Consider the following 60948-nt stretch of genomic DNA (forward strand, 5'->3'; position numbering starts at 1 on the left):
TTCCCCAAGCCATGGTTGCCTTTTCTGAGGGTTGTTGCAAATTGCAAACACCAAATCATGTCAGGCATCTTCCTGGGTGCACAGTAAATATGGGTTTCACATCCGGATTGGTGCTGAGGGGATGCTGCAAGAACGAGGCAGCCCCGGGGTCTTTTCTACACTCGGGACCTTCTCTGGCTTGATCACACATGAACCACTCCTTCCAGACCGATTTGTTTTTTCTTCCTGGCCCATCTCCCGGTCCAGTAAGTAGTCATTTAAGTTATAGAGAAAAACACCAAGTCTGAAAGCAGACGCCCTGGTTCCAACACCTGCCAGCCATGTAACTGACAAGCCCTTATGACAAGCCTCTTTTTCCTCATCTATAAAATGAAGACATATGCATTCATTCAAGTTCTGTTTTGCACCTACTATGTATCAGGCACTATTCTGACACACAGAACAAGGCCGAGGATACAGCAATGAACAAAACAGTTAAAGATCCCAGGTCTTGACCAGAATATGCACTAGATGGACCTGGAACATCTTGTTAAGAGAGATTGTGTCAGAAGGTCTCAAGAGCCAACTTGAATCTCCTCTGGACTAGCCAATGAACAGAATAAAAAAAATTAATCAGAGTAAATTAAAACATCACATTTGTTAGATTCTATAATACACTTTTTTTCCCCAAAATAATGTTACCTTTTATTATTTTTTATCTCTTTTTATTTTTTTATTTTTATTATTTTTATTTAGCTTTAATTTTTTACAGACTGAATTTTGATTCATTGTACACAAATGGGGTACATAATTTCGTTTCTATGGTTGTACACAATGTAGATTCATACCATTTGTGTAATCATACACGTACATAGGGTAATGATGTCTGTCTTATTCCACCATTTTTCATACCCACCTCCCTCTCATTTTCTTCTACATATTCTAAAGTTCCCCCATTATTCTCTCATTCCCCATCCCCACCCCCATTATAAATCAACCTCCATTTATCAGGGAAAACATTTGGCCTTTGGTTTTTTGGGCTTGGCTTATTTCACTTAGCATGATATTCTCCAATTCCATCCATTTATTTGCAAATGCCATAATATTATTCTTCTTTTTTTTTTTTTTATTTATTGTGAACAAATGGGATACATGTTCTTTCACTGTTTGTACATAGAGTAAAGGCATACCATTTGTGTAATCATACGTTTACATAGGGTGATGTTGGTTGATTCATTCTGTTATTTTTTTCCCCTTCCCCCCACCCCTCCCATCCCTCTTTTCCCTCTATACAGTCCTTCCTTCCCCCATTCTTGCCCCCCTCCCTAACCCTCACTCTAACCCTAAAACTAACCCCTCCCACACCCCATTATGTATCATCATCCACTTATCAGCGAGATCATTCTTCCTTTGGTTTTTTGAGATTGGCTTATCTCACTTAGCATGATATTCTCCAATTTCGTCCATTTGCTTGCAAATGCCATAATTTTATCATTCTTTATGGCTGAGTAATATTCCATTGTATATATATGCCACAGTTTCTTTATCCATTCATCAACTGACGGGCATCTAGGTTGGTTCCACAATCTGGCTATGGTGAATTGAGCAGCAATGAACATTGATGTGGCTGTATCTCTGTAGTATGCTGATTTTAAGTCCTTTGGGTATAGGCCAAGGAGTGGGATAGCTGGGTCAAATGGTAGTTCCATTCCAAGTTTTTTAAGGAATCTCCATACTGCCTTCCAGAGTGGTTGCACTAATTTGCAACCCCACCAGCAATGTATGAGTGTACCTTTTTCCCCACATCCTCGCCAACACCTGTTGTTGCTTGTGTTCTTGATAATCGCCATTCTGATTGGGGTGAGATGGAATCTTAGGGTGGTTTTGATTTGCATTTCTTTTATTACTAGAGATGTTGAACATTTTTCCATATGTTTGTTGATTGTTTGTAGGTCTTCTTCTGTGAAGTGTCTGTTCATTTCCTTAGACCATTTGTCGATTGGATTATTTGTAGTCTTGGTGTTGAGTTTTTTGAGTTCTTTATAGATTCTGGAGATTAGTGCTCTATCTGAAGTATGATTGGCAAAGATTTTCTCCCACTCTGTAGGCTCTTTCTTCACATTGCTGATAGTTTCCTTTGCTGAGAGAAAGCTTTTTAGTTTGAATCTATCCCAGTTGTTGATTCTTACTTTTATTTCTTGTGCTATGGGAGTCCTGTTGAGAAAGTCTGGTCCTAAGCCGACATGTTGAAGATCTGGACCTACATTTTCTTCTATAAGATGCAGGGTCTCTGGTCTGATTCCGAGGTCCTTAATCCATTTTGAGTTTAGTTTTGTGCACGGTGAGAGATATGGGTTTATTTTCATTTTGTTGCATATGGATTTCCAATTCTCCCAGCACCATTTGTTGAAGAGGCTATCTTTTCTCCATTGCATATTTTTGGCCCCTTTGTCTAGTATGAGGAAATTATATTTGTTTGGGTTTGTGTCCGTGTCTTCTATTCTGTACCATTGATCTACCTGTCTATTTTGGTACCAATACCATGCCGTTTTTGTTACTATTGCTTTGTAGTAAAGTTGAAGTTCAGGTATTGCAATACCCCCTGCTTCATTTTTCCTGCGAAGGATTGTTTTAGCAATTCTGGGTTTCTTATTCTTCCAGATGAATTTCATGATTGCTTGTTCTACTTCTGTAAGGTACATCATTGGGATTTTAATTGGAATTGCATTGAATCTGTATAGCACTTTTGGTAGTATGGCCATTTTGACAATATTAATTCTGCCTATCCAGGAACATGGGAGATCTTTCCATCTTCTAAGGTGTTCCTTAATTTCTTTCTTTAGTGTTCTGTAGTTCTCATTGTAGAGGTCTTTCACCTCTTTTGTGAGATTGATTCCCAAGTATTTTATTTTTTTCGAGGCTATTGTGAATGGAGTAGTTTTCCTAACTTCTCTTTCTGAAGATTCATCACTTATGTATAAAAATGCATTGGATTTATGAGCATTGATCTTGTATCCTGCTACTTTACTGAATTCACTTATGAGTTCTAAGAGTTTTCTGATGGAATTTCCTGGTTCCTCTAAGTATATAATCATATCATCAGCAAATAGGGATAGTTTGAGTTCTTCTTTTCCAATTCGTATCCCTTTAATTTCTTTGGTCTGTCTAATTGCTCTGGCTAGAGTTTCAAGGACGATATTGAATAGGAGTGGTGAGAGAGGGCATCCCTGCCTTGTTCCAGATTTTAGGGGGAATGCTTTCAGTTTTTCACCATTAAGAATAATATTAGCCATGGGCTTAGCATAGATGGCCTTTACAATGTTAAGGAACGTTCCCACTATCCCTATTTTTTCTAGTGTTTTGAGCATGAAGGGGTGCTGTATTTTATCAAATGCTTTTTCTGCATCTATTGAAATAATCATGTGATTCTTGACTTTAAGTCTGTTGATATGGTGAATTACATTTATTGATTTCCTGATGTTGAACCAACCTTGCATCCCTGGGATGAAACCCACTTGATCATGGTGCACTATCTTTTTAATACATTTTTGTATGCGATTTGCTAAAATTTTGTTGAGAATTTTTGCGTCGATGTTCATTAAGGATATTGGTCTGAAATTTTCTTTCCTCGATGTATCTCTGTCTGGTTTAGGTATCAGGGTGATATTGGCTTCGTAGAATGAGTTTGGGAGGGTTCCCTCCTCTTCTATTTCATGGAATACTTTGAAGAGTATTGGAATGAGCTCTTCTTTAAAGGTTTTGTAGAACTCGGCTGAGAAACCATCAGGTCCTGGACTTTTCTTTGTTGGTAGGCTTTTGATGACTTCTTCTATTTCATTACTTGAAATTGGTCTATTTAAATTGTGTATGTCCTCCTCGTTTAGTTTAGGGAATTCATAGGTCTCTAGAAACTTGTTGATATCTTCAAAATTTTCTATTTTGTTGGAATATAGATTTTCAAAATAGCTTCTAATTATGTTTTGTATTTCAGTCGAGTCTGTTGTGATATTTCCTTGTTCATTCCGAATTTTGGTGATTTGGGTTTTCTCTCGTCTTCTCTTTGTTAGTGTGGCTAAAGGTTTATCAATTTTGTTTATTTTTTCGAAGAACCATTTATTTTGTCAATTTTTTGTATTGTTTCTTTCGTTTCAATTTCGTTGATTTCAGCTCTCAGTTTAACTATTTCCTGTCTTCTACTACTTTTGGTGTTGGTCTGTTCTTCTTTTCTAGGGCTTTGAGCTGTAGTGTTAGGTCATTTATTTTTTGAGTTTTACTTCTTTTATTAAATGCGCTCCATGAAATAAATCTTCCTCTAAGTACCGCTTTCATAGTGTCCCAGAGATTTTGATATGATGTTTCTTTGTTCTCGTTTACCTCTAAGAATTTTATAATTTCCTTCCTAATATCTTCTGTTATCCATTCCTCATATAATAGCATATTGTTTAATCTCCAGGTGTTGTAATAATTTCTGTTTTTTGCTCTTTCATTTATTTCTAGTTTCAATCCATTATGGTCTGATAAAATACAAGGAAGTGTCTCTATCTTCTTGTATTTACTAACATTAGCTTTGTGGCATAATATATGGTCTATTTTAGAGAAGGATCCATGTGCTGCTGAGAAGAAAGTGTATTCACTCTTCATTGGATGGTATATTCTATAAATGTCTGTTAAGTCTAAATTATTGATTGTGTTATTGAGATCTATGGTTTCTTTGTTCAATTTTTGTTTGGAAGATCTGTCCAGTGGTGAGAGAGGCATGTTAAAATCACCTAGTATTATTGTATTGTGGTCTATTTGGTTTCTGAGATTGAGAAGGATTTGTTTGACATACATGGGTGAGCCACTGTTTGGGGCATAGATATTTATGATTGTTATGTCTTGCTGATTTATGGTTCCCTTAAGCATTATGAAATGTCCTTCTTTATCCCTTCTGATTAACTTTGGCTTGAAGTCCACTTTATCTGAAATGAGGATGGATACCCCAGCTTTTTTGCTGGGTCCATGTGCATGGTAAGTTTTTTCCCATCCTTTCACCTTTAGTCTATGGGTATCTCTTTCTAAGAGATGAGTCTCTTGCAGGCAACATATTGTTGGATCTTTCTTTTTTATCCAATCTGCCAGTCTATGTCTTTTGATTGATGAATTCAGGCCGTTAATATTCAGGTTTATTATTGAGATATGATTTGTATTCCCGGTCATTTGACTCATTTTATTCATTTATTTGCTTATTTTTGACACAACTTGGTTCCTCTTTATTTGAGAGTTCCTTTAGGATATCTCCTCCCTTTGCTGATTTGCTTCTTTGTTTTTCATATCTTCTTCATGGAATATTTTGCTGAGAATGTTCTGTAATGCTGGCTTTCTTTTTGTATATTCTTTTAGCTTTTGTTTATCATGGAAGGATTTTATTTCGTCGTCAAATCTGAAGGTAAGTTTTGCTGGGTATAAGATTCTTGGTTGGCATCCATTTTCTTTTAGGGCTTGAAAAATGTTATTCCAGGCCCTTCTAGCTTTTAGGGTCTGGATTGAAAAATCTGCTGATATCCGTATTGGCTTCCCCCGAATGTAATTTGGTTCTTTTCTCTCACAGCCTTTAAGATTCTGTCTTTATTTTGTATGTTAGGTATTTTCATTATAATGTGCCTTGGTGTGGGTCTGTTGTAATTTTGTGTATTTGGAGTCCTGTAAGCCTCTTGAACTTGATTTTCCATTTCGTTCTTCAGATTTGGGAAATTTTCTGAAATTATCTCATTGAATAGGTTTGTTTCTCTAAGCCTTCCTCAATCCCAATAATTCTCAAATTTGGCCTTTTCATGATATCCCATAGTTCTTGGAGATTCTGTTCATGATTTCTTACCATCTTCTCTGTTTGTTCGACTTTGTTTTCGAGGTTAAATATTTTGTCTTCAATATCTGAGGTTCTGTCTTCCAGGTGTTCTATCCTATTGGTTGTGCTTTCTATGGAGTTCTTAATTTGGTTTATTGTTTCCTTCATTTCAAGGATTTCTGTTTGGTTTTTTTTCAATATCTCTAACTCTTTATTGAAATGGTCTTTTGCTTCCTGTATTTGCTCTTTTAACTGTCTATTGGTGCGTTCATTCAATGCCTGCATTTGCTCTTTCATTTCATCGTTTGCTTCCCTTATCATGTTGATTATGTACATTCTGAACTCCCTTTCTGACATTTCTTCTGCCAAGCTGTCATTGGATTTTATTGATATAACATCCAGATTTGTTTGAGGCATTTTCTTCCCTTGTTTTCTCATATTGTTCAGGTATCAGTGGACTGCAGAGATGTTGCAGATTTCCTCTATTGACTTATAATGTCCCTGAAGATTGCTAGTGTATCCCCTCTTATCCTTCAGTAGCCTGAAGTCTTAGAGGAAGTTGATACTTCGGTGTTCCCCTAGGTAGCTGCCTCTCTAGGGGTGGTGGTCTTCAGGTGGGGTATATTCCCTGCTAGAGGGCAGAGGTGCCTCTACTTGTTGACCAATGGTCATCCAAAGGGGAACTAGACTGCGGGCTGAGGCAATGCCTGTTTGGGCCTGTGTCTCTGGTTTTACCGTCTTTGTGGGAAAACCTCACTCGGCGGGGAAGACCCACCCGGTGGGGAGGTCTCGCTAGTCAGTTCCCCTCCTAGAGGTTCCCCTCAGTCCACAACTACCACCTGGGCAGGGCAGCCTTCCCAAGCAACGTTTCCAGGGGCCTGGACCTACCTCCTGGGCTTGGGAGCCCTGCCCTTTGCAGACGAGTCTCCTTAGGTGGCCCCTCCTCAGAGAGCTGCCCGAAGTCCTGGAACCTTCGCTCCACCCCTCAGCTGGTCTCTGTGTAGCTCTCCTGGGCCTGGGAGCCTCACCCTTCGTAGACGAGTCTCCTTAGGTTGTCCCTTCTTAGAGAAGTTGCCCGAAGTCCTGGAACCTTCACTTCGCCCCTCAGCTTGTCTCTGTGTAGTTCATTCAAGAAAAGGTGCCTAGGTCCCTGGACCGGACCTTGCTATGCACCTAATCGCCTGGCTATGCGACCCGCCCTCTGACCAGTCACTTGGAGCCTCGTACATATGTTCCAAGCCCCAGTGACCCGTCGCTCGTCTCTTCCTCCAGACAGCCACCCAGTGCTCTGTGTGGGCGCTTGGAGACCAAGCCACTCACTGCGCACCTCCACCTCCTCTGGGCAGTCCCCTCCTCGTTGCTCAGGCGGTTGCTGGATTCAAACAACTCACCGCCTGGGCAGGGCAGCCTTCGCAGGCAACGTTCTCTTTCTCTGGCAGCCACTCTTTCTCTGGCAGCCGCTGGAGCCCTGGCAGATCGCTTCAAAACCAAGCAGTGTGTCGCGCAACCTCCTTTGCAAAGTTCCCCGCTTTCCGAGTTCACTGCTCCAGCGGGGGAGGTGTGACTTGCCACCTGGGCAGGGCAGCCTTTGCAGGCAACGTTCCCAGGGGCCCGGACCTCCCTCCTGGGCTTGGGAGCCTCACCCTTCGCAGACGAGTCTCCTTAGGTTAGAGAATCTGCCCGCGGTCCTGGAAACTTCAATCCGCCATTTTTCGCTCCGCTGCGCTGTCCGTGTTTACCGCTCTGGCGGGGGAGGGGCGACCCGCCGAGTCACTCTACTTCACAAAGTTCCCTGTGTCCCGGGGCTACTGCCCCATCGGGGACGCCTCCCCTATGGGAGAGACTCACCCGGCGGCTTTGAGTTGGTCCCAAGTCACTATCTCCTCTTTTGAATCTTGAGTCCTGGAGCAACATGAAATGCAGCCGCCCTCTAGTCCGCCATCTTGAACCTCCTATTATTCTTCTTTATGGCTGAATAGTATTCCATTGTCTATATATACCAGAGTTTCTTTATCCATTCATCTGCTGAAGGGCATCTAGGTTGTTCCACACTCTAGCTACTGTGAACTGAGCTGCTATAAACATTGATGTGGCTGTGTTACTGTAGTTTGCTGATTTTAGGTCCTTTGGGTATAAACCGAGGAGTGGGATAACTGGCTCAAAAGGTGGGTCCATTCCAAGTTTTCTGAGGATTCTCCATACTGCTTTCCAGAGTGGCTGCACCAATTTGCAACTCCACCAGCAATGTAAAAGTGTGCCTTTTGCCCCACATCCACACCAACATCTATTATTGTTTGTGTTCTTGATAAAAGTCATTCTAATTGGAGTAAGATGAAATCTTAGAGTTGTTTTAATTTGCATTTCTCTAATTACTAGAGATATTGAACACTTTTTCATATATTTATTAATTGCCTGTGTGTCTCATGATACGCTTTTAATAGTCACATTTTGAGAATGCTAGATGCATTATTCTGAAAACCTCTTTCATGAGTGAACTGTATCTCAAAGTAACTTGCTAGTTGATGCAAGGATGCTTCACTTGATAGGAGTGTTCCACATAATAAATGAAAAGGAAATGATACACTATCACCATTTTGCAACCCTGGGATGGACTGTGGGATCTGCATTCTGACCATCAATGGCCGCTCCTGCCATAGAAAAGAGGGAGAACCAGATGACAGAAGATTTCCAACACAGTACCACCTGTGACATGCTCCTGGCAAACAATGAAAACCTGCACCTGCACCTGAAGAAGGTTCAAGATCCAGCTACCAGGCTTCAGGAAATACAGAGATAGGCTAAATGGCATCAAGGAGACACACTCAGGGAGAACCAGGACAAATCATTCAATGACTTCAATATTAAGTTATAAAATGGAAAAGGAAATCTAGGAACGTAAAAGAGACAGCAATCAAATGCAGTCTATGAATCTGTGAATCTTACATGTTCTGAAACAAACAGCACAATTATTTTAAAAATCATTTGTCTTTTTCATGAATACAGAGTTTCAAATTGGAATAAAAAAAAGTTCTGGAGATAGATGGTTGTGATGGGGTCACAACAATGTGAATTACACAGGTGCAAAAATACCAAAATTAGATAATGCTCCTGGCCTGCACACAGAAACATGGATAAAGTGGGAAATTCCATGTTATCTATATTCTACCAGAACAAAAAAAAGTTTATGAAACTACAGGAGAAATTTGAATACTGACTAGATGTTCGATGATTTTAATGAATTACTGTGGTTGTATTTAAAGTATCCTTATCCTTTACAAGGTATCAATGGATTAAATGATATGATAGCTGTAATTCACAACAACTTAATCCACAGGGGTGGTATCAAAAATACAGATTAACAAGGAATTGTTATTATAACATGATGATGGATACAGGGGTTTATTATATGTTTGAAATGCTCTATGATGCAGTTTTTTTTAAAATGGGACCTGATGGAGTTTTTGTTTTATTGTAAGAAAATTAAAAAGTAAGTAAAACATAGTTTGTCAGATGGTAATAACTGTCATGGAGAACAAAGTAAGACAGGACTACATGAGTTACCAGGTGAAAATAAAAATTTGGAAATTTTCAGCATGTATAGATAGTTAAAATCACTTGTATAGGTTAAGTTCATCTAGGGAATGAGTGTAGATACAAAATAGTACTCTGAATTCTGGGGTCCTCTGAGATAGACAGGTTGGAGGGCAATGAGGAGAATCATTCTAAGAAGGCCAGTGAGGAAGGAAGAAACCCGTAGATACCTGATGTCCCTGGATGCAGAGAAAAACATGGTTCAAGGAGGAAGGGACCACCTGAGACAAATGATGCTAAAAGCCTAGTAATCCGTGGATTGAAGTTGAACCTCCATTGGTCCAACTTGCCAAGTGCAATCTTGGCCAACATGGAAGTCCCTGCAAATCTTGGCAGGAGTGGGTTCTGTGTAACAGCATGGGCAAACACCTCTACAGGATAATCCAGGGGAGAATGGAAACATCAAGAATAAACAACTGTCTTGAAGAGTTTTGCTGTACAGAGGACAGAAATGTCAGGGTGGCAGCTGGAGGAGTATATAGAGACGAGAGAGGAATTTTTCTTAAAATGGAGAAAATCAAAGGATGTCAGTAGGCTGTTGAGAATGAGCTCAGAGAGAGCAACGACGTGATGATGGAGGCGGAGAATGGACTGAGCAGCAACCTTGGTGGGGCAGGAGCAGGTGGTTGTGCTGCATGAGTGCAGGACTGACTGTCGCACACGGTCACAGGAGACCAGGCAGACTGTGTCGAGTTGACGGACTCTCAGGGTGGTAGAAGGTGGGCAGCTGCCAAAGTTCTGTTCTGGTTGCTTCTGTTCCTCTATGGAGTCACCAGGTGAGAGCAAGAATGAGGAAGGAGGTAGAGCCTAGGTAGAGCCTAGGAGGGAGAAGGTGTGACAGGGTCATCTGCAGTGAGTGGGGCAGAAGAGCAACTAAACCTGGAAAATAGGTGTATTGTCAGGGAAATTCCTCCACCTCCCTTATATGCTGCTGCAAGGATTCAGCCACATAACACATAATGCACTTGGAATAGTGCCTGATGTAATAAACACACAATAAATATTAGCTCATATTTTTTATGAGTTTTCCTAAATTCTCTTGATCTTCAAGAATTGCCACTATTCCAACATCTAGGGTTGGCTGAAGCCCCAAGTTGTCTCCACTTTATGGTTCCCGCAATGAACCCCTGGAAAACAGGTCCTTCATCTCACAACTCTTGGGGCCTTCGCCTGCCAAGGACATCTTGCACATACCCTGAGAAGAGCCTCCCTGGACGCCAGCCTTTGCTGGCAGCAGGCGTGGCAACAGAACACTGTGTCCTGCTGAAAGAAGAGACCATTTGGATCAGGTGGCTCTTGGTTGTTAGTTTCAGTCTCCTCCCTCAGAATTTCATCAGGACTGAATGTGGCTCTTGGGCTCCCATGTCCAGAGGCTTTAAGAGTGGTGGTGCAGGTGGTCCAAATACAAAATAATCGGCAGCTGCAGGATGTGCATGCTCAAGGATTCTGTCCAGTGGTCCCAAAAGCTTGGGATGTGATCCTGGCTCTGCCACAATGCATCAAATTATCTTCAACTATTTAGATTTCTTTTGTGTAAATAAGATTGAAGATGAAAATGAAGAGGAGGAAAAGGAGGGTGGCACATTGATTGCTTTACTTTGATTCTAATGAAACATAGTCCCTGCAATTTGTAAATCTATCCTCCAAAAGGAAGGGATATTGAAAGAGGCAAGATTCCTGTGACATCTCTCTTGTGTTTGCACTTGGAAGCCACTCTCCACTCTGATTCACTTTGGTTTGCGCCCCAGGATGTGGACCTGGGTCTGGACTTCTCCAAGGAATTTCCTTGCCTTCTGATTTTAGTTTGGGTTAAGTCAACCCCAGCTGGAGATCAAAGGCTCAGAATAGCATGAAGTCAAGTGTTTCTCTGCCATCCTCTACTGAAGGTCACAGCTTCCACAGGTTGTCATCTTTATTGCCTATTCTCTAGGTTCTAGTGGCTTCTTTCTCTCCTGCCTTCATGTGACGAGTAACAGCCCCCATTTGTTGGCCCTCCAGTACTGTACCATTCCTTAAAGACTTCATGAACCCTGCCCACACCTTTATCAAACTCTCTTCAAATGCCCAGTTTGTTGTGTCAACTGTATTATCCCAAGACCTCTACTGAATTCCCTTTCCTAGCAAGACTCTCATCTCTGAGACAAGTGCAGGAATTAATGACAGATACTGAATAATACCTATTAGCAGTTAATGTGCACCAGTTCCACAGAGGTTATAAAAAGTAAAAAGCACCACTTCCCTGCAAAGGATTAAAAATCTCCCTTGAAAGTCAAGGCATAAATATGTACATCAGAAAGCAAATGAAGTATGAGGACAATATAGTTCATATCAACTAAGTAATACAGTCAAGCACCATGAGAGCTCAGAGAAAGGAGACAAAGAAAAGGCAGTCAGGACGTGGGGTGTGGGAAGAACCTGGGCTTTAGCAACACAGACCTCAGTTCAAACCTCTACCCCTTTACTAGCTGAGAGATTACAGTCTTCTAGAGCCACTCTGGGCATCTTGATTGCACAGATGGAAGTTAAATGTCTTGCATGTGCTCAATGAAACCAAGATCTTTCTTTCCCATTAGATGGGTAACCTGTTTCTCAGTGGATGAACCCTGGACCACTTGCCAAGTGAAGGTCTTTACAAACTCCTCTCCCCACTGCACCAGAAGGTGTAATGGAAACCAGTAACATACTGGGTTGTAAGCTTTCCTATTGAGCACACATTTTATCAGAATCTCCTATTTATTCATCTAGCTTCCCCCTGATGAAATACTGTAAGCCCCATGAGGGTACAGAACCTTTTCATCTTGTTCAACCACTAACCTCTTGTCTGAACCATTATAGTGGACTCTTAACCATTTTCCCTGATTCATTCTTTACCTTCCTCTCATAAGCCATCTATCTCCCCTGTGCCAAGTCAAAAACCATTCTTCACACTGTGGTTTCCAAAACTGTAACCCTAACCCTGTTGCTCCACTACTTAAGACCATCCAAGGGCTCCCACTGCAACTAGAATAAAGTCCAAATCTATGTGCTGCAAGGGCCTGTGGGATCTGCTGTCAACTGCCATCCTTCACTACACTCCAACCACTAACCTTTCTGTACAGCCAACATACCAAGCTAAGACCCACCTCTGGGACATTGCACTTGCAATTCCCTCTTCCTGGAAATACTTGACTGACCCTGTGCTCCTATCTCCTCAGAGGCTTTCCCCAACTCCTCACTGTCACATCTCCTCTGACATTTTCTACCTGACAAGTGGCTCCCTATGAAATGAACTTGTTTACTTATCACTGTCACTGGAACAATATTAGTACCAGGAGAGTGGGACACTTTCTGTACCATTCATCACTAGTCCCTCAGGGCACAGAACACTACTTGGGCACATAATATGTTTCCTTTAAATATTTATTGGCTGAAGGGACAGGAAGCAGATGAGCTTAAAGATGTTTTAGAGGAGTACACTGGGAACATAAAATTTTAAGCAAATGTTGGGGAACAGAAGCAAAGCTGATGTCTTATGTCACTTAACTGACAGGGGCTGGCTGGCTGGAAGAAATAACTGAGTCTATGGCTAGGATAAAGGTTGAAGTCAGACTCAGAAGTCACTGGAATCACAACAGAGAAGACCTGGTTGGCTGCTCTCTGGGGTTTGGACTTCCCAGAGGGGAAGAGGAGAGCAAATGAATATGGTTCTACAAACAGGTTGCTCTGAGAAAGAGTAAGCACAATAGTCTAATCAAGACAAAAGCCCACCCTCCCATCTATAGACTGACATTCACAGCATCCAAACCACATCCATACCTGATGGGTTCACCAGCCTACTAAAGATGGAACTATAGAGAAGACAGCCATGCACAGGCATGCACACTGTCCAGGTGAACTGCACCTGTAACGTGCATCCAGACAGTTCTCTTTGGTCATGACCAATGGGAAGAAAGAGAAAAAGAGAGAGAGAGGGAAGAAAGAGAAGAAAGCTGGGGTAGGTAGAACACCAGTTCATTGCCAAAGGATGATTAGAGGGAGAAGTAGGGGGCTGGGGAGGGGAAGTGCTGGCCTCTAAGGGGTCAGGACAGGCTGTATGCCCCAGCAGCCATAGGAGCTTCCATCCTTCACACGAATTGAGTTGGGGGGGGGGGTACAGGGAACTGTCCAGAGCTGCCTTACTCTCTTAGATTACCTCCCCTTTCTCTTCCTCCTCCTTTCCTTTATCTCCTCCCATGGGTCTTAGTCTTACATTCTCTTCAACCCCTCTCCATTTCCTTTTTCTTCCATCTTTTCTCTCACTGCCTACCGTTATCCCATCCCCATCTTTGCCCATCTTTGAGATTTGGGCTGTGTGGAATGTGGGCATCAGGTGCAGACCAAAAAGGGTTTGCATCTTGTCTCTGCACTTAGCAGCTGAGCAACATAAGTGAGTTATTTGACTTTCACGGTTTGGTTAGCTGGTCCATGAAAGGAGAAACCAACACCTCATAGCATTCTCCCAATGGGTCTTAAGGCCATTTTTGTATCAGATGCAAAACTCTGAATTTGTTATCTTATTTATAGTTTTCTATTTTGTGGCACTATCTGTATTCATTTTCTAAGACTACCAGGACAAATTACCACAAACTGGGTGACTTAAAACAACAGAAATGTAATTCTCTCACAATTCTGGAAGCTAGAAGTCAAAAACCATAGAACTGACAGGGTTGGTTCTTTCTGGAGGTCTGAGGGAATGTTTGTTCTGTGCCTCTCTGCTGGCTTCTGCTGGTTGCTAGCAGTTCTTGGTGTTCTTTGGCTTGCAGTTGCATGACTCCAATCTCTTCCTCCATCGTCAAATGGGCTCCTTCCCTCTGTGTCTCTGTGTCCAAATTCTATAAGGACATCATGGGATATAAGCCCACCCTAACCCTGTATGACCTCATCCTAACTTCATTACATCTGCAAAGACCTAATTCTCAAACAAGGTTGTGGTTCATAGGTACTCGAGGTCAGGACAAGAATATTTCTTTTTGTGAGGGATACAATTTAATCCAAACACTGTCCTAACATTTTGTGCCTACTGAACAAAAGACAAGGGAAGTACAAGTAGATTAAGCAGAAGGAAACACCACAGTCAGAGAAAAGGCTATATTGACACTCAAGCCCTCAGGAGCCACACAGGTAGAAGCAAGAACCTAGACTTCAGGAGTAAAATGGAAGTAGGCTGAACCTCAGCTCCATCATTTACTTATGTGAGCCTTAAACTTTTCAAGGAATCACAAACTCCTTCCAGAAAAAAATGCTCATGCACATGAAATAAGCTGATCATTTTACAGGCTCATGGATCTCAAACACCTGAGATGCAGAAGAAGAAACCCTGACCTCATGCTTTATGGTACAAACCACATTACTCAGCCTCTCTAAGCCTCAGTTTCTGCCTTGACAAGACAGGGAGGTGGCCTCAGGCTATTGGGGAGATCGGTGGGATCCAGCACTGACCTCCCTATCGTGCTCCTGCAAAAGCCTGTCTTCCGGAGGTCTCAGTGATGCTCATAGAATTCTCTTCCTCCTTCCTTTGCCCTCCACTCTGCTGCTCCTGCTTTCTAGGCAGGATTTCCCATTTTTCTCTCCCTGTCTTGATGGACTGGAGACCTTCAACCTATTGAGCTTGAACAGGTAGGATCAAGGGCAGAGAAGCAGATCAGGGTGGTAAGAGAATGAGTCACCACACTCTGCTATCATTATTGGAAAAGTCTCTCTCCAAGAAGTTCCAGGGACTTCAGACCAGGGACCAGGTTTTAGAAAAGTAAACACCAGAGCTTACTCCATGTTCCAGGACACTATGTCAGGATGGCTTTAGCCAAATTAAACCCAGACTTAACTAGATTAAACAGTAAAAAGATTTTTTCAGGATCAGTTAGTTCCATGATCATGACATCCTCAAGGATCCAGTTCCTCCTGCAAGGTGAGGCTATTGGAAGCAGAAGAGTGGATGGGAAACATTTAATAGAGCTATTTCACAGGAGGAGAAAAGTTGATGTGTTCAGTTCTGAATAATTTGAGTTTGAGAAGATGCTGGTACAACCAAGAGATGGCATTTGTCCTCAGTTATCTCTCCCTCATGATCACAAAATGCTTCCATTCCAGACCTCACAACAAGCACAACAATGGCCAGGTGAACAAGAGGGGTTGGTCTTCCTCAGGTCCTATTTTAAAACTGAGGACATCTTCTCAGAAATCTTTCCAGACGCTCCCTTTCATGTCTCACTGGCCATGAGGGGTTCATGTTTCCTCCTACAGTGAGATGTGGGAAGAACATGGAACTACCATCATGGGATTAGACTCATCAAGAATTGCTCTTGAAGAGAAGTGTGTCGGGAAGTCTGCCAGTAGGGCCCATCACAGGAACCAGTCAGGAATCTCACTTTGTTGTGAGGTACCAGGATAAGATGCAAAGTCTATGGATTAGGCAAACTTCAATGTAATGGTCTGGCTGTGAAATTAAGTATGCAAAAGATTGCTTAGCTCTAAGATGCACAGTAATGGGAAAATATACAATTAATGACCCAGTGCCTAACTGTAGGAGAGTAGGAATGAAGGACAAGAAGGTGTTTTGTGATGATGCCAATAATAAAACAAATAATAAAGTGAACAAAGCAGCTTTTCCTTCTTAGACATCATCAAGTTAGTTCACTGGTCCATGAATTCAAGCCCAGGCAAGTTCACTCCTGAGCTATTCTGTTAACTTATCTCTGAAACATTCTTCCTTCCTAATCTCATAAAAAATAAAGAAACCTTCTCAAAAAGACAAAGTTTTCCAAGTTGTCAAACTAGAGTTACAAAATTCAGGCAGAAGGAATGGAAAAAAAAAAGATGAGTTGAAGGAGCTAAGAATAATCAAATACATCTGCTAAGAAGTTATTAACTGGTTCCTCCCTGGTGGTTAGGACCTTGGTTAGATGGTACAAGAAGAAAGGAAGAGGCAAACTGGGAAAAATATTATTTTCCTAGAAAGACATATTTACACTAATATTAATATATTGATTATGGGTGGGAGTTACCAGGGCAGAGTCTCAGGTATGTAACCTAGGAAAAAATGAGGTTCTCTAAATGATTCATGGGATCTGGAACTAGAAAGCCATGTACTTCCCAAGTGAGTTGACTCAGAAGATCACTCTTGCACACCTGCCAGCCAACACACTCTGCATCCTCCCATCATGTTTCAGAGAAAACTGGGAGTCTTTCTCCCAGGTTACCATGCAGACAAATGGCCAATGGATGGGTAGGCTTACCGAGCCCAATCAGTGCCCAGGGCATAGTCTAGCACTGCTGCCCCAGGGATCAGGGACAGGGAAGGATCAGTTAAGTGGAGATGCAAGGAAGGAGAATGGCAAGGAAGAGTCAAAGCTGACTCTTAAAAGAGCTATTTTGTAGGAGGAAGGAAGGGGATATGCTCAGTTTTGAATAGGATGGGTTTGAGAAGATGGTGGCACAACCAAGAGATGGCATTAGACAGGCAGAACTGAAATGTAGGTCAGAATTGCACATAGATAGGACATTCATTCAGCTATTGAGCATGCATCTGGCCCTGTGCTAGATCCTGAAGCTGCAGCAATGATTGGAATAAAGCCTCTGTTCTTCCACAGCTTACATTCCAATGATCAATTCCTTTGCACAATCCCCTCCCTCACTAATTCCCTGCATCCTGTATAGTGAAAAGAGGAAAGCTGAGTCAGGAAGACAAAACAAAGATTAAGATAAGCAAGAACATAAGAAGGGAAGATGCCATCAGAAAACAGGAAATCCAAAGGTTGTCATTTCATAGAAACCCACATAGTAGTGAGTTTAAAGAAGAAAGTAGGGTCAAATGGTCCCAGGACCATTTGTAGAAAAGTAAAAGGTCATTGAATTCGACATGAGTGTTAGCATTGGTAAGCTTCTATAGCAATGATTTTTTATCCTCATTGTGCATCAGAATTCCTTGAAGATCATTAAAAAACACAGATGCATGACAGCTACCCCCAAGATCCTAACTCAAAATTGGTCTGGGGTTGAACTTAAGCATAGGCATGATGATTTAAGTAGCTCAGATAACCCTACTGTGCAGGTAGAGCTGATAAACATAGTTTTAAAGAAAGAGTTTGCAGGATCTGTTGATTAACCCCATTTAGTCATTCCACATTGTCTGCAGATTTCAAAATATGTTGTACATGATAACTACATACAATTTTTACTTGTCAATTTAAAAACAAATTAGCAAAAGGAAGTTAGACAATTTTTTTAAAGGTAGCAATTTCAGTAGAGTGGTAACAGTAGAAGCTAGATTGAAGAGAATAAAAGGAGAGGTGTGTGTTTTCATAGAGAGACTAGCAGTGTTAACATCAGACATGGATGTTTAGCCTCAGTCTCCTTCTGCCTTACTGTGTGATTTAACCTCTTTGTGTCTTATCTGTGAAATCAGGATAAAAATACTTGCTGTGCCCAACTCGCAGTTTCCTTGGGAGGTCAAGATGGGATAATAGATGTGAGAGTACTTTGAAAAAAGATTGAAGTTCTATAAAAATGTAAGATTTATATGGTTGTCAGGTGTTTTTTCCCCCAAAGATGGCCCTAAAGATAGTGATTATCAACTGTAAAGACCTACGTGGAACCAGCATCCCTTTCCACACTGAGCTCACAAAGACAGCATCCTTTGATAAGTGCTCACAGCTACTATCTAAAGGTCTAATACTGTTTGCAACTCTTACTTTTTCACAGCTAGCCTTGCACCAGATCTATAATAGATGCAGTTTCCAGAGTATTGCAAATCCTGCTAAAAATTACTAACAACACAGCCATCCAGTAAAAAATAAAAGAGTAGAAAGATACTGCTGTAAAGGTTAAAAGGCAAGTTTGATGTTATAAGGTCCCCATTTAGCTGTCCATGGTGTGGTTATAGAGCTAGGGTGAACTAAGACAGATTGTGAAACATCTGTGAGAACAGGCAGTGCTGCAGATCAGTATAACCTTCTTCTCCAGGCAGATGGGGAAGGATTGTCCAAGATCTGAGCTCAAACCACCAGTACAATCCAGTGACCACCTGGAGGTCTACTTGGGTACCCAGATATGCCCACCTGCATAATAAATGTCAAACCAGGTCTCTAAGAGAAATGACATCTCTCCTCTCAATTACCTCTCCCCAGATGAGCAGTAGTACCTGTTTGCAGTTGCTAAGGTCCAACAGCTTTCTTTAATCATAGATGACCAGAGATGTAAAGGGTAATATTACAATATGCTTTTGACTTACTTTTGGTTTGATATTTTCCATAGGTAAAAACACAGGAAATGCAATTTTCATCAATGAAATAGTATACCTAATGGTTGAATGTCTTTTTTCTAATAAGCAGCTTGAATTCAGCACAAAAACTAAAACCTGGATAAACTCCTACCTAGGAGTTAAGTCAGGTATCCGATAACTAGTGTGAGCATCAGATCAGTTACCTTTTCCCCTCTGAGCTTACCCTGGGGGCATTTGCTCTACTCTGGTTGCTAATCAGGGAGAAGGTGCTGATGACATTCTTGATCTGCTCACACCTCCTCCACTACTCTCCACCCAACCTCTTCCACCAGCTGAAAAACTGTCCTATTCAAAGCCAAGACTCAGACACCCAAAGCCAGCCACACCCTCATCCTACACCACCTTCACCAGGATTTAGACCCTTTTGCATGTAAAAACCACAGAACAGAGTAGGATTTTGAAACAAAGCTATACAGGGTCCTTCACACAGTTACAATAATCTTCTCATCTATGAAGGAGTCATTTTCCTTGTGTTTAAGTCTCCTTGTGTAAAGTTTACCATGCAAGGAAGTGGGTACAGAGCCAACATCAGTGCGACACCTCTGTCTTTTTCTTTTCCTAGCATAAAACAGATTGTTATTACAAAGGTAGTTTGGATAGGGATGGACAGTACTCTTTAAAAATTTAATTTTTATTTAGTAGGCGAGAAGTAGATCTTACAATCAATGGATGTAATCTAAGGCTGTTCTCCTGCTCTGTCTCTTTTCTTAATGAGAACAATGCACTTGGAAGAAGCATCTTCCATGCCCCAGTGTATAGAGCCTAATCTTCTGACGTGAGATGTCACCAGGTTTGGTATAAAAGAAATAACTTCGTGGTCCTTCAGTCCTGTGTGTAAATTCCACCTTTGAAAAAGCTACTGTGAATGTGGCCCAGTTATTTAACCTCCCTAGGTATCTTTTCCCACATTTAAAGAAAGGAATAAAAAATGCTACCAGAGAGCATTCTTGTGAGCATGAATGGAGATGGAATGTTCAAATGAATAAAATAAAACAGCATATAGCTCTTTTTTATTTTTTATTTTTTTGCTCCTACTGAAAATCTTTTTTTTTTCAACATTAGGAAGTCCAGTGATTTCTAACCTCTATGTATCCCCTATGAACAAAAGACAAGAAATCTCAGCCACAGGTATGAGCCTATAATTGGGACAGGGGTCCAGAGCCCAGGGAGAGGGCTGCTAGGCAGCTTATCCCTGAACAATTCCTATCATTTCCTCTATGGAAACAGTACTCATCAATAAATCAGCAAGTGGCAGTTCATGTTTCAAAATTACATGGAAATTTTACCATTTTATACTGTTATAATAATATACAAACAAAACAGCTGTTCTTTTCTCCTACTCTCAAAGATATGCTGTTGACAATTACAATTTCAGAGCACAAGGTACAAGAACTGCCCAAAAACTTAAGATGAGAGTTAAAATTAGACTCCTTTTTAAAACACCCCCCATAGGACCTAGGTAATGCTATTTGGCTGCTCTAACTGTGGGTGATTTTCTATACCCACAGTCAGTGCAATAAAGAGACACAATAGACATAAGAATAGCTTAAAAGTTAACTGTAAGATTATTTTTCAAGTAGCTTCTCCAAGTATAATACCTTAGCTTCTAGAAGAAGTAATCGCTGCAAACATTTGAAAAGTCGAAACTCTCTGCAAGGGCATGGGAGATTAACACAATTGAACATAATAGCTTCTTCCAAACCATTTCCTAGGGACTGAGTGCAAAAAGCTTGAAGCTTTAAAACAGCTTTCCAAATATATTTTATTTATTCAATGAAGAAAAAAGACTATTTGAAGTTCTCGTATTCCTTTCACATAGAGACACTTCACTGAGCTTTAAGGGAAGCATTCATCTGGAGGCGCAAAGTGAGTAATTCCTCAGCTTCTAGAAAATGTAATCATTGCAAACATCTGAAATGTTAAAATGTTATGCAAAATGTCTTTTGTAGGGATGCAGGCAAAATCTTGAAATAAATATCATTTCAAACTGGTCCCAGCATCCACATGTGTAAAGCAAATACATACTCATAGGCCTGGTATGGGTTGCAGAGAGCATATCTGTAGAGCAACAGCCTTGTCCCTAGGGAGGGTAACTGAGATTCTGAGGGAGAATGGAGGGAGCTTTCCTGCTCACAGTGCATTCCTCCTATGTTTTATATATGTGCATGTATTAATATCAACCTCACTTAATCTAATTACTTAATTTAATTAACCATGACCTTCAGCAGGCAAGGCAGCACATGCATCCCAGTGGAGCAGATATTCTTCCTCTATAATCGGTCCTGGAGACCAGACTTCTTTCTCTGTGGTCTGAACTTCAGGTTCACTGTAAAGCAGAGAGATCCCAGCCTTCTTTCCATGCTGAGCACCCTCTGTTCTGGGTGCTTTGCTGGCACTCAGAGGATGCAATGTAAAGGAAATGCTGTTTCCAGCTGTCCCCACAGGATGGCTAACCCTCCCTTCCCAGGCTCCAGGCCTACCCAGTCTCTTCCAACCCCAGAGCAGGTCACACTTGTACAGGTACCACTCAGGTCTTTCCTTTGTTGCCCCCACCCATCCACCCTTGCCAGCGTGCACTCCCTTCCTTAGGATCCCTGAGACACAATAACTAAAGGAGAAGGTTAAAGATCCTCTTCTTCTGGTCCCTAGAATACCAGTGAAACACAGTGAAGGCCAACCCTCCTTTGGAACACACCCTATCAAGTTAATTAACCTCTCTGAGCCTCAGATTCTTCATTCTTGAAATGGTAGTTAGTAGTCATTACAAGATGCTCCCTAGCTTACAAATACAGTTACATTTCAATAAACCATTGTAAATTAAATTATCATAGTTAAAAATGCATCTGAAAAGTATAATACACCCAACCCACTGAACATCATTATTTAGCTCAGTCGATCTTAAACATGCTCAGAATACTTCCATTATTCTACACCTGGGCAAAATCATCTAATACAAAACTCATTTTAGAATAAAGTGTTGACTATCTCATGTAATGTATTGAATATCTGCACCCCAAAACACTGACAACACAGAACATCATGAAGTCTCAGTTGTTTGCCCTTGTGATTGTGTAATTGGCTGGGAGATGCAGTTCCCTGCTCCTCAGGAGAGAGGATCTTCCCACATGTTGCGAGCCAGACACACGATCAAAAATAAAACTTTGAAGTATGGAGTCTACTGAAAATCTATTGTTTTAACACCATAGCAAATTGAAAATCTGTAGGTCAGACCAACAGGAAGTCAGGGACCCTCCATATGTCTTCAAAGGAATAGAACAGAGATAGAAAGGGACCGGTTTTGGAAAATGCCTGGTACAATACACACACATAGCAAGTGAGAAACAAAGGCTGGATGGCATCAGCATCGTCATCACCACTAGTAGTAGCAGAAATAACTGGCTCCCACTGCCAAAGGCTGGCACTTCCACTCTCCCCAAGGCTGCTCCCATTTCCAGCCCACCATCCCAGGACTAGCTCATAAGCAGTGTGGATGAGTGGAAAGGGTGGCTTTAGAGCCAGAGGGACTTTACCTTGAGCAAATCCCTAACTTCTTTCAACATCAGTTTCTTCAACCATAAAGCAAATATAATCCTGCCTTCCTCTTGGAACCAGCACAAGATGTACAAGAGGGCTGGCACACTCGGGCTCTGGGTGTCTGGGCTCCGTTCACTTCTGCTCCCTGACCCCACCAAGCCTTCTGCCTTCTGCCTGCACACTATCATCCTGCTGGAAGTCATGCTTCCCTGCCTGCCCTGCCCTCTCTTATGGTCTCCATCTCCAGAAACTTCAAGTATCCTTCCGGCCTCTGTTCCATCTGACAGCTTTTGTGACAATTTCTCTGGTCACAGTGACTTTTCTTACTAATAATTCATAAAGTACTTATCTTTAGTGGGGAAATCAGAATTGGAAAACCAGAGGACCTCAAGATTCTTTCTCTATGGTCATGGTTAGACTTAAGATATTAAGTGTTAGACATGGTTAGACAAAGATATTAGTCAATAATATGCAGAAAGAACTCCAGTAACATGCAGTCAAAGAGTGGCTTCCCAACAGACTCCCTGACCTCTCTGCACTATAATCTCCATATTGTCTGACCAGAGTCACTTGCCCTCCTGAAAGTTAGTTCCCTGATGCCTTACTCTGGAGTGTCCCATAATGGAAATGGTCAATTAGTTCATCGATAAATTGAGGCATGCTGGGACTTCTAGCAGACTAGAGTGCCACTGGACACATCAGCTGACATCTGACATCCATATGGGTGACTCCAGCTGCTTCTCTGTCTACCCAGGGTAAATCATGAAGTCATTGCTCTCTACAAACTTTGGACAATTCTGAGCAGTGAGGCTAAAGATACCAGCTGTTGTGGTTTAGATATGAGGTGTCCCCCTCAAGCTCCTGTGTTAAATGCAGGAGGAGAAATGATTGAATTATGACAGCTGTAACTTAATCGGTCCATCCTAGTTTAAATGGACTAACTGGGAGTAACTGGAGGGTGTGGGTCACTGAGGACATGCCTGGAAGGGTACATCTTCCCTGTGGTCCCTCCTGTACTCTCTCTTCTTCCTGCCACCATGGGTCAAGCAGCTTCCCTCCAAGATGCCCTTCTGCCATGTCCCACCTTGGACAAAGTAATGGAGTCAAGGACCATGGACTAAATCTCTGAAACTAGAAGCCAAACTAAACTTTCCCTTCTCTAAGTTGTTCTTATCAGATATTTTGAACACAGGAATGCAAAGCTAACCAACACACTAGCCATCTCCATCACCAGATATCTTCCTATCCTACAGATCCCTGTCAATCTGATTTCAATTCCCTTTCTCAGCTCTTCTCTGAGGGCAGTCACCACAAACCTCCTGCTGTTCCCCAAACCTACTATTACCTCCCCTGCCTCTATCCAGGATACCCTTTCTAAAATCCTCTACCTAATGAGTCCTGCTTATACTTTAAGACCCAACCCAAATGTTGCCCCCTGAAGGACTCTGCTGACCTTGTGCTGACAGAGGTCATTTTTTAGTTCTCTCCTCAGTCCTCTGTTGTTTACATCATCCTTCCCCACAAGATCGTGAGGTCAAAGGTGATTTTATCTGTCTAATGTAGTTTCTGATAACCAGCACATTTTATTTAGTGGATTTAAGAAAGAAAATAGAGACAGATGAATGAAAGAACAAACAATGCTGTTTCTAATAAAAGACACCATCTTTCCTGGCCTTCCTACCCAAGCATACCTGGAAATTGCTCTTGGAAGATATGGGTTGGTGAAGGGACACAGAATAAGAGTCATGTTGCAAAAGGTGGGCATTCATGCGGGTGGGCAAAGGGAAGTAAATACTGTGTCCAAAAAACAACTCCCCTAGAAAATATTAAATCCAAGGGAATTTTCATTGCTGTATTTCTTGGTTTTGCCCTCCTATGCTTCCACACAGAGCTGATTCTCAATAAAATTTGATAAGTGATATTTTATAAAAAGTCCTAATTTTTTTAAAATTATTAAATAGCTTTAATCCCAGGGCTGAAAAACCCCTTATCCAACATCTGCAGTTGCTCCCTGAAGTACCACCATCAGGATTATCCCCTGGTAATTATTGAGCAATCCATTTTCATAGATAGGCCTGGTATATGTAATAAGAATTCCTGCCTGACTATTTATTTTCTGGCTAATTTGGTCCCTTTATATCATGTGACCTTCAGTGACCCATATGCAATATAGGAATCATCATACTAGAACTTTCTTTAGAAGGTGCACAGAGGTGTGCTAAGCAGAAGTAATATATCAATTTTAAATCAAGGTACAGTGAATTCATACTATAGGTCCCAGGGAAGCCCAATACACTGTTTTATAAAGGAAAATGAAGAATTTCTTGATCTTTGCCATTCTCTGTAGGAAAATACCTCACCCAAGTATGTTTTTTCCCTGGTATGTTTTGTAGAACATTTACAGGGTTAGAGAAAAACACTAAAAACTTGCTGCAGTTGTTTAGTTGATATTTATTAACCACTTACTTAATATAGGCCAGGGTGTTTACTCTCACTCCAAATCCTGAGGGTTTTTTTTTTTTTTTTTTATCCTGGTTCTATAAATGAGAAACCAAAAAAAGAGAGAAGTCTATAGCTCACCCAAGGTCACATAGCTCACAGATGCCAGAGGCAGCATTTAGGTAAGGTCTGCCTGGCTCCAGAGCCTGATGGTGTAGCCACTACCTTGGCTGCCTCCCCTTGGCATGTTACCTTGACCTTTTATTCAGGACTTTTCCCAACATTTTTAATTCCTAGATCACTCTCATAGGATCTTACTCCTTTGGGTATTTATTCTCTACTTACGTGATCTTCTAACAAAAACATGATAGTTATATTAAAAATTCCATTCAAGTATTCATCATATTCAGACACATACTTTTCAGAAATGTTTTAAACAATGAAAAAATCCCATGGGGAAAAGAAGATTATCTGTGTCCTCCTGACCCACATTTTTATTTTGGCATAAATATCTTTAATGGGTATTAAGTGACCCCTTCGTCACTGGAAAGAGGAACATTTTGTGTGCCACTGTCTACAAGCAGGCAGATATGTTTCACAAGGAAGCTCATCTGATCCTCAAACGTTTAGGAAGCACACCCTCCATAACAGTCAGTACTGGCCAAGAAGACGTGGCCCCTGCTCTGTAGAAGTTAACAGCCTCGGAGAGTGCCCCATTGGAGAGTTTACAGTTCCTGGACAAAACATAGTAACATTGGGTCCACCCAAGTCCGTAAGCCAAGAAGCTCAGGAGAGAAAGAAATTCTAACTATCTTGGAAAAATCTCAACTTGCTTTATTGGAAAAAGACTCTTGAACGCCAATTTCTCACTTCCAGCTTCTTTCCTTAGTTGAAGCTGAGAACTGAGGACCAAGCCAAGGGTAAAGCTGGGGTGGAAGAAGCCATACTAGTTGCCAAGGGTAGAGCTAAAGATATGTGATGTGAGCTTCCCCTCAGCACCCAGCATGACTGAAAATGGATTAATCTATATTTTCAACGAATAGTAAAATGTTAATGTGAATATGCTAAAATAAATTTAAGGCCAAGCAACACAAATTGTTAGTGAATTTTCCTACCACCCTCAGAGGCAGCCTCTTTTACCTGCTTTTTGGAATCCTGAAAAAGAGATCTTGTGCATTTATAATGACTTCAGCTTCTGGGCAGCTGAGGCCATCCAGCAAAGCCAGGAGACTGGTCACATGGGTGGGTCTGATTAGTATGAGATGGAGTCTTCAGTCAGTGCTAACTTCTCCAGATCTGGCCAACTCAGGCAAGCACCTTGTCCACCTTCTGGGTGTATAGGACAGAAGAGAGGGAGCCAGGCCTCCACACTCACAGCTCACCTCACCACCTTTCAGAAATAAGCTATATGCAGCGGGCATAGAAAGGGGATCACGGAGATATTCAAGAAAATTTCAGGATTTTAACTGCTTCCAAAGCATACCAGCTCAACAGCTGTTTGGGGCTTCCTTACTAAGGTACCCTGGCAGGTGCCGGCCAGTGGGGCTGAGGGTGGTGCCTGGTGGTTAAGAAAAGCTTTTAAACATTTGCCATCCTAAAAAACACTCGTCCTGTGTATTTCTGAAAAGCAACCAGCTGGTGTTTATCCTCGGGACAGTAAATTCGGTTATTTATCTCTCTATTCCGTGACATATTTTGTAAAGTAATGAATGGTCCATTACACTAACTTTGGGCGTCTGTCTCCTTACCGCCACCTCCTCGCAGATACCCTCAGCCAGGGAGGCCGTAGGCGTGGGCTGCAGCCTTCTAGCCTCATTTCCCTGCCTCCACCACCTCCCCTTCTTCCCTTCCTCTCCTGCACCCCCCCCTCCCTGTTATTTGGGAGATTAGAGTTCATTAATTAAATCCTGTGCTTAGATCGAACTGTAACATTATTCCAATCACATTTATCTTGCAGGCGGCGGTGGAGATGGCAGCCTCGCTGGAAACGCGCGGGGGAGCCTGAGCCGGCGGCCAGAGACGCACGGCGCGGCGCGCTCCATCGCCACGCCGCCGCGCAGCCCCTCCATCTTCCTGCTCGGCTCGACCCGGCAGGCTCCGGCCCTGGGGGTCCCGCTACTACGGCGACTCACGCCCGCCCCCACCCCCGGCCTTCAGCTGCTCGGCTGCCCGGGTGCCCCTCCCCCGCCACACACGCTCACACGCGCCCGCGAGCACACACGCACGCACACACACACACACACATTCTCACTGACACGCCAGCGAGCTGCTGGCCGCTCAATGGACCGATTTCCCCGGTTTCCCTGATCCCAGCCCAGCACGGGATGAGAAATTGCAAAATGGCCCGGGTCGCCAGTGTGCTGGGGCTGGTCATGCTCAGCGTCGCCCTGCTGATTTTATCGCTCATCAGCTACGTGTCCCTGAAAAAGGAGAACATCTTCACCACTCCCAAGTACGCCAGCCCGGGGGCGCCCCGAATGTACATGTTCCACGCGGGATTCCGGTGAGTGCGGGCCTCCATCTGAGTGCCCTCGGCTATTTGTCTAGTTTATGGTATGTCGGGGGACAGTAAGGGAGGGATGTTTGGGCTTATCCGAGACACTTTGGGCGAGAAAACTGCGTGGTCCCTCCACTCCCCACTCCGATTCTCTCTTCCTCCTTCCTTTTATTTTTTTAACCTAAAGCCCCTAAAACTCGTAATCCTGATCGATATGATTGCATTTCTCGTATTCTTCCTCGGCATCCCTTCCCCCATTTCAAAAATGGGGGGTGCGGTGTTAAGGAGAATGATGGTGGAGGGAGTGAGCATACGTGTGGCGGTGGGGGGAGTGATCCCAGAGATGGACAGGCGCGAGGTGAGCGCCCTCCCAGCCCGCTGTCCGCAGACTCCGCGGGCTGGGCTCCCGGCGGTGCGGGCGGTTTAATGGCGCAGGCGCCGACTCTCCTCGCACTCGCCTCCTCTCCTCCCTTCTCCCCATCAAAGGATGCGCGGGTTTGTTCTCTTGAAGCCCCTAGGGCTTTCTCCCTCGGCCCTTTCCCCTTACTGCCACCCTCCCCTCTCTGCGATTTTTGCAATTCTCCCGCCCCTGTGGGAAACCGGCCTCCTAAGAGCCGCCTACCCTCGCCTAGGTCGAAGTCTCCGCCAGGGGCGGCTCAGCACGGCTCACGGAGAGCTCCCGCCTCTACCTGTGCCCAGAGGAGCTCTCCCAGCAGGGCCTCCTGACGGGCTGCTGACATATACAAACTGCAACCTGTGGTCCGAGCCGGGCCGGAGGTGCGGAGCCTAGAGAGCCCCGCCTGGGCACAGAACGGAGCTAGCGGCGGCCTCCGGGGGTCCCCAGTCAAGAGATGGGCAGTGCAATCAGACACAGGCTCGGGCAGGAAGAGGTTAAGGCAGGAGCCCCTCCCGCTGTCTTCCCCGGAGTCTCCAGTTCCTCTGCCCTTTCTCCAAAAATCAATTCCTTTGGGCCGCGGGGGCGTCGCGGGTCGCGCTGGCTGCGGCGCGGCCGCTGTCCGCGGTGCTGACTCCCTGGTCCTGGCCACGCAGCCGGCTGCAGCCCTGCGCCGGGCTCCCGCCCCTGCTCTCTGCGTGACGGCCATTTTATGGTCTCTCCCGCACCCGGAGGGATGGACAATGGAGAGGGGTTTCCCTAGTTTTCCTTCCTTCTGCCGGGTGTGTGCAGTAGCAGAGCGTAGAACAAATGAGAGGGGTTCTGGGGCGAGAAGGATGTGCTGCGCGTGACAGCGGCCCCCAGCCCCTGCTGGCTGGACTCTAATGGCTACCTTAGCTTCCCAAGCTGAGGCCAGCACGTTTGTCTGTACTCATGCTCCTCTCCAGGTCACAGTTTGCGCTGAAGTTTCTAGACCCGTCCTTTGTGCCCATTACGAATTCTCTCACCCAGGAACTCCAAGAGAAACCTTCTAAGTGGACCTTTAATCGGACAGCGTTTTTACATCAAAGGTAGGAGGGGAAGAACCGACCTAAAAGGTGTTTTTTGAATTCCGAAGCTCCACGAACAAAACAAAAACTATCAAATCCAAAACAAGAGAAACCTGCCCTCCACCTCACCCCCTCCACACCCCGGTGTATTTGTCCTGTCTTCCTGGCCTAACTGCACAAGGTGATGATTGGTAACCCTCTGGAATGTATGTAGTGCCCTCTCTAAATAGGAAACACCAGAATGACCAATTCGAATGGGGGAAAAAATACATATTTCCAATATCCTCCCTCACTTGGGCTTGAAAGAAAGAACACCATGACTTACAGTTAACAAGTCTGGCTAAGGCTACCAAAGCCAGTCAGCCATTTAAAAAAAAAAGAAGAAGCTTGAGCAGTTCATTTCAAGACTGCCTAGTGCTTTTTCATTTCTTCATTGGAGGAAAATGAAAAATAATATAAAATTGTATTATTTCATTAAAACATCCAGGAAATATAATCTATCTCCATCAAATTACTGATGAAGAGGTGGGCCCAAATATATGCAGATATATATGATTGTTGTGATTTTGCCTCTTTGTTTTCATTAAGTTTTTACAGCTTTTAACTTACTGTAAAGCTGTCCATGATCAATCTTATTAGTTGTTGCAGCCTTGTTTTATATATGAAAAAGTTTTCTGTTGTTTTTACATGGGGGGAGAAGGATGAGATTTACTCAAATTTACTTATTCTCAGTGATTCTAGTCTGCTTTTAGAAACACACATAAGTCACTGTTTCTTCCTTCTTGGTGGAATTATTATCATGCTGTTGGATGCAATGTGAGCCATGTAGTATATTCATTAGTGGTGAGAATGCTTATTTTTACAAACTAGTCTGTTTAGGGAATTGTTTTGATCACAACATTGTTAGTTATTGCTCTTTTAAAAATGTGTAATATACTGGCAAAATTAAAACAAATCCAGTAGTTATACATGGTGTCAGGAAAATGTTTACTCAAAAAATTGACATATAACCATATGATTATGATTACATGTTTTAAAATATTTGTTTAATCCCAAAATTAGTTCAGGAAAATTGAGTAATACTAAAACCCTCTAAGTGCTTTTGTAAAACTTTTAGGTGCTTTTTAAAAACTTTTGGAGTTTTAATCCAATATTCACTTTATAGATAACCCAGAAATTATATACCTTTTCCCAAAACACATTCTAACTCAATAAAAAACATTCTTACCCGACTAGGTCATGTGACCCTAATGACCAATCAGAAGACTATTTCTTTTTCAAAACTTCCCTCTTTTCAATCCACTTATTAGGTAACCTTTAATTTTTACCAATATCACTTTAACCTTCCCTTGCTTTTATAACAGCTTTCTAATCAGTATAACAGTACTGGTAACTTGGGAAGTTTTGGATTGAAGATGTCAGTTTATGTTGCTCTACACCTTGAAGAATGAAATAATTTTTAAAAAATAAAAGTTCAAGCAAGGTATGATATGCAAAACATTTCATTTCATTCCTGCTATTTTTAGGCAAAAGGACAGGAGTTTCAGTGTGATTTCCTAGCACTGGAAAATCTAGCAGCAAAGTAAAATGTTACTGGTCTCTTAAATATTTTAAACAGCTTCACATTTAAAAGGAGACAAGTTTACTTAAAGCTCAATAGGAATCAACCTGAAGTTCATTTTAAGTCTCACTCTTGTGTTGCTTATGCTTCTTCTTCTTCAAATATACACATATTTTCAGTCTTACAGTAGACTATGTTTCTAAGGATTTGATATATCCCACTAAATTGTGTTTTTACATAATCAAGCAGAAAAACATCCCTGTTTCATTATTCAAGGGGCCTTAATGAGATTATCATCTCATTTCTATTAAATATTCAACTATACCCACTGGTACTCCCATTTTCATATTTTAATAATAGATAGTGCTGTACTGACTCATATCTCTTTGGCTCTTATTTGGACATCAGTGATATTTGATATTCTTAAACATTGTAGTCCAATAGCAAACAAGTAGTCCCTAGTTACAAACTCTTAAGTCACCAATGTTTGTGCACTAATGTGAGCTCTTTGGGGCCTGTGTAAATTGTCTCCCGTATTTTCTGACACAGGTTGGCATACGCCTCCTCTCTGGTCAAATAACACTCCCCAAGTAGATCAGAAAACTAAGAACTTGCAGTACAAACTGCAAGTTGCATTTACAAGCCTCAAAGGATTACATTCCAAACCTGACTGAAAGATTGAAACATTCCTATACATTCTGAAGCAACCCTCCCTTCAAAGACCATAATAATGAATGTCTAATCCTTCTTGAATTCAATGTACTTGAGATTCTTGTCTGAATGAAATGGCAGCATAAGACGTAAGATGGAAACTCAGTTCTTTTGAATGGAATGCATTTAATGAATTTTTTTTTATTTTAGGCAAGAAATTCTGCAGCATGTCGATGTAATAAAAAATTTTTCTTTGACCAAGAATAGTGTTCGGATTGGACAACTGATGCACTATGATTATTCCAGCCATAAATATGTTTTCTCTATTAGCAATAACTTCCGATCACTGCTTCCAGATGTGTCACCCATTCTGAATAAGCATTATAATATTTGTGCTGTGGTTGGAAATAGTGGGATCCTGACAGGGAGCCAGTGTGGACAAGAAATAGATAAATCAGATTTTGTTTTTCGTTGCAATTTCGCCCCTACGGAGGCTTTCCAAAGAGATGTTGGAAGGAAAACCAACCTTACCACCTTCAACCCCAGCATCCTGGAAAAATATTACAACAATCTTTTGACCATACAGGACCGTAACAACTTTTTCCTCAGTTTAAAAAAGCTTGACGGGGCCATTCTTTGGATCCCTGCATTTTTCTTCCACACTTCAGCAACTGTTACCAGAACGTTAGTTGACTTTTTTGTTGAACACAGAGGTCAGTTAAAGGTCCAATTGGCTTGGCCTGGAAATATAATGCAACATGTCAACAGGTGTGTATATTTTATTGCATTTAACTCATACCCCAACAGATGACAAATCAATATTGTAACCTCTTGGGGGCGGGAGCCATCCTTAGTTGTTGTGGTTCGTTTAGTACTTTAGGGAAAACTCTAACCTTTCCTAATCAATGAATGGATCATTCTAGTTAAAAAGTTCAGTCTACCCCCAGCTGGTTAGCCTAGTGCCAAATGGAGAGATTGGTGCTTCATCAGTCTCTCTGCTCTGTTCCCTATTCCCCTCTTGGTGGGAAGCTTACTGAAAAGTCATGGAAAACACCAGGAATCAAAGAATCTTCTTTAAATAGTTATATTCTGGCAATACCATTGGATAAATCACACAAATCAAATGCTTTTTAAAGAACATACAGTTGGCTTTAAACATTGCCCCTTTTGTTTGATGTTTAGATATTTTAGATATTTCTGCAGATGTCCAAGATTAGCAAAACCACCTCAGTCTTTATAAATTGTATAATCTGCCTTTATAATTTGATATTGGAATATAAAAACCTGTGAAAAGTATTTTATGAGCTCTTTGTTAATGCTTATGATTTGATAGGCTAGCCAGAGCTGCTGTACTTCCATCTAGCCTAGTGATTTTCAGTACTGGTTGTACTTAAGAATTACTTGAAGAGCTCTAAAAAATACTGTTGCCTGGGTTCTACCTCAAGAGCATCGAATGTAATTTTTTCTGGTGGAAAGGGAGGCAGGGACCAGGCAGTTGGGGTTTTGTAGAAATTCCCCACATGATTCAAATATGCAATTGGAATTTAGAGCCACTAATCCAGGGCATTTTAGAAAGCAAGATTAATTGTAGATTTTTTGTTTTAAACCATCTGAGCAAATTGCCTCAACTCTAATTTCCTCTGTGTAAGAAGCCACAGTGTCCTAACAGAGCACCAGATATTACTACAAATTAGAGTGGGTTCTAGAAGACCTGGGAACCAGGGGATCCTAAGGATTTTCATTCTGTAACAGATTATTCTCATCCTGTGGCCCTTACAATCTTCCAAATTTAAGATCTCTAGTTGACCTCTCAGTGAAAGAGGAATCTAATAAGTTGATATGTCTAATAAGTGGGTATTTCTCTGAAAGGTAGGGTGATGCCATAATTTATAGTCCAAACCAGAACTTTTCCCTTGAGAGAAAGGGGATCCTATTAATAATTACAACAGGGATAAAAGACATAAACTTGGGCAAACCCTATTTCCCAGGATGTATTTTCACTTTCTTAGGAGGCGATAGAACCCAACTCAGGTTTAAAGATGAATCAACTGAAATACAAGGGGCAGAAACTATTTACCTAAAGTCACTGTCACTTCCAAAATTGGAAGGAGCAGAACTAGCAGCCAGGTCTTCTGCCAGACTGTCTCTTTTTAAACTCATCATTTTGCTCCCCTCATGTTTAATTTTAAATTTCTTCTGGAAGGGGGAAGGCCAGTGTGACTGGGCTCGGAGATGGATTTATCCACGTAACTTAAACTATCTAAACAAATCCACCTCCCAGCACAGTACAACTGACCCACCTGATTGAAGCCTTGACACTGGCCTCTGAATCCACGTGTACTTATTGTTCTGCAGGTACTGGAAAAACAAACACTTGTCGCCCAAACGACTGAGCACAGGTATTCTTATGTACACCCTTGCATCAGCAATATGTGAAGAGATCCACTTGTATGGATTTTGGCCTTTTGGATTTGACCCCAACACAAGGGAAGATCTTCCATACCATTACTATGACAAAAAAGGAACCAAATTTACCACCAAGTGGCAGGAGTCTCACCAGCTGCCTGCCGAGTTTCAGCTGCTGTATCGAATGCATGGGGAAGGGCTCACCAAGCTGACTTTGTCACACTGTGCCTAAGAACTCCGAGTGGAAAGTGCCAAATGGCTATTTAAAAAGTGCCCCAAATCAAATTGAATAGTCTTCAGAATAGAACCCCAGAGACTTATAAGGCTCGTCTGCCACTTAAAAGGAAAGATGTCTGCTCCCCCTTTTGCACTGCTCTTGGAATGGTCTTAGTAGACTTGGCAGGACAGATGCATTGAAGCCACAAAATTGAAACTCAGTTGATAAAGGGAATGTTGCATTTGGAAGTATGCTGCTAACAGAATGGTTTGACGTATTTTCATGTTTGTATTTTAATAATAAACTGACTCCCATGTTGATGAGGATCAGAGCTATAGTTTCTGCAACTCTGCTGAGATTCAGTCCTTGCCAACAGAGGCCTCAGGCCAATTGGGCAGAATCTGTTTTGCTGGTGGGATCGGACTCTTCAAAATAGAAACAAAAAATTGGTTTGCATATCTCCCTCTCTGGCTCCCCCTCCTCCTCCTCTTCTTCCTTCTTCCCCACTCCTCCTCTGCCTCCCCCATCATGTCTGTCCATCTCCCTGCAACCATTCCCCTTGCCCCACAGCCATGGAGTTTAATAATTTGCTAGGAAGCCTATTGATTTAGCTTTGCTTGTTTGTGTTGCATCTGTACTTGATGTGTTCAAGATTCTGGGTAACTTTGATATTTCATGACAAACCGAGAAAATCATGATGAATCCCCTCATGATTACTTTTATAAGAAATGCATCTTATGAAGTCCTCACTCATCCATATGGTCATTCTGTAGCAGGGTGGGCTCTCTAGGGTGAGTGGCATAGAATGCCAGGGCATCTTTCACTATCACAAAGAAAGCCTATGGTGTGGTTGGCATTGCATCTCTTGGCATGAGTGTGATTATGGCAGATAATAACAATGTTGCCACATCTGCAAGGGCATTGGAGCCTAGGCCTGGTGCCTCCCACAGTCCTTGCCCATCCTCTCAGCATACAGAGGCAATGAGTCAACTGAAGAACCTGGGTCACTGAGGGAAAAGGAAGACTGTTTAGAAGTTGCTATGTTGTCCTGTGTGGTGACCATGTTGCCCATTTGGAGCCTTTGAGAACCAGCAGGTTAGAGAGGAAGCCTAGAGGTCAGCCAGGCCACCCCCTGTGGATATTGGTAAGGTGAGGGCATTTCAGTGTCCTGCCCACCACCAACCAGAACTGTTTGTTTGCTTTGAGACACTTATAGACCCTGGATATTCCCTAGTTCCCCTGAAATCAGATCTATATGCCTCTAAGTTAAGCATTTCAAAAGAAAAAGTCATTGTGCAGTGGTAAGACTTGGTACAAAATAGCCCTTGGAATTTGAGATTATGTAGACCTGCCATGGAGGAATTAGTTGGCCATTCTCCTTTTCATTATTTCAGCCTTAGGAGTAGAAATCATATCACCCCCACCCCTGGCTCTTTACTGAGCAGCACTTTGTTCTTCCAATTCAGCCCAAAGTCTGGCCAAGTTGATGTTAAATTTTAATAAGTTTCTTTCTAGATGCCAGTCAAGCACATTTGTTATATGTTTGAGTGGGATAGCTCATTCTTTTCCAGAAATCTCATCTAGATTGCTTGCAATGTCACAAATGCTGTTAAAAATAATTGCTGTAGTCCACTCCTCTGCTCACTGCCCCTCTTTGAGAAGGTACAATCATGCCTAAAATTAAGCCAAATACAATAAGGAAAGACACAGTCCTTATGCTCATGTTGTGTGTGGTTCTAAAGCTTCAGGGAGCTATTCAGAGAGCTTACATAGATCCAGATGTTAACTAGTGAAAGAAAAAACATTCAGGTTCAAACACGGTACCTACTGTGACTTGACTTTTGTGTATGGCCATCATCCACATAGATGGGAAGTAGGAAGAGAAGTTTTGAAATGGGAAACTAAAACAACTGTACATGTGAAGTAACTATGAGGGAAGATATTTTAAACATTCTAAAGTTCATGGTGTGATTTGATTGGCATCAACACCACATCATGTTTGTTCCCTGTCACTTTAAAGAGGACAATACTCCTGTTCTCATGTTGTGCTGGGTTAGAATCACTGTGAGATTGATAACTGACAGAAGTGCGCAGTTGGCTGTTCCTGAGCACTTAGTTCATTTGGTTACAGCTGAGTGATTTAATGTCAATATTCCTCTGGCCAGGTTCTGACTCTGGAGTTTCAATCCCAATGTACCTATTAGTTTTTACTAAATATAAATGCATAGACATTTTGAACCATGCAGATTAAAAAAACAAAAGACCAGAATCCCTAAAAACAGTTCATTGTTCCAAAGCAGACTGTTTAAATTTTATTTCATCATAATGTAAAGCTTTTTATGTTTGTTTTATAAGTTTGGAGAGATTTTTTTTTTTTTTTCATCTCACTGAATGCTTTTTCTATCTTAGGAATGGCAGGACCTTCCCATCCCCCACCATCATTTCAACTGTATTTAACAGAAACTCAAATTAGTGGGGAAATGGACTTGTCTCCGGAACCAGAAGAACTTAGAGGTCATCTCTACTTCTAGACAGGATTTCTCAGAGGTGATCCCAAAAGACCACCCTCCCGTTTATTAAAACAAATCTTCTGAAGAAAATTCAGAGCCCTCCTGTTTGGTTAACCACAATACTCGGACTTTATAAGTTTTTCATTTATAGTCCATATCCCTCCTATTAAAAAAAATAGATGCAATATGTGGGTAAAGCATTTATCCCAATTTTCAGCACATAGTAAGTGCTCAATATATAGCAACCTTTACTATAATTATATTATTGGTTATGCCCTTGACATTGAGAAAAGTGGCCTCTAGCAGATTGTACAAGATCTATTTGTTTTTAAAGATTGTTTCAAAGATTAAACCTATATAGCCACCATCACAACTAAAAGACATGGTGGCTCCCATGTGTTCCGATTAGAAAGGCAGCTGTCAATAACCAGAGTCTTCTGGCTCTCCCACAGCTCCCAGGTTTGCAGAGTCAAATGCACTGAGCTGGGAAAATTATACCAATGGGGCCTCCTGCCTGACTCAGTTATAGTCCATACTCTGCTGGCTTTTGCATTGACCTCATTTTGTTGGTTCTAAGATAAGGACATTCTTTTGTCAGTAACTTTCTCCTTTTTAGAATACTTCCAACAAAACCCACCTTCAGCTACGAGAATAAATCTCACCATAAGGCTCCCAATGCCATCCATGACATCAACACAAATGACCAGTTGCAGAGGAGAAAAGAAAAACAACCAACATTTGGTAGCTTGCTTGATGCTAGATCCCCAGTGTACAGGCATGTTGATCCCAGAAGACAGGCTTAAAAGTGATGTCAAGAATTCCTCCCACACCCAGAGGTTCTTTCCCATATTTGATGATTAAAACATCTGTGGTTCCTCCACTTTTGTGTCCACGTCTTAAGTGTCCTTGATCATTGGGAAGGTGCTGTCTGTTTAGTAGTGCAGTGTGCCTAGTAGTGCTTACTGTGACCACTGTGCCATCCATCTAACCCTGATGTCAGACATCTGACCATGAAGTTACAGCACGGACATTCAAAGGACCAGTCTCCTTGTGCACAGGCCACCAATTAGTCATGAATGTGAGTCCCCAGACAAACCTAATTTGGTGGGGAAGTCAAAGAGTAGAAGAACACTTCTTTAATTATAAACAAGACACTAAATATTAGATACTTTCAGATAGTAGTGCACTGTTGCCCTGAGGTCAGTGGAAGCAGGGACAGTACTATAGATTGCTAGGCCACTGGGAAGGTTAGAGCCTGTAAGCTTCTCCAGTCCTAATTCTCAACTTTACAGATGAGAAAATGAAAATACAGAGAGGCTAAGGGATGACCCAAGATTGCATAATTTGGATAATTAATCTCATCTTGGACTTACCAGTATCAAATTAAGATAGACTCAAAGGGAAAATGATTTTGATCTGGAATCCTCAGGGCACAAAAAGTAAGTTGGAAGGGCTGTAAAGGAAGAAAAAAAGAAAATTATTTTTCAATGCAAAGCAATAAAGGTCATGTTTGCGTAGGTTACATCTGTCCCCTGGAACCACCCACTTTCTCCCCTGAAATGAAAGAACCTCTTGGTGATCACTATTTGATAAATCACAGTTCAGTTCTTGATGGTTCACAGCTGACAACCGAAGTCCTATCAGTACTCTGTTCATCTTAATAAAACCTTGTTTTAGTAACATGTATGCATAATTTAAAAGCTGACAGCTGAGAATGGCTGCCCACTTTTCCTTCTGTACACTTTGCAGCAGGGGTCTCTTGAGCTCAGAAATGCTTTCCTTATTATAAGTAATTTCAACATCAGACTTTGAATTATTATATTTAGTTCAATATGCTAAGAAGTTGTACAACCAATAATAACTTTGGTGGATCTTCTTCAGAATGACAGAATGAACAATTTTCTGGGTATTTCTGGATTCTTAGATCCTTTTTTCTTGTAATTGTTTGAATGTACCAGGTAAAAGTTTCTGTTTAGCTTCTGCTTCTTCCATAACATGTACAACTGAGCTTTTGCTTACCAATAGAATTGGGGCTGTGTCCATGTGGCTGAAGAGCCCAGAAGGAACACCATGGGTGCTAGAGATTTAGGGCACTTTGGCTGACTGAGTGACCTGTCTAGACTCTGTGGCCCAATTAATCAAGGCCACAGATGAGTTGATACCAAGGACCAAATTGACTATGCCTCTCACTTTCTGACCGCTTTGTCATGTAGATGTAACATTTGAAATGGGAAACATTTTAGAATGTCATTAATTGTATGATGTCCGTATTTCTGAAAATTTATTTTTACTGTGATGACTTATTGAAGATATATGTGTTTGAATAGACATTTTTTTTCCTCAACTAAGCCCATTTTCTTGGTGTTGATTACAGTGGAATCACAAAGATCTGTTGCAGAATAACTGACTCTAATTTAAGTTTACAGTAGAGTTCTGGAGTTAGGACCTGGCGTATACCACTGATCCATCAGCAAACAAAGCTGTATGAAATAAGGAACTCTTCAAAATACAACTCTTGCTTCTCAACTCCAAACCTTTGACTCATGTCTTGAGATAAGCCCAGCTTACAACAATTCCAATGTGGCTGGTATTTGGAAACCAGTAATATAAAGCATAGTCAAAACTACCATGCCAACCAGGGTAGCTAAATCCTCATCAGTCCTCATGCAACTAGTATCAAATGTTTCTTAGAGTTACTTTGATACATGGCCATGTTGACACCAGTGACTCAACAGTCAACTCTTCCAGCTAAGTTGACCATTCACTAATTCACAAGCAAATGGTAATTGGTCATTCTGGACAGAATGGATGGAAGCTTGAGGACCAAGTGGGGAGCTTAGCTTTAATATACCTTACCCCAAGGCTGGCCTTTTATATTCCATTCTATATTTCAAACTAAGAGGCAGATCTCAAGTCATTCATCTTTACAAATGAACAGATTGAGAAACAGGGAATTTAAATAATTCATTCTAATTCAATTTGAGAGTCATTCACAAGACCTAAAATGTTCCTTGCAGGGTCTGCTTTCTCAAACTCCAAATACTACCCAAAATACAAAGGTCTTCCAGCAATGAAATCAACCCAAAAAGAAGTTCAAGGAGCTAAAATTCTAAGAGCAAACCAGTATAAGAGAAAGGGTCAGTTGTTCTAACTGCCTTGTTCCAGCCTCTGTTGGAGAAGGTGCCATGGTACTAAAGAAGTTTTTGCCAGTCTTCTTTCTATCCATGTGTACATGTAAAGCCTTTAATCATCAGAGGTGCTAAAGGGCTCCTCTGATTTTCCTTCTGTGTGATTCAGAAAGTTTTAGCCTTTGATGTGCTGCCATATGTTAAACAACTGACTCTGAAGAACTCTCATTTACCAATTTCTGTGGTGTAAATACTTTCAGCAGAGCCAATTTTAAGCTACTAACTTAATGTCAACCAGCTCAAATTGCAACAACATTTTCAAGACAGTAAGAGTTGGCTTCAGCATTACATGAGCAAGCTCCAGCACAGCACTGCCTGAACAATTTCTAAGTCTGTGATGTACCCAACAGAAGAGGTTAGCAGTGGCTTTGGAGGGATGCTTTTCCACCTAGGCCAGTTTCACTAATTTTTTGTAAAAGAGCATGTTGTGTCCTTTAGGCTGAAACTCTAAGGTGTTCAAAACATTCCCTAGCCACTTGCTCTTAGGATCCCCTTAACTGATTCTCAGCACCCTAGAAGATTATCAGTCACACTTTTCTTAATTCAAAGAGTGTCCCTCCAGGTAAACATTCTGTAATTTAACTGCCAGTTGAAACCACATTTGACCAATCTTCTGTTTGTTTGCTTTTTAACCCTATAGTCCATTGCCTATTTTCCCAGTTCTATATTTTTCTTTGTCCACTTGCTCCATCATCCTCCTGACACAGCACAAAATCCACAGGTACCCAAAAAAACAGGGCCTGCAAGGAGTAGGGAAGAACAAGACATTCAGCTTACCTACCCACACATACCTACAAAGTCTCTGTAGTTCAAGGTCACCAGGGAACACTCTGCTGAGCACCATGCCGGAGCTTGCAAATAGTCACAGTGGGACTCTGTTTATCCGTCAAACAACCCCTAAGGATCAAGAAACACCACTGACTTGAACACCTCTGGGCAACTTCACTGGGTGAGTAGGCAAACTTTGTAGAAGAAGGTATAAGGCTTTGTCGTAGCTAAGCTAGTACAAGCTGGATTCTGGGGGGAAAAAAAATCTAACAAACACATGGTCACAGTAGTCCTCTGGCCCTTGGCAGTACAGAGACTGTCCTTCCTCACCAATAGTTCTGTATCCTCCCTACTGAGGATTTGGAAATCAAATACTCTGGTCATCCACAGAAAAGTTTTACAAATGGACAGCTTTCCTGGTAGAAGTCATTCTTAGTTGAACTTAATTAAACCCTTTGGAAGGCAATGCTGGGAAAAAATGTTCTTAATTTTTCAACACAGGGAGTGGCCACAGGTTTTTATTCTGCATGTAGATCATGAAGGACAAAATCTACTTTCCTTGTTGTAGTGAAATATCCTATCCTATCCTAAGGGATTTCCATGCTGCCAATGTTTGAAACTTAAGTTGGACATATTCTATATTATTTTTAAAAGGTCAGGGTATACCTCTATTTTCTGTTCTTATCAATTATTGAAATGAGCTTGTTTCTCTTCACTGAACAACTTAGGTTTTATTTTAAATGAGTCAGGTATATGTTCGGATATTTTTCTATGTTCTCAACAAATTGTATGTAACTAGCCACAAAATACACCTTCATCTTCTGGTTCTTTTCCTGACACCAAAGAGATAAGTCTTCAGCTACAAGCACACAGGACTTGACAGGTAGGCTCCATTTTATTATGAAAAAATTTACAGAAAAGCCAGTCTTGTGGAACTAGACACTTCTATGTCATTTTTAGATAAGAAGTTGGAAAAGAAAAATTGGTAGACCATGGGAGAGAGGTTTGGACACGATTATAGATGGAATAAAAATCATTCACTCACTTGCAAAAAGGAGGGGAGGTTTCCCTTAGGCCATTTTGCAACTTAGAACAACTGCACTCCATGCTAGTAATGCTGTTTAACCACATTGCAAGATCCAAATCTGGACCCATACCACGCAGAAAAGCAGCCTGACAGCCTAGAGCCCTGGGAGGGGTTTATGACAGGCTGAGATGCAGTCAGCAAGCATCAGCAATTAACACTGAAATTCTCCCAGCACACAGGACAAACACTTTCACACATCACAATGAAGGATCATTAGTTACATGAGATAGTCACCTAAGTCCACAGTGGAACCTGACAGTGCTAGAAATCCTCTCAGGTCTGAATGACAGATCTGCATCCTCCATGCAGAGATGAGGTTCTGAAGGTCAGAGTGACTTGTCTGTCCACCTGGACTTCCAGTGTGGGTCTCCCAATCAGTGGTTCTACACCACACCATGCTGCTTCTCTTCCTTGGATGGGAAGCTGACAATCTATTGTGGAGCCTAAACCAGAAGTCAAGACAAAAGAATGTTTGTGATATCTTCTCTCACTGAACCTACTTTGGTTTCACCATTTTACTTCAGTCTCATCTTAAAAAAATGTTATATCAGTGCAGAATGACAAGCAAAGTTCTTTACAGAGTAATGATGAAACCAAAAGGGGAAAGGCAGGAGAACACCGAATGTAAATTAAAGAATTGAACAAGAAGCATGTGTCAGGGAATATTAATGCCTCATATTGCTATTACTCTGGCGCCCTGCCCCACACGCTGGATGCATTTGTTTTAGAAAATGCTATTTTATGCTGAGAGACTTAGAAGTAAGACTTTGCCCCTTCCCAACTGCATCAGTTCTCTTGCTATTTGAAAGAAGCCGTGGCCCCTACGAGTCAGACTCATCTGTCTTGTGAGAAGCAGCCTCTCCTGCCCTTGGAAATAAGCCACCAGCTGGTGAGGGCCACAGAGACCTGAAAGAAGCCAGCATTGCTAGACTGAGGACCATGTAAATATCTTCTGCCTTCCTGGTGAAAACGGACGATCATCTTTCATAGAGGTAATTGTGTGTATATTGTGACTGTAGTTTGTGAAAAAAATGCAGTGGTTTGCTTCGACAGCTCTCCAAATGTATCTAAGTGTGAATGTGCCTGCCCCATTGCCTCATGTGCCAAACACAGTATTGAATGCATTGTTTTTAAATAAACTTTTACTGTGCATTGGAAAATACTACTGGTTGTCTCTGTTCCCTTTGGAGGACACGTCACCCTCTCCCTGCCTGCTTCCACTAACACCCTTAGCACAGTGAAGAACAGGAGTGTGCCTTCCTTTTCTCCTTCTCAGTGTTGTGAGGGCTTCTCCCAGAGGTTCATAGGACTCCACACAGGGCCTGGGCTTAACTATCTGCAGCCAGGAACCAGATGCAAATACTGAAAGCACCCCATGCAAACTTTATCCATAGGCCTTTTAAATGCAAATCATGCAACAGGTCTTCACATTATCAATGATAATACATTACTCTTTACTGTTGTGATTACATACATCATTTTATTGAATCAAGAATTTGGCGAGGGAGAGACACTGAGGACCTCAATCCATGCTGTACATATAGTTGCTGAGGAGATGAACGAGCAGCTTCCCACTCCTTCAGTCTCTCGTTAGGTCATTTCCTCATAGAGCTTTTCCTAGCTGCCACACAGCCTCTTGTCCCCTTTCTGTTTTATTATTCACATCGGCTATTATGGTATGGATATGAGATGCCCCCAAAAGCTCCTGTGTTAATGGAGGAATATTCCGAGGTGAGTTGATTATATTATGAGAGCTAGCTAGGTGGTAACTCTAGGCAGGTGGGGCATGGCTGGAGGAGGTGGGTCCCTGGGGTGTGCCCACATCTTTCCTGCAGCCCTTTCCCCTTTCTCTCCCTGCTTCCTGGCCACCATGATATGAGTTATCCTACTCCACCACATCCTTCGGTCATGATGTTTTGCCTCACCTCAGACCCAAAGTGATGAAGTTGACCCACCATGGACCAAAATAAACTTTTCCACCTCTTTTTGTTCTTATCAGATATTTCTGTAAGAGGATACACATCTGCACATTGTCTCTTGTCTCTAGAACTGACGTTATTAATCCATTGTGTTTCCACTGTGCTACAAGCTCTGCCTTTTATAAAGCAGGTAACTTGGCCAGTGTTGGTCATGTTTTGTCTATAGTCCCCAGAACCATGTGAGGAATTTAGTAGACTTGAAATTAATATTTATAGGATGGGTGGATGTAGTCTATACATCACTTCAATTTTTTCCTTCTCTCCCTCCCCATTTTGTACCAACAACACAGACACCAAAGTCCTGGCTCTTCTCTAACCATGCTCAATATTCAGCAAGCATGACCTTACTCAACAAGCATTTGTTGAATGAATGAACGAAAAAATGAACCACTGTAGGAATTCATTTTCTCAATATCCACAGCTCCAACATCAAAAATATCCTGGCATATTAGTGCACCAAAACACACCTTGTTCTTATCCCTGGCTGATTACAACTTACATTGAAAGGAGAAACACAAGTAAAGTGAAAAATATAAACTGAAAGAATCCTTCCTTCAGTAGGCATGGTTGCACCTGAAAGGATTGCTGCTCTTGAGATCCAGAACTCTTGTTGATCACTATGTTTAACACCAGGCAGACAGGAACCAGATACAAAATTAACAAAATCATAATGCCTATTCTGAAGAAATAAAGTCTTATGGAGGAAATGGTTGAACACATTACAAGAGAATATCTTTTATTCTGTACAACTCAGGATATTGGGAATATAGGGGAAGCAGAGAGAGAAAGAGAGGGGAAGAGAAGGAAAGAGATGGCCCTATTAAATTCTAGTACAAATAAAAATTTTAAGTGCTAAATGAAATATTCAGGGGTTATACTTTCTGAAAACTATCTGCCAGACTGACTTTTCCTCTCTAACCCCCACTCCCATGGCAGAGAGAGAGAAAGGAGGGAGTGGCAAACTGTTCTAAAACAAACAAAACAAACTTCAGCAAAACATAAAATTGACACCAAGTTTATTGCAGGCTCTCTGCCTGGGGCTGATTAGTACAAATTAAATTTTAAAATAGAATTTTTTTTCCTAAGAAAATGTATTGCACAGCTTGATCAAGACAAAGAGGATTAAAAAAGAAAAACCCCCTTCATAAAAAGGCCAATGTGACCCCAAGTCTCCCCGATCAGTAAAGAAGCGTGACTTTGTGCTTCAGTCTAATCAAGAGTGTGAACACCTATTCCAGCAGGCATCCACAAGTTCCCAGGGGCCAGAGGTGGCTGGAGCCAGCCTCAATGCCAAAGGTAACCCCCATCTGGGATACTTAATTCCTGGTAAGTGAAATTAGCTCAAGGAAGACGTTACTCTCAACACTAATGTATACCATGCAGAGTATCCTAGGTAACTAGGAGCTTAAAGAGGGAATTAATGTCTTCATTTCCAGATGAAGAAACTAAGGCCAGGGAGAGAGAGTGATTTATATAAATGTCCTCCCCTAATGAGCAACAATTGTACTTTATCAACTTTTACAGGAAGAAAAAGGAAAGAAGGTTATTTTTATGTCACCTAGTAATCCTCACCTCTAAGTTAAAGTATTTAAAAAGACTTTCTGCTCATTTTACTTATATTTTTACTTATTATTTTACTTATTATAACAAAAAAATCATTGAGATCATATTAGCAACCAGAGATAAGCAAAAGAACATAAAATAACACTTAAACCTTTCACCTGTTTCCCTGAGTGTGTTTTGCTCCAGATATTTTGTTGTAATGTCTGCTTCTTCTCTTCAAGAATATATCAAGAGCATCTTTCCATGTCTTTAAATATTCTATGAAAAACTCACAGAATGAGTGTAAAAGCACCATACTTCTTTAACCTATTATCCATTATCTTTTCAAATTTAGGTTCATTGCAATTTTTCTTTGTTATTTTTATAATTAAATGTTTGATTATTTTCTTGGGTAAATTTTTTAAAGTATATTTTCAAATAACTTTTGCAAGACAAATCACTTTCTCTCCCTGAGACTCAGTTTCTCCACCTGAAAACGAGAGCCTTGGATTCACAGAATCTCCAAGCCCCTATTTACATGTGACAGAGTAGTCACTTTTCAAAGCCAAGTAGAGATATTCATGTAGAAATTCAATGACAAAATTTCTAAATTTTTATTTCCCTAGAAAACTTGTAAAAAGTCCAGAGAAAAGCATGCATCATCATTGAAGATGGCTTCCTCAACAGAGAATAACACCTTTTTACGTACTAAAGTAAACAAATAAGCTATTGTTGCATGCTACTTAAATTCAGTTACCACATCTCGTTTAGAAGCCAGGAGAACCGCACACACCCAAGAAAACCCATCCAATCACACTCTCATTACTAATCAAATAAGAGGCAACCAGGACCATCTCAGAGACGGGCCTTCAATACCATGATAGATAGCTCTTTTCTTCATTCTAAGAGTATGTTTATTGCTTACTCAATCCTGCCAACCTAATAAGGCTTCCAATTCACATTAAGTCCAAGGAGTCAAAATGAGGAGGTTGAACTAAACAATCTACCTTTAGGCTACACGAATCCTATGGATCTGCTGTTTTTGTCAAACCTCTTTTAATCAATATCTCCACTTCTACAGAAAAGATGTAACTTTAAGCAAGTTCAAAATATTAACATATAGATTGTCAAGGCAAATATTGTAAAGGGCAGCCAAAGCAACCACCACAGAATTCTCTACCATTGTCCCTTTCTTAGGTAAATCTGCATTACACCAAAAATATTAGCAAATATATTCATCCCCGTGGGTCTTACAGTTTCTGCCACAACTACTCAATTCCCCTGTTGTAGCACAAAAGCAGCCATAGATGATACAAAAATGAATGAGCACAGGGTTTTTCCAATAAAACTTTATTAACAAAAACAGGAAGCAGTCAGATTTAGCCCACAAGACCACAGTTTAACAACTCCTGCTTTAGGTAGCAAGCTTCCTGCTTTAGGTAGTAAGCTCCTTACTAATATGTAAACATATTTCATTTGACCTTCATCTGTTAGTTTTCTATGGTGACCATAATTAATTGCCACAGATTTGATGACTTAAAACAACATCAATTTACTCCCTTATAGTTCTGGAGGCCAGAAGTCTGAAATCAAGGTTTCGGCAGGGTTGATTCATTCTGGAGGCTTTGAAAGAATCTGTTTGATGCTCCTCTCCTTGCTTCTGGTAGCTGCCCAGAACCCTTTGCTTTCCTTGACTTTTTAGGTGCAAAACTCTTCTCTCTGCTTCTGTGTCTTTTCCCCTTCTCTCCTCTTATAAGGACTCACCACTGAACTTACGGGCCACCCAAGTCCTGAATGATATCATTTCAAGATGCCTACTGTAATTACATCTGCAGAGACATCCTTATTATAAATAAGGTCACATTTTGCGTTTTTAGGAGGACATACTTTTGGAGGCCACAATTCGTATCCTACATCCACTTACAGTAGTACCCAGACACAAAGAAATTCAAGAGTAGAGTCCACAAACACCATTCAATAATGCACAGAGTCAGATACACCCCAGGTGTAATTGTTCTTCTTCTAAAGTGACAAATCCATTTTATGAAAGCCCAACAGCATTATTGGGTGATGGGAGTTATGTCCTCAAATTAATTAGATTTTATAAAACCCTTCACTGTCTGTGGACAGGAAATGGATGTTCTTCTAACAACAGATTTAGAAGCAAATCAAACATCCTCTCCAAAATCAACAAATCCTAAAGACATTCCTAATATATAAGGACTCATTTCCCACACCAAGGAGATGTTCAGTGCCAGAGATATTGATCTCCTGTAAGTGAGTTTTCTAGCTGGGGTGCATGCACCACATTGAATGAAAAAATAAAAATGGAGAAAATATGAAGGTTGACCAACCTATGACATGAAATGATAAGTTCAGAAGAAATGTCTAAAGTGTGTCAGTGGACACCATTGTTCAACACCTTGAAGATCAATTTAAAACTCATTCTCATCTTTGCAGCAGTTATCACAGATATATAGATATAGATCTACACAACTTTAGTCACAAACACTAATATGTCTGATTTAGCTTCCAGAAACCTTGTGACCTAATCAGCAAGCAGAGTCTATTGGGAATGAAAGTGGAAATTTAGTCTGAGATATTGTTCTCAGAAATGGGACATATTGAAACCATCTTTAACAAAGTGTAGAAGATAGTAAAGGAGGTTGATTGAGTGACTTGAAAGAGAAAAGTGAGAGTTCAATGGGAAATCAGAAACTACAATAGCCACTGGATTACTTTCTCCTGTTGGAAGTACCACATCCCTCAGCATGGCCATGTGTGAGAAAGTTGTGTCAAGATCAGAATGACTAATTGGAGACTCATTCCTAAGAGGCAAAACTGTATGATGTGAAGGTCTTTATGAGAAGGGGCCTACCTGGTTTTCCATGCAAGTAGGCAGGGGTAACCTGGACATACATCAACCACATCATACACCCACCTGCTCTGGATGTCTACACCAGGAAACGATCTTATGCCAGGAAGTCCCTTGTGGTTTATCTGTTCTCACTCCAATCCAGTTCCAACTAAGAGAGGAGTTTGCACACGATAAATTTAGCAAACACTAGGATAAGAAGGGCTGATGGAAGATGGCAGTTCAGTAAGTCTTGGGTATGGAAAGAGGAGGGGCAGTTTAATCTGGATACTATCTAAAGAGGAGACTCATGAGAACTTCATCATTCTCTTTAATCTTTGTCATTCCCCATGTTCCTGATTGCTGGAAACCTAGACTCTACCTGTTGTTGGTAGGGTGATTCGTATGTTGAAGCCTAATCTTCAAAGTGGTGGTATTAGGAGGTAGGGCCTTTAGGAGGAGATTAGGCCATGAGGACAGAGCCTTCATGAATGGGATTAGTGTCCTTAACAAAGCACCCCAGAGGACTGCCTTTCCCCTTTCCATCACAAGAGGACATAACTAAAATGCACTATCTATGAACCAGGAAGAGGGCTCTCACCAGACTCTAAGTTTGACGACATCTGGATCTTAGAGTTCTCAACTTTCAGAACTGTGAGAAATTTTGTTTTTTATAAGCTACCTAGTTTATGGTATTTTGTTATAGTACCCCAAATTGACTGCCATTTTTCTAGGAGGCAGTCAAGATGTGACCCCACCATGGTTTGGGGGAAGTCCTCTCATTTTCTGTCCTCTGCCTACACTGGACATCCTCACATATTGACCCACAAGTTACCCCCTATTCAGCTCCCATCTTGGTATCCTCTTCTCTACCCTAATGTAGACTAAGTCATGACAACTCCCAACCTCACATTACTTCATAACTAGAGATCACCCCTGAGATTCACAAGCCACAATCCAGGCTTACAGTGGTGCCCACCAAGCCTAAGCCAGGCCCTTGGGTATGACTGAGCCAGCCCATCCAAAGAGGACCATCTGGGTTGGGGATGTGTCCCTAGACAATGGAGCACCATTCATACTCCAAAGTTCTCCTGGTGGGAAGTCTACCAAGCAGGAACCAGCAGCTCCATGAACCATGAGTAACAGACACTTTGACACCCAGTTCAAATCGGGGAGGGAGAGGGAAATGTTTTAATCAAAGCAATCCCAGTTTACTTCCTTTCCTCTCTCTAGAAACAAGATGCCAACGGATGATGCTCTCTAGGTGAATGGGCATTAAAGTATGTACTTCTTAGATTGAAAACCAGAGAATATTAATATTATAAGTAATTTCAGAAGGTCAGAAGAGAGATCTGACTTCTAATTCACACAGCTTGTATGACAGAGGAAAGACTGGAATCTGAGTTCCTCAGCTATTGCTCCTGCTCCTTTTTTTTGCTTAAAAAAAAAGCAGAGACATCAGAAACAAAGTGTGCCTTCACTTCCCTGCCTGGCCGGCAGCATTGCCCCTCACCCCCAGCTGCAGTGTCCTGCCAGGCATTTCTGGGCTACCCTGTGCTGTACTCAGAGTTCAGATTCCTCTGACTCCCTGGTTCCTGATCAAAAGGCAGCAGAAGCTTAGATTTGAAATAACCACTGTTGTGCTATAATTAGTAATTAACTTGTCAGGTCTCCAGCAGCAACAATGGAAACACAGAGGGGTCCACTGAAAACTAAAGACAAGAAGAAAAAGCAGCAAAGTGAATTTAAAAGAAATATATCACTTGATAAGCTGGTAATTGGAGCTAATTCTAATTCCTTCTTGCCTAATTTATATCTTACTACAGAGCTTCCAGATCAAGGGTACTTAACCTGGGGATCACTATGACCAACTGTTAGCTAAAAGTCCTGAGTTCTGAGAAAACCCTTAGTCCCAGGCAAACTGTGAGAGCTGATTACCCTAGATAGAACACAAGCAGTCCACGAATCTAGATGGGAAACAAATTACATTTTTATTTTTACTAATCCCTAAATAGACAAATTCTCTTTAATTATGAAAATAAATAGCAAACCACGACACTAGCAATATCTATGACGGCTACCAAACGAAATCCCAGATTTTTTCATATCCCATTAAATTGCCAAAGATATCTTAAAGTACAATATATGCATCACTATTTAAAAATAAATCAATATTAAAACCACCACTACATCTTATTTAATGCATTGAAGAAGCACAAAATTTGATTTTTGAATATTTTGATAGTTATATTCAATATAATTGCATGTTTAAAGTTTTGAGATGTAGTTTACAGGTTTTATCAGACTGCTAAAGAGCTTCAATAGCACAGAAAAGATCAAGGACTACAGAGGCACCACGCAGACCTGTGACTAACTTTTCAGTATTGGAATTTATGGAAGTATGTAGCAGGGATTATGCTACAAGATTTAAAGACATTATTTCACTTTATCTACCTTACCACTCTGTGAGGCAGTTACTAACATCTCAAGGTCATGCTGATAAAGTCCATGCCCTTAGCCATCAGGCAACCCAGCTTTACCAGGGCAGACCTGGGGCCAGATTTGACCCTTCTGATTATTAGCCCATGATAGATCCCCTGGGAGCATGTTTGGAGACAAAGAGGACCTATTTAGAAACATAAAAATTAGAATGCTGCCTCTGACTGACTAAGAGGCTGAATTTGTTTATAAATAAATTTATTTATTTATAAGAGTCTCTGTTCCCCTAATTCTGTGTAGGGTACCTATTCCTTTATTTAAATCCAATCCCCCCTCCCACCATGACCTAGGGAGGTTTATCAACTTTTGGAATATTTTCCAGTAGCATCTTAGATACTCTTGGTTGCTTCTACTTTCTACTGTCTTTATATACAAATGCATATTATTCATTGAATGCTTTCTAGGACTGAATTCTAGTCTATTTTAGTAAGTTGGATTCCATCAATTTGATGTTCTAATATTTCAGAATGACTGGAACCTAGTCACTTAGGACATCCTCCTCCATCCTTTCAAATCACTTGGCAGCACCAAGATGACTTTAATAGCTTGTAATCTCCTTTACTTTTACAAATACAGAATCATCAGTTGCCTCCAAAGATGGCGAAAACAGGGTGACCATTGTAAAGGAGATCCATTATTTCCATATTATCAGAGCAGGGGAAAGCAGGAGTCATTTTTCATCCTATTTGGAAATTAGCTTCATCTCAACAATCATTTTTAACCTAGAAATGTCAACATCTTCCTGTTGGAAAGTCTTTCCTATTCTGCAAGCATGGAAGGTAGCAGCGCCCTGACTGGGAGGCTGCAGGCCTTTCTAAAATCCCCTCTCTCTGCCTCACAAACAGCTGAGCTAGCAGATCAGAAGACAGACCCGTGTGATCATTCAACAATCCAATCCCAGATCCAGATCACCACCCATACACCCCTGCCACCTTGTATGATGCTGGATGTTACAGAGACACTTTTAATAGGACTGTTCATCTCTACTTACCCAAGACAGGAACATTTATGACTCTTGTCCTGGCATAATTATCACTAGAGCTTCACTTCACTCTGAAGAAATTATTATTTGGACAATATGTAATCATGATCACCCTATTTTTTTGACCATCTTACCCAACCACTTCTTTTGATAGAGGAAGAAACTAAATCTCAGACAGTGAATGACAGATGTCAGCTCACTAAGGTGATGGCACCAACTTCCCTCTCCCCAGCTAGTCACTCAGGCTGTAAGATTAACTCCGTTCATTGGTATCATCATAATTACATACATTTTGCTAACCTCACAGTGTTTTTCCTACAGAAGTTTAATTTACATGTAATAACGCACACAGATTTTAAGCATTCCATTCCATGAACTGTGGCACCCCAAACAACACAGAAAACAGTTCAGCCAATCTTGAAGTTTTCACTGGGTCCCTTCCGTGAATTCTCCCACCCCAGAGGAAAACATACTCTTGATTTCCATGCCCATCAACTATTTTGCCTGTCCTTGGACTTCAAATAAAAGAGATCTTACAGTTTAGGGGTTCTGAAAGGAGAGAAAGGTTGATTGTTGTAAAATATACCAGGTCACAGGCTTCCCTACACAAAGGCCCTCTCTCCAGGGAAAAGACCTTGCCGGGGCCTTACACCAGCTGCTGGAAGGGAATTCCTCTCATTTTAGTTCCCTGCAGTTTTCTTGTCTCACCTAAGAGGAAAAAATATGATCAACTGGTAGGGGCTACAAAAAATGAAAAAAGAGGTTGAGGATACTGCTGCCAGAGAAGAGAATAGGAAGCTGGGGAAGAAAAGAAATACCACTGAAGAAACATTTGTGAAGGTCACATCCATGAGACACAGGCCCACGGGAGACTGAGGTTTAGGTTAGAAAATGTTTTCCCCCAAGTCTTATCACCACACCAGGATGCTGCCAGCATAAAAATAGGGGCCTACAGCTGAAAGGGCTTCGAGGCCTGAACCTTCTGTGAGGAGTGGACTTAGGGAGGCCCAAAGTCAGGAGGACACAAAGACAGCACATAATGAAAAGCTGAAGCCTCAGGCACTGTAACTTCAGGGAATGTTGAACACAGCCCAAGTCCCAGCCACGTTAGCATAAACCCTCACGTTAGGGCCTTCGAACCTCAGTTCCTGTAACCCAACACAAAGTGCCTGACTTGCAAGAAAAGTCTACAGGCAAACAAGATGAAAGAAGAAAGGTCTGAAGAGTTAAGCAATCATCAGAACCAGGCTTGGTGCAGAACACAGATGGTGCACAGAACAGGGAATTTTAATGCTGAGTATTATACTGAAGAAAAGAAGGGCTGGGGAGATAGCTCAGTTTGTAGAGTGCTTGCCTGTCAAGCACAAGGCCCTGGGCTCAATCCCCAGCACCACAAAAAAAAAAAAAAAAAAAAAAAAAAATGCCAGGACAATGGGTAATGGAAAGAGATGGAAACCGAGAGAGAATCAAAAGAAAGTTTAGACGAGAGTGGTGGTTACCAGGGGCTGGGTGTGGGCCTACAGAAATATGGGCCAGAGTAAGTTACGTTTCAGTCAGAAAGCAGGAATAAGTTCAAGTATGACATGGTCGATTACATAGCCATGTATTCTTTAAAAAATCACTAGGAGAGTAGATTTTAAGTGTTTTCACCACAAAAAAAATGGGAGGTGATGCATATTTTAATTATCATTAATTCACAATTTGTAACTGTTTCAAAACAACATATTATACATGATAAATAAATACAATTTTTATTCAATTTTAAAAATTAATTGGCTTTTTTATTGTTGTCGTTGGTGATGGATTTTGCTTTTGTTTGTTCTGTGCTGGGGATAGAACCAAGGACCTCACACATACTAGGGCAATGCTCTGCCACTGAGGTACACCCCCAGCCTGATTAATTGTTTTTAAAAAGGATATGTTACAAATCAAAAGCAGTGTAGCAGAAATGAAGAATGCTGTTGATAGGTTCATCAGTAGACTGGACACAGCCAAAAAGAATCAATGAGCTTGGAGCAGGTCAATGTAAAGTTCCCAAAGTATTGAAACAGACACAGAAAGAGAGAGAGAGACAATATTTAAAAAACAATAGCAAAACTTTGGAGAACTATGGAACAATATCAGAAGACGCAGCGTATGCGGAATCAGGATGCCAGACGAAAAAGAAAATGGTGCAAAAGAAATATCAGAAGTTATAAAGGCATTTAGAACATTCCAAAATTAATGACACCAAGCCACAGATCCAGGAAGTTCAGAGAAACCAATTTTGCTCGATTCTTCTACTTCATTACTGATTTTTCCCCCTACTTTTTGGTCAATTGTTGAGAGGGTATAAAATCACCAACTATGGCCATAGGTTTGTCTGTTTCTCCCTTTGGAAGGTCAATTTTATCATAGTCTTCTTAAGTGTATGCACATTTAGCAATATTCAATCTTCTTGAAGAACTGATCCTTTCACATTGCAGTAGAGTCTTCTTTATTTCTGAAGAGAGATAAAGTGAAAACTTCAAATTCACAACTCCTTCCTCTGCCATATCCAAATAGGTAAACATGTCAATCAAACTACTTTCTGATATTGTAGTTTTTCTTTCTAACATTTACATTTGTTTCTTTGTCCCTCCTTTCATCTCTTTGCTGAAATTCCCCATGTTGTCCACCTTTTCCATTAGTTCCTTTAGCATATTCTTCATAGTTCTTTTAAAGTCCACGTGTGACAATTCTGATTCTGGGTCTTCTCTGGACCTAATTCGTTAGAGTTCCTGTTTCTCTCCATGGATCACATTATCTTCCTTCTTCTCTTATCTTGTGATATTTCCATATGCCAAATAATGTCTATTTTTTTAAATGGTAGGAATAGGAGTAAATATTTACCCAAGAAAGAGAACACCCTTTCAAGCTGTGTCCTAGACAACCAAGTTGAGCTGAGTTTGAGCTTTCTATAACTTCAGTTAGATTCAGTTCCTCAATTCGCTTCAGGTGTTTTGTGGAAAGGCTCCAGACATTCTGATCAGCAAGACCTGGGAGCTGAATCCTTACAAGATTCTGAGGATCTCTGTGTTTGGAAACCCAGCAACCAGTTTTCAAAATCACCAGAGCCATCTCTCTCTCTCCTTTATAGCTCTGCTACCAGGCTTGGGGGCACTGGGAAGTTCTCTTTCCTCTCAAGTCCTTTCCTTGGCTTTATCTATATTAAAATATCTCTACTGCCATGCTCCCCTGCCCTCAGCCTTTGGGGGGCTGCTGAAGTGCACTCTGTGAAGGTCTGAAGGGTCCAGAGGGATTTTTCCTGCCTATTCCCTCTATTCAGCAGGTACTGCCTCTTACTTGATGAAGATCAGTATGCCTCCAAATGTTCCCCTCTCCACCTCAGTTTTCATCAGGATCCTTCAGTGAAAACCAGGAGTGTCCTGATGAACTTTACTCAGGCCATATGCTCCATGCCCCAGCCTTCAGGGTCACAGTCTTGCACTAGGGGAAGCATGTGTCTTAGGGAGGTTTTCTATTAGCTCTCCTGCTCCCAACCTTGGGCATATGCATAGATTGAATTTCCCCCAAGTACATTGAGATGGGAATAAGGTCATTGCAGATATATATTTAAGTCAAGAGGAGGTCATAGGAGAGTAGCGCAGGCCCCTACTCCAGTATGACTGGTGTCCTCATACAAAGGGGAAATTAGGAAATAATCCCAAACACAAGGAGAACACCATGCAAAGATGGCAGAGAATGGTGTAACCCTTCTACCAAGGCATGCCAGAAATTGTGGATAAACCAGCAGAAGCTAGGATAGGGGCACAGAACAGATCCTTTCTCACTGCCCTTGAAGGAACCAACACTGAAGACTCCCTTATCTCAGACTTTTAGATTCCAGAGCTAAGAGACAATAAATTTCTGTTGTTTAAGTCACTCAGTTTGTGGTACTCTGTTATGGCAGCCCTAACAAACTAATGGAACAAACTAATGGAGTGTACTATCTCCATGTACCATGAAGCCCATCATAAGGCTCTATGAGTGGATGCAGACCTGATCAGTTGCTGGGGATCCCTGAGGTCCTAACTGGTCATGCAGGATTGCATGTGGTCATTAAAACTTCATTGAGGATAATAGATTTGAACAGATATTCATCAAAGAAGACATACAGATGGTGAATAAGCACATAAAAAGATGCCCAACATCATTAGCCATTAGGGAGGTGCAAATCATATCACAATAATTGCCACTATATATGTATTAAATAGCTAAAATTAAAAAGACTGACTCTACCTACTATTGGTAAAGACCTGGAGAAAACTGTACTCTCAGATCCTGCTGATAGGAATGTAACTACACAACCACTTTAGGAAACAGTTTGGCCTGAAAAAGGTAAACATATACTTGCTCTATGATTTGACCATTCCTTGGTATTTAACCAAGAAAATAAAGCTTATGCCTATACAAAGGCTTGGACACAGATGCTAACAACAGCTTTGTTGGTAGCAATTCAAACTAGAAACAACCAGAATACCTATCAAAAATGATTAGATTTTAAAAACTGTGTGATAGCCATATAAAGAAATTCTACTCAACAGTAAAAAGGAATGAACTATTGATATGCTCAACAACATACATGACACTCAAAAGAATCCTGCTGGGTAGAAGAAGTCAAATCTGAGTGCATACTGCATGATTATAAAATTCTTAAAAATATCAACTAATTTATACAGAAAGAAAGTAGATCATTGGTTGCCTAGGAATGGGGGTGGATAGGGAAGAGATGGGGAGGGGGCATACACTTTGGGAGGTAATTGATATATTCATCATTTTAGTTGCATTGCTATGGTTTGTAAATGGCACATCCATGCCAAAATTCATGTTGAAATTTAATTCCCAAAGTAACAGTGAGACAAGATGGTGGGTAATTAGGTAATGGGGGTTCCACTCTCATGAAGGGATTAATGTAGTTCCCATAAGAGTGGGTTAATTGCCACAAAAATGGTTTGTTATAACCTGAGTTTTAACTTCTACCATGTGCCTGTGCGCTCTCTCTCTCTCTCTCTCTCTCTCCCCACTTCCCTCCTTCCCTCCTTCTTTCTCTCATCATGGGATCTCTCACATGTGCCTGCTTCCTTTCTATCTTGCCACCATACATGGAGCAACCTCTTACCTTCACAAGAAACCAAGCAAGTGCCAGTGCCATGCTCTTAAACTTCTAGAAGTGTGAGCTAAATAAGTTTCTTTTCTTTATAAAGTATCAAGCCTCAAGAATTTTGTTATAGTAACACAATTGACTTCTTTTTTTTTTTTTTTTTTTTTTTTTTGGTGCTGGGGATCGAACCCAGGACCTTGTGCTTACAAGGCAAGCACTCTGCCGACTGAGCTATCTCCCCAGCCCCCACAATTGACTTCTTATCCCTACCTTTGGCATGTTCTCCCTGCCACTGCCTTAGTCCTCCTTCCCAGGAAAAGCTCAACACTTTCTGGACTGCATTTTCTTCAGGTTAGTTTCTATTCTCAGCTCCCTGATTTTTATGTAGATTATGTGTATGCACACACACACCCTCATCCCCATACACATAAAAACACAAAATGAACCATTTTAATCATTTAAGGTGTACAGTTCAGTGGCATTAAGTACAGTCACATGGTTGTGAAGTCACTACCACATTCATCTCAGAACTCCTTCATCTTCCCAGACAAAAACTACACACATTAAAACTCCCTTAAACACTCCTGGAAAACCATTGCTCTAATTCCTTTGTATAAATTTGACTACTCATATAAGTGCAATCATATAGCATTAGTCCTTTTGTGGCTGGTCTATTTCACTAAGAATAATGTCCTCAAGATTCATCCATGCTATAACTTGTATTGGAATTTCTTTCCTTTTTATAACACATTTTGTTTATCTATTCATCTGTCAGTGGATCCTTGGGTTGACTGCTTCCACCTTTTGTCTATTGCATCTGATGAGTTTTTTGCAGCCTATCTGAATCTTCATTTTTAGGTCAAAGCAAAGATTTCTTGCAACTTCCTATTCCATAACCAGAATTAGAAGTCCTCTATTTAAATAATGAATAATCTCATTTTTGTCTGACACAAAATCCTAGAGTTAAGAGAAGGTAATCTCTCTCCTATCAAACAGAGAAAGATAAAAAAATCATAAAATTTATAAATAATAAGTTACCATATTTGTAAGCTATAGGTTTCAACAACTGAGAAGAGAGAAGTGCAGCACAAATAAGCATGTAGTTAGGCCTGGACAGATGCGAGACACCAGAGCTGATACTTGGCCTACTTGTTTTTCTCTCTGCTGTGTTGTCTCCATAGCATCTGTGGGAAATACACCAACAAAATGAGAGATGCAGCATCATCAATTACTCAATTTTCCCACAAATTAATACATAAATTCAGCATTATTCTAATGAAAATTCCAGGCAGATTTTCATACTAGAAAGCAGAGAGCAAAGCAGAGAACAGTTTAACTTGACAAAATGATGGTTAAGTTCAGCCTAAAGAATAACTATGAGAAAGCAACCCCAAAATCATTGAAAAACAATCAGTAAGGAATGATTAACCTTGGCAGATATTAAAACATATAAAAAAGTTACTATAATTAAAGGTGTATTACTAGTGAGTGAGTAGAAGAAAAATCAATATATTCTGTTCTCGAACAGAAATTCTGAAGGCAGATCCAAGAATTCAGTATATGATTATAATGACATTTTAAATCAGTAATTAAAGAAATGCATTGAGAAAAACGGCTAAGCATCTGAGATTGAATAGTAAGAAAGTTAAAGTTATGGTCATTCATGTTCACATAGTTGATGTGAAGTTGATGTTGCTGGAGTCACTGTGCTGTGGTCTTTAACACAATTTCTCATGTTCTTCTTCATTATAATTTTTTTGTTTCTTTTGCCAGGATTTTTTTTTAACTGGGTCACTCAGGTGTTCAGGTTAACCAACCATCTTGCCATCACTTATCCAAAGTAAATGACATTTTTTTAATGGCAATTCTTTAAATTATTTTTTATTATTACAGACTGCATTTTGATTCATTGTACACAAATGGGGTACATCTTTTCATTTCTATGGGTTGTGCATGATGTAGATTCATACCATTTGTGCAATCATACATGTACATAGGTAATGATGTCTGTCTCATTCTTAATGGCAAATTTTAAAGAATTGAAATTTCTTTCATATTGTTAACTTCAATCCAAAACCTTCAGAAATACTTTGTAGATATTTCCAAGGCTGAAAGATTATTTATAAATATTCTAAAAAATACAGATCAAGCTTATTCTATGAACCAGGCAGTATGCCAGGAGCTAAGGGTGCAGAAACGAGAAAGGCCCACTCCTGCCTCAAAATTCTATTTAGTCAATCAGTTAAGCTGATAAGACTGCCTGCAATACATGTCACCTCTTCGTTTATTGTGAAATCATATTATTTGGTTATAATTTGGCTATAATAATAAGAACACATTGAGTAATATATGAAATGCCAGTTAAAAATCCAAAATTCCAGAAAAAGTATTCATTACATTGCTTTTGCGCATTAGATCTCTGCAGAGATGAGCAGGATCATTAGAATCTGATGCCCGTGTCTGAGGACACTCATTCAAGCAGATTTGCTGAACAAGATGGATCCTCCAGCTTCTCCCCTCGCCCCACAGAGCAGTCTCAGCCGGATGCTTTATCATCCAGAGGACAGAGCATCCTCTCCCGGAACAAATCTGACAAGCTGATCATGTTAGGCTGTGACATACAAAATATGGCATAATTGTAGACTGTAATCATCATGATGATAGCTGACTTGATAAGAGAGGTCAAATCCCATTTTTATATCCTGAATTTCTAAAATATTGTTTCGTCAAAAAAATCAATTTCTCATTTTTCTAGCGTTAACTTGAAAAGGGTATAATTGATCAAGCCTAAATCCCTTACATCACCCAGGACTGTGTGAAAGGCTCAGACCCAGCAAGCCACTTGAGTTGGGGCCAGGCAAACAGCAGTTGTCTTCAGCATTGAACACCCATGGGCCCAAGTGGCTTCAAAGCAAGAACACGTTTTACATCCTCTGGTTAAGACTGTGGGGGAAACACTGGCTCATGGAATATAGATACTCAGCTGGCTCATTTGGGTTTTGTGGTCCAATTTGCGGATGAGATATTTATAAAATCCGGTGATTACAATGCTGCCTCATTAACATTCGTTAAATGAAAACCACAAAGTGCAGGAAAGGAGAGGGGAAGAAGATGAATAGTGAGACTGGCTTTAATCCCTTTGCACAGGCAAAAAGAGATCCAGATACAGAGGACTCCTACTTCCTTTAAGTTAGACTTTTTCCTTATTGAATGAGAAAAAGAGAAGAGGAGAGGAAGGAGCTAGCTATTCTATTTGTTGGTTTTATTTAATCTCTGAGCAATGATTTGCTTAGTCAAGGTCACGTTCATTTCCCCACAAATTTGAATTCTCCACTCTTGTACTAACAAGGGAGACATCTCCGCCAGGATGTCTGCCTAAACTCAACTTACCCCAGTAGATCTTTGCATGCTCAATGAGGCTGCATGGACCAGACCCCCCAGTGTTGCTTGTTGCTTTTCTTGTGCAGGGCTAGCTCAGAGCCAAGTAAGCTGTGCTGAGTCAAGACAGACTCCGAGAGTTGGGTGGAAGCAGGCATGTGGCGAGAAGCCTGCAAACTCGTTTATTGAGGAGGCACACAAGACTTTTATAGTTCTCTTGACCAATCATCATTTGCCACGGTTACACCTTGACCAATCATCTTTTGCCACAATTACGTCTTTGTCCTATCCGAATTGACATCCTTTCCTTAGGTCTCTCAAGCCCTGCCCTTTGGTTCCCTTGGTAACACTGACGTCAGTTTGGGGAAGTTGTGTACTTTCCTAGATGGCCAGAGCGGAATGCTCCTCCCCACAGGTTTTCCTGTCAGGCCTGGATGTGTGAAGGTTTTCCTTACACATTTGAGATGTTCACTGCTGCCAGCTAAGAACCGGGATTTCTCCCAACAGTTGCTGGTGCAACCCTCTGATTTCTGTCCCTGTTCCTATGGGGATGCAAAGTAGCTTCATGGAGAGATCCAAGGTTATGCAGTCAGAAGAGCCAGTACTCCTGTCCCAGCTTGGCACATCCTGGTCTCAAAGTAATATCTACTTTGCAAAGATGTTAAGGTAATGGGAGTGAGGGGCATACTGTAAGTTACATGATATCTTTCTAATGAGTGAACACTCACTCAATAGTAGCTGCAATTTTATTATTATTATTTTGTTGATCTCATTCACATTTTTCTTCTAATGCATCTCAAACTCACAGGTAGTTTAGATTATGTACTCTATGTAGAAACAGCAATAGGATGATCCATGCAGTGGACAGTCTATAAATACCAACTGAACACATGAACAATGCTGTGTCCAAAGAAAGGAAGTTGGACTCCATCTTCAATGATTAATCAAATCTAGTGATTATGGCAATGATGTGTGCAGCAACCTTACTTGAGGACTGCCAAATTTTCAGGCTTATCTTCTTTCTTTGTCAATTATAGAAAAATGTAGATCTCTAGCATTCCTCCCTCCTAACACCCTACCCCACCCCCTCATGTATGCCTTTATACACATGCACACACAGCAGAATTTTTTTTTCCAATGGTGCTTAGAGTCCCTGAACATAGACCCAGAAATTCCAAATGAAGATGCAGAGACCCAGGGGCAGAGATCGCTGGACTTCAGTCACAGTCAATTTAAAATTGGCTCCATGTTTACCTCTTTTACCCACCTTTGTGTATTTGGGGACCACAGGGCCATCAGCTAGCAAGGACTGTTTTGGGGACCAATTCTAGACTGCCTTCTGGGCTTTGCCTCCAGGGACCAGAGCTGTGTACATTGTTACCCCTCTGCAGGATGAGTAATTGAAGCACGGGGCCGAGTCTGTCCTCCTGAGGACCAAACAGAAACCAGAGGGCAGACCTCACCAAAAAGAAGAGAATTTGCCAATCATGCTAACCCGAGCACCAAAGTTGGTGGGAGAAGGAGGTAGCCGACAGCTCTAGAGTGGAGGAACAGGGGGTCAAAATGAAAACAGCAATTGAATAGGAGGCAATGGAATTT

At 41.2% G+C, this 60948-nt stretch overlaps 1 protein-coding gene across 2 annotated transcripts; it reads left to right on the plus strand.

The window, feature by feature from the left end:
* The first annotated feature begins 26632 nt into the window (after window positions 1-26632).
* Window positions 26633-42143, plus strand: St8sia3 (ST8 alpha-N-acetyl-neuraminide alpha-2,8-sialyltransferase 3). 2 transcript variants are annotated; one of them, XR_007105236.1, is made up of 5 exons: window positions 26868-27168; window positions 28504-28626; window positions 31028-31585; window positions 33173-34589; window positions 35850-42143. XR_007105236.1 is itself a non-coding variant. In XM_047526968.1 (4 exons), the coding sequence occupies exons 1-4, from the start codon at window positions 26990-26992 to the stop codon at window positions 33453-33455; spliced, it is 1143 nt and encodes a 380-aa protein (XP_047382924.1). In that variant the 5' UTR covers window positions 26633-26989; the 3' UTR covers window positions 33456-35834. The 2 variants fall into 2 exon arrangements, 1 of the variants encoding a protein (XP_047382924.1); XM_047526968.1 differs by lacking the exon at window positions 35850-42143 and having other exon boundaries at window positions 26633-27168; window positions 33173-35834.
* The last annotated feature ends 18805 nt before the right edge of the window (window positions 42144-60948 follow it).

Source organism: Sciurus carolinensis, chromosome 15, assembly GCF_902686445.1.
Source record: "Sciurus carolinensis chromosome 15, mSciCar1.2, whole genome shotgun sequence".
Classification (NCBI taxonomy): Eukaryota; Metazoa; Chordata; class Mammalia; order Rodentia; family Sciuridae; genus Sciurus; species Sciurus carolinensis.

Bases quoted from the DNA above. Each gene is read 5' to 3' on its own strand.
- St8sia3 (XM_047526968.1), top strand. From the start codon at position 26,990: ATGAGAAATTGCAAAATGGCCCGGGTCGCCAGTGTGCTGGGGCTGGTC. The intron at 28,627-31,027 runs GTAGGAGGGGAA...TTTTTATTTTAG, and splicing joins ACAGCGTTTTTACATCAAAG to GCAAGAAATTCTGCAGCATG. The intron at 31,586-33,172 runs GTGTGTATATTT...ATTGTTCTGCAG, and splicing joins ATAATGCAACATGTCAACAG to GTACTGGAAAAACAAACACT.